General features: G+C 52.8%; 2 protein-coding genes across 2 annotated transcripts; both read left to right on the top strand.

Moving 5' to 3' along the window:
* The first annotated feature begins 35490 nt into the window (after window positions 1-35490).
* VSIG8 (V-set and immunoglobulin domain containing 8) lies at window positions 35491-43721 on the top strand. Its single transcript, XM_065419837.1, has 7 exons — window positions 35491-35539; window positions 37904-38070; window positions 39293-39494; window positions 40931-41095; window positions 41474-41608; window positions 43147-43285; window positions 43628-43721. The coding sequence occupies exons 1-7, from the start codon at window positions 35491-35493 to the stop codon at window positions 43719-43721; spliced, it is 951 nt and encodes a 316-aa protein (XP_065275909.1).
* A 14701-nt stretch (window positions 43722-58422) lies between these two features.
* Window positions 58423-65987, top strand: SLAMF8 (SLAM family member 8). Its single transcript, XM_065420611.1, has 5 exons — window positions 58423-58576; window positions 61782-62108; window positions 63152-63457; window positions 64518-64631; window positions 65929-65987. Exons 1-5 carry the CDS (start codon window positions 58423-58425, stop codon window positions 65985-65987), a joined length of 960 nt encoding a protein of 319 aa, XP_065276683.1.
* The last annotated feature ends 4597 nt before the right edge of the window (window positions 65988-70584 follow it).

The following is a 70584-nucleotide window of genomic DNA, read 5'->3' as shown; positions in this document are numbered from 1 at the left end:
TCCTATGCAAAGTCCAGCTCCAAGATGGAGTTTTGGAGTCACCTGGGCAAGTCACATGCCCCTGCATGACTCAGTCTTTACAGGCCGACGCCATTGTCCACATGGTATCTTGCATGTCTCCAGGAAGACTTCTTATGTGGATTGGAGCATTCCAAGATGCATTGTTCTCCAAGTGTTTCCTGATCAGGTACTTAACCTGGCGAATTCCTTCCTAAAGAAAGAACAGGAGTACTTGTGGCACCTTAGAGACTAACAAATTTATTAGAGCATAAGCTTTCGTGGGCTACAACCCACTTCTTCGGATGGGTTGTAGCCCACGAAAGCTTATGCTCTAATACATTTGTTAGTCTCTAAGGTGCCACAAGTACTCCTGTTCTTTTTGCGGATACAGACTAACACGGCTGCTACTCTGAAACCTTCCTAAAGAAGCTGACCAAATGCCTCCCAAAGCTTACTTAGAAACCAAGCAAGCATACAGCCCATATTCTTAACCTCAAGTAGAAAATGATATATATATGTACAAATAGGATGAATAGATATAGTAGACCATAACCTTTACGGAGATATGTTACCTGGCACAGGCAGCACAAAACATATTCCAGTTATGTCATACATACATTTATAAGCACCCCCTCCCCATAAAGCCTTATGGGGTACACTGTCACAAACCCTCTCCTGGAGGGGTGGGGATTTGAAACGGGAGCGCCCTGACCCCTGGGTATCCAGCTATTCTGCCATACCCCAGGCTGCTTGCCTGAAACATTCCCACTCTGCTGTCCACGGCTGTCTTTTGTGGGGGTCAGGTGTGCTCAGAGCCGGCCTACAGGTGAGATGTGCGGGGGAGGGGTTGCCTGGTTTGAGAATCTGGTTTGACACCTTAAATGACTACTTCTTGGAGCAGCTAGTCCTGGAACCCACCAGAGGAGAGGCAATTCTTGATTTAGTCCTAAGTGGAGCACAGGATCAGGTCCAAGAGGTGAAAATAGCTGGCCCACTTGGTAATAGTGACCATAATATAATTAAATTTAACATCCCTGTGGGGGGGAAATCTCCACAGCGGCCCAACACTGTAGCATTTAATTTCAGAAAGGGGAACTACACAAAAATGAGGAGGTTAGTGAAAGAGAAATTAAAAGGTACAGCATCAAAAGTAAAATCCCTGCAAGCTGCGTGGAAACTTTTTAAAGACACCATAATAGAGGCTCAACTTAAATGTATATCCCAAATTAAAAAACACAGTAAGAGAACCAAAAAAGAGCCACCGTGGTTAAACAACAAAGTAAAAGAAGCAGTGAGAGGCAAAATGGCATCCTTTAAAAAGTGGAAGATAAATCCTAATGAGGAATATAGAAAAGAGCATAAACTCTGGCAAATGAAGTGTAAAAATATCATTAGAAAAACCAAGAATTTGAAGAACAGCTAGCCAAAGACTTTAAAAGTAATAGCAAATACATCAGAAGCAGGAAGCCTGCTAAACAATCAGTGGGGCCACTGGACGATCCAGATGCTAAAGGAGCACTCAAAGACGATAAAGTCATTGCGGAGAAACTAAATGAATTCTTTGCATTGGTCTTCACTGTTGAGGATGTGAGGGAGATTCCCAAACCTGAGCCATTCTTTTTGGGTGACAGATCTGAGGAACTGTCCCAAATTGAGGTGTCATTAGAGGAGGTTTTGGAACAAATTGATAAACTAAACAGTAATAAGTCTCCAGGACCTGATGGTATTCACTCAAGAGTTCTGAAGGAACTCAAATGTGAAATTGCAGAACTACTAACTGTCATCTGTAACCTATCATTTAAATCAGCTTCTGTATCAAATGACTGGAGGATAGCTAATGTGACGCCAATTTTTAAAAAGGGCTCCAGAGATGACCCTGGCAACTACAGGCCAGTAAGCCTGACTTCAGTACCGGGCAAATTGGTTGAAACTATTGTAAAGAACAAAATTGTCAGACACATAGATGAACATAATTTGTTGGGAAATTGTCAACATGGTTTTTGTAAAGGGAAATATGTCTCATCAATCTACTAGAATTCTTTGAGGGGGTCAACAAGCATGCGGACAAAGGAGATCCAGTGGATATAGTGTATTTAGATTTTCAGAAAGCCTTTGACAAGGTCCCTCACCAAAGGCTCGTAAGCAAAATAAGCAGTCATGGGATAAGAGGGAAGGTTCTCTCCTGGATTGGTTACTGGTTAAAAGATAGGAAACAAAGGGTAAGAATAAATGGTCAGTTTTCAGAATGGAAAGAGGTAAATAGTGGTGTCCCCCAGGGATCTGTACTGGGCCCAGTCCTATTTAACATATTCATAAACGATCTGGAAAAAGGGGGAAACAGTGAGGTGGCAAAATTTGCAGATGATACAAAACTACTCAAGATAGTTAAGTCCCAGGCAGACTGCGAAGAGCTACAAAAGGATCTCACAAAACTAGGTGATGGGGCAACAGAATGGCAGATGAAATTTAATGTTGATAAATGCAAAGTAATGCACATTGGAAAACATAATCCTAACTATACATATACAATGATGGGATCTAAATTAGCTGTTACCACTCAAGAAAGGGATCTTGGAGTCATTGTGGATAGTTCTCTGAAATCATCCACTCAATGTGCAGCGGCAGTCAAAAAAGCGAACAGAATGTTGGGAATCATCAAGAAAGGGATAGGTAATAAGACAGAAAATATCATATTGCCTCTATATAAATCCATGGTATGCCCACACCTTGAATACTGCGTGCAGATGTGGTCTTCCCATCTCAAAAAAGATATATTGGAATTGGAAAAGGTTCAGAAAAGGGCAAAAATGATTAGGGGTATAGAATGGCTTCCGTATGAGGAGAGACTAATAAGACTGGGACTTTTCAGCTTGGAAAAGAGGCGACTAAGGGGGGATATGATAGAGGTCTATAAAATCATGAGTGGTATAAAGAAAGTAAATAAATAAGTGTTATTTACTCCTTCTCATAATACAAAAACAAGGGGCCACCAAATGAAATTAATAGGTAGCAGGTATAAAACAAATACAAGAAAGTATTTTTTCACGCAATGCACTGAGTGGGTCTGTAACGGGCCTCTTCCCAGTGTAGGCTTGGTGTCATGGTGCCATTGCCGCCATTGTAAACCAAGTCCTGTGTTATTCCCAGCAGAGCCAGCCTCCCAAGGAGACCTGCTGGCTTCCTCTTCGGAGACCGACAAATAACTGAGTCATTGTCAACAATTATAAGTAATCACAGAGCTCTTTCTGGGCAAACCTGTTTGATTCTTAAAGTAAAAGCACTACAGACCCTACAGGTATGTGAGAGCCCCCAGCCCTTCAGCACCCCATCCATGCGCTCACCTTGGTGGTCACAAGCTCATCACAGCTTCAGCTCAGAACAAGCACATGCGTTTAGTCCTCTCCTTAGCCAGGTCAGGGAGCAGAGAATTAGTAGACAGTGGGTTTTCCTCCCCGCAGCATAGCTTCAACAGGGATTCTAAGTGGGCATTTCCATTATTCCCCTTACCCCCAGGTACTTCCTAGGAAATCTGCTTCACAGTATTGTTCCATAAAGACCGTTGACATTCCTAATCCCTCCAGAGACTGCATTCCGGAGACAAGGCGGGTGAGGTAATAGAGTATCTTTAAACTTCAGAAGTTGGTCCAATCAAAGCTATTACATCGTCCACCTTGTCCCTCTAGAGATTACATTAGTCTCCTAGAGAAGGTAGCTGCATAGAATTGCACAATAACACATCCCCAGCTGCATTGTTAACACAATGGACCCCAAAGGTATTAAGCCTAACTCAATAACATTTAACTTAATTCAATAAAGTGCCTTCAGTCTATTGTTGGTCGTCACACACGGATTATACGCTCCTTGGACAGGCACCATCTCTTTGTTCTGTGTCTGAACAGCACCTAGCATAGTGTGGTCCCAGCCCAGCACTCGGCCTCATAAACTCTACGGCAGTGGTCCCCAAATTGTGGGGCATGCCCCCCTTTGGGAGCATGGAGGAAAGTTTATGGGGTACAGGGGGGCTTGGGCCAGCCCCACAGGGTTGGGGAGGGAGCACCACCCAGCCCAGATCTGCTCCGGCCCCTCCCTCATCCATGGCTCTGCTCACGGCCTTGGCCCCACCCCCAGCTCTATTCCCGGCCCCGGCTCCTGGGGGGGACAGGAGTAAGGGGGGCATGACATGAAAAGTTGGGGGCCCATTGCTCTACAGTAACACAACTAAATAACTAATAACTGAGCTGTGCCTGGCTCTGGAGCACCTTGGTCATGGTAGTCTGTGCCCCCAGGCCCGGCTGCAAGGACCTTGGGCATTTCTTTGTGTCTGCAGCTGCTGGGGGGCTCCATGGGGGGTTCTGGTGAGGGCAGGAGGCCAGGACAGATTGTTGCTGAGCTCAGGATCCAGAAGCTGCTCAGCCTAGTGGTGCAACAAGGAAGAACGCTGTGATGAGACGTTGTCAGCTGCCCCCCAGGGAGTGAAGCCCCATGAGCGTGAGCCTTGCGGAGGGGTGTGGAGCAGAGGAGTGCCAGGGCATCGGAGCTGGGCCCGGCGTGCCTCCCAACAGTCATTCTGGCTTCCCCACAAGACACTTCTCATCAAACCAGATCTATTCTGGGCTGGATAAATCACAGACGCTGCAGAGCGTGTGGCTGGCTCAGAGCCTTCACGTGGATCCAGCCCTCTAAGGGTTAAATCAGAAAAATGAGCTCCGTGCTGGGTCAGTAACTGGAGCAGCAGGTGGCCCAGCAGAGTGTTAATAACCAGGCTGCAGCTGAGTCTGGCTGGAGGAACAGGCTGGGCAGCACTGAAGGGGCTGGTTCCGCATCACTGACAACAGGGGTGTGGGGCCCATCTGGGAAACCACAGACCCAGGCTGTGCCCAATGCCCAGGGCAGACGCTTTTACTGAGCAGGAGCCTGGTCTCACTGCCTGTGCTGGCAGTGGGAGCTGACAAGGCGGGTGGATGGTGCTGCCATGGCCTGGATTGGCAGGGGCTGGAATTCATAGCCAGTTAGTTAATGCCCAGGTGCTGTGTGGCAGCAGGGTCTCAGGGCTGGATCCAAATCCTTGGATTCGGGGCCCCTGCTGGGGGAGATTCTGCAGCAGCTGCAGGAGGTTTTTACTGGATCCGATGTACAAACAAAGGCTGCACCCGGGCGGTTTATCTTGAGATTCAGATGAGGTCAATTTCTCTCCCCACATGCTCAGCTTTCAACGTGCCGAGGATCTTTGTATCCCAGACTCAGAACTGCAGCGTGGCAATGGCAGAGAGGCAAAGCTGGGTATGGGGCTTGGTAGCTGGGAAGGGGCCCCTCGGGGGGTTGGTCCCCAGAGGAGCGGGTTAGGCGTGTGGGATAAGCACGCTAGCTGGATCTTTCTGCTAAAATGTTCAGCTGTGAAGCAGTTAACAACTGTCATTTAAATTATCCTTAGGTTTCAGAGCCAACCCCCCATTTAAATGAACAGGGCTGTTTCCACCTCTTTGTTTCAGGCTCTCTGCAGACTCAGGCTGACCCTGCTGCTTGGTTTCATTCCGCTCACATTTCGAAGGGGTTTTTGTGACCAGGAGGGCTGGAGTTATTGTGAAGGAGCTGAGATTCTGTGGCAGGGAGGGTTCTGTGATTAACCCCACAGCTACAGAATGACAGACGCCACGGCCCCTGATCAACTCTCATTTACCCCGTACAGCACTCTGAGGGTTAAATGACAGGCATTCTTAGCCTAAGGTTAGGTCACCCCTGATCACCCCCCCCCCAAGTCAGCACTGAAGAGGGATCCCTATTGACCTAGCCCAGAAACAGGGTGGAAGCAAAATGAGGGGCAAGGGGGCTCTCAGGACTGCAGTGGGGCCCATCATGGAGGGAAGCTGCTGTAGCTGAGGATGGCTGCAGAGATTAACAATCAGATGCCATCTTGGAAGGCCACGGAAGGGGGACGGAGGGCTGCACTCAGCTGCAGTGCCAGGCTTTGGTGGCCTTCAGGTGAATTCTGCAATGCTTAAATTAACCAACGTGGGCATTAAATACAAGCGCCCTGAGCCTTAACAAGGAGACGCCAAGGCCATGGAGGCACTAACTACGCTGCATGGGTGTGCTGGGAACATCAGCACATGTGGGGCCACCCGAGTCAGGCCCTGAGCACCAAGCACAAGACTGTAATTAACAAGCAAATTGCACCCTAGGCATAGGCGTAGTTTGACTTCTCTATTGGGGGTGTAAGGGGTGGGAGGGAACGGGCTTAATCATACGTATAGATCTACCGACTGATCGTGGTAGTTAAATTACAATGTACCCAAAATCACAAATACAGTTTACATTCATTATTTAATCACCCTTTTTTATTTTAACTTAATTATTTGCCATGTTTACCAGCTACCACTTAAAACATCAGCATTAGCTTAAGAACAAATTACTGAATAAACAGAACCGAGCACTATGAATCATGTCTCCCTGGTTTGAGAGTTGCATAAAGATTGTCTTAATATAGAAATACTGTAGAAGCATTCGTCTTTCCCTACGGTTAGCTTTTCTCGGTTTTAGCTAGAGTCAGGGCCGGCTCTGGCTTTTTTGCCGCCCCAGGCAAAAAAGCCTCCGGCCGCCCCCCCCCCCCGTGGGGGGGGGGGCGGAGTCCGGGGGGGGGGGGCGGCGAGCCCCGGCGGGGGCTCCGCTCTCCCCCCGGCAGCCGGGGGAAGGGCGCGGGGGGGGAGGGCGGCCAGAGCGCCGGGGGGAGGGCGGCGAGCCCGGCTGTGGCCCTGCTCTCCCCGGCGGCCCGAGCGCCGCGCCGCCCCCCTCCAGGTGCCGCCCCAAGCACCAGCTTGGTTGCCTGGTGCCTGGAGCCGGCCCTGGCTAGAGTAAAATAATTTGATGGATCTAAGTTAAAATAGAATCATATTTTACTGAAGTTAAAACTTTTAAAGGTCACAGTTTTGCATCATCCTGTAACATCTAATAGAAAATTATATCTGTGCTACAGCTTTTTAGAGTAATTTCTCAAGATGCTTGTTTTAATTCCCATTGAAGTCAATAGGAGTCTCTGGTAAGGTCTATACACTACACACACACTGCAGTAACATGGTACTGAGGGGTGTGACAAATTCACCCCCTGAGCGATGTAGTTATAGCGACCCTAACCTGCCGTGTAGACAGCACTACGTTGGTGGGAGAGTTTCTCCCATTGGCTTAAAGCAGGGGTTCTCAAACTGGGGGTCGGGACCCCTCAGGGGTTTGTGAGGTTATTACATGGGGTGGGGGGGCGTGAGCTGTCAGCCTCCACCACAAACCCCGCTTGCCTCTAGCATTTATAATGGTGTTAAATATATTTAAAAGTGTGTTTAATTTACTAGGGGGGGTCGCACTCAGAGGCTGGCTGTGTGAAAGGAGTCGCCAATAAAAAAGTTTGAGACCCACTGGCTTAAAGCATCCTCCCCAGACATGCTACAGCGGCGGGGTGGGCGGGCTGGGTGGCCCAGGGTGCATATTCAAGAGGGCGCCGCGCTAATACACCCCACCCACCTGACCTGCCAACAGCGGGGCTTAGGGGCAGCCAGCCAGGCATGGCAGCGTCTGGAGAGGGTGGACGGACTGAGCTGCGGGGGCGGCGGGGGGGCAAGCTGGAGCAGCCAGGTAACTCCGCTGAAATGGGGGTGCCCCCCCCCACTGCCCTGCTCCACTGTGTCTGCAGCCACCGCTGCTCCTGCCCCCCCTCTGCCCCCACCCATGCAGCTGCCCTGGCCAAGCTCGGGACCTGGAGCCTGTGTGCTGGGGAGGAGGTTTGCTGATGTCAGGGTGTCCCCCTCCCTCCCACCTGTGTACCCGGTCTCTGCTGAGCTGGGGTGGGGGCGAGGGGGAGCGTGTCTGTGCTGGTGCCTCTGTATCTGGAGTGGGAGCTGCCGGCGCTGCTGTTCAGGCTCCTAATGCTCTTCTTAAACAGATAGCGTGCTGACACACTCACTGTGACACATACACACACTCCCCCAACACACACACTCTCTCACACACACACTTGCACACTCCCAACACACACACACTCTCCCTCACACACACTCCCCTAACACACACACACACACACACACACACACACCCACACACCCACACACCCACACATACACTTGCACACTCCCAACACACACACACACACTCTCTCCCTCACACACACTCCCCTAACACACACACACTCTCTCCCTCACATACACTCCCCTAACACACACACTCTCTCTCTCTCTCTCTCTCTCTCTCTCTCTCTCTCTCTCACACACACACTTGCACACTCCCAACACACACACACACACACACACACTCACTCCCTCACACACACACACACACACACACACACACACACACACACACACACACACACACACACACACTCCCCTAACAGACACACACACACACACCCAACACACACACTCACACGCATACTCCCAACACACACTCACTCTCTCTTACACACACATAGACTCCCAACACACTAGGGTGACCACTCATCCGAGCGCCCCCGCCCATGCCGGGCTGGCTCAAGCTGCTCACCTGAGCCTTGTCCCTGCGCAGGGTGCAGGCCGGATGCGGGTGAGCAGTGACCAGGGCCAGTGCAAGGAAGTTTCGCGCCCTAGGCGAAACTTCCACCTTGCACCCTCCCCACCGCAGCCCTGTGGTAGCTCCCTGCCCCCCCCCGCCCTGAGGCCCCCCCGTGCGGCAGCTCCCCCCGGCCCTGCCCTGAGGCACACCCCCCCCCCCCGCGGCAGCTCTCCCCCCCCCCCCCGGGGAGCCATGCGGCAGCTTCCCACCCCCGCTCACCTCTGCTCCGCCTCCTCCCCGAGCATGCCACCCCAACTCTAATTCTCCTCCCCTCCCAGGCTTGCGGCGCCAAACAGCTGATTGGCGCTGCAAGCCTGAGAGGCGGGAGAAGTGGAGCGGCGACCGCGCCCTCGGGGAGGGGGCGTAGGAACGCTGTAAAAAAAAAATTGGGAACACCACTTTTTGGTGCCCCCAAATCTTGGCACCCTAGGCAACCGCCTAGTTTGCCTTAATGGTAGCACCGGCCCTGGCAGTGACCATGTTTCCCAAAGGCTGGGGATGGCATTGCTGCTCACCCGAGCCCTGCCGGAGTCCTGCCTCCCGCCCTGCGCAGGGCTGGCATCACCGCCCGCCCCACACACGTCCCCCCACATCCCACTTTTATTGACAGAGGTGGGGATTTCTCCTGTTTGCTCTCTCCAACTGATCAAATTGGCAAGAGCAAACGGGACAAATGCCCACTTTTTCCAAAAAAGTCAGGACAGCCTGCACAGGGCTTAAAAAAGGGACTGTCCTGGCCAAAACGGGACATATGGGCACCCTACAGCATACAACACACACTCCCCCCATCACCCCTCCCAAAATTCAGAGCTGGGCACTCAGCCAGCACCAGCCACCCAGCCAGTGCCGAATTTGTGTGGGGGCTCAGCCCCGGCATCTCTTTCAATACAAATTAAGCACTGGGAGGAGGCAGTGGGGTCTGGGGGTGATGGGGGGGAGCCGTGGGCGTCAGGGACAATGGGGGATGTGCCTGCGGGGCCAGGAGCGCCAAAATACAAGTTTACCCAGGGCACCATTTTCATTAAGGTCGGCCCTGGGCACAGCTACATCAGTGCAGCTGCGCCGATGTAATTTCGAGTGTGGCCCTGCCCTTTGATGTCTTTCTATGGGAGTTAGAAGAGCCCCATGATGTTGCAAAGACACCTGTTGGTTCCATCCCTATTGATTCTACACAACTGCTCCATTTGTGTGTCCAGCGAACCTGGGTCCTTTTGTCAGCGAGGACCTGAAATCAGATGAACTTTAGTTGCACTCAGCTTTCAGTTTGTTCCCCAAACTCCAGGCAAACATGTGGGAGGGGAAGAAAAGGGAAAGCAACATCAACAAAACAAGATTTGTACAGCCCACTCCAAACTGAGAGCTCTATCTTGCACATAAGTTCTCCTTATGGTACCCGTATCTCACCCTTCACATGAAGCAGATCTGCCTGCATCGCTTGCCACAGAGTTAATTGCATTTTTAATAACCACTTTGTATTTATTAACCTTACTAAACTGAAATGAAATCCTCATATGACATATGTCAAAATATGTCTTTCAGAAAGACCGGTAGCTCAGATTTTCTCTTTCCCTATGTCACCTTTTTAGAAAGAAATACACTCTGTTCTCCTGGAATGGGACACATCAAACAAACCCATTGCTAAAGCCGGTCCCCAGCCCCTCCACGCCAGGGTACCAAGATAGCAAGCGAGAGGGACAGAGTCTCACACGCATGCCCAGCCCTGACCCCAATCCAGGTGTGGGACAGGCAAGCTCAGCCTGGCAGTGTCCAAGTGCGGAGGGGTTCAGTGTGGGGGGATGCAGGTGCGGGGTGAGAGGGGTCTGTGTGGGGCACACTTGGTGTGGGTGGCTCAGTGGAGGGTCCAGGTGAAGGGGGGATCTGGATTCATAGGGGCTCATTGGGAGGTTCCGGGTGCACGGGGAATGGGACTCTGCGGGGGGTGGGGCTCGGGGGGGGGGGTCTGGATGCACAGGGGTTTGGTGGGGGGCGGCTCCCCATACAGTGACCCCTCCCCGCCACGGCTGAGGAGCAATGGGGGCAGGAAGTCAGGGGAGGGGTGCAGAGTTTCCTGAAGCCGGGGGAGGTTCCTGGGGGTGGGTCTGACTGGCCCCAGTAGCTCCCAGCTGGGGAAGTCACGTCGTCCTCTCCCCCCCACACCCCAGCTGGGACTAGCAACTGAGCCCTCACTTGGGTTGGAAAGCAGCTCAGGCGCCTGGCTATCCTAGGTGAAAATGGCCACAGCCCAGGTGGGGAAACTGAGCAGCAGGCACAGAGCGCCTGGCATCACCTCTCCCCGCCCGAACGTTTCAGAGCTAAGGGAGAAATCTGGGTGCCCCCCGTGCGTCACCTCTGCCTCCTATTCAGTTTGGGGGGCAAGGCCCTCCCATGCCCCCCAACTTCTGCCCATGCCCATGAGACTGAACCTCACTTTACTGCTGCCTTCGCCCCTCCTGCCTCCCACTGTTCTTGCCCCTCCTGGTAACACTCAGCTGCCTAGGCAGCCCAGCTCTCTGGCAGAGGCCAGTTCTGCCGGTGCTGTCTCAGGATTGAGTGACACTTGGGCTGATCAGAGCTGGGCAAACCAGTTACAAATCTCTCAGTCCCAAAGGGCAAGATTCACAAAGGGACTGAGCAGTGTTGAATTTGTGCTAGGGCTTGCCAGGGCTGAGCCCCGGCACCTCTGGGCTTGGTAGTTCATAGCCCCGACACCTCTGGGCCTGGCAGTTCAGAGCCCCGGCACCTCTGGGCCTGGCAGTTCAGAGCCCCGACACCTCTGGGCCTGGCACTTCAGAGCCCCTACACCTCTGGGCCTGGCAGTTCAGAGCCCCGGCACCTCTGGGCCTGGCAGTTCAGAGCCCCGGCACCTCTGGGCCTGGCAGTTCAGAGCCCCGGCACCTCTGGGCCTGGCCGTTCAGAGCCCCGGCACCTCTGGGCCTGCAGTTCAGAGCCCCGGCACCTCTGGGCCTGGCAGTTCAGAACCCGGCACCTCTGGGCCTGCAGTTCAGAGCCCCGGCACCTCTGGGCTTGGCCGTTCAGAGCCCCGACACCTCTGGGCCTGGCAGTTCAGAGCCCCGGTACCTCTGGGCCTGGCAGTTCCTAGCCCCGGCACCTCTGGGCCTGGCAGTTCAGAGCCCCGGCACCTCTGGGCCTGGCAGTTCAGAGCCCCGGCGCCTCTGGGCCTGGCAGTTCCTAGCCCCGGCACCTCTGGGCCTGGCAGTTCCTAGCCCCGGCACCTCTGGGCCTGGCCGTTCAGAGCCCCGGCACCTCTGGGCCTGGCCGTTCAGAGCCCCGACACCTCTGAGCCTGGCAGTTCAGAGCCCCGACACCTCTGGGCCTGGCAGTTCAGAACCCGGCACCTCTGGGCCTGGCAGTTCAGAGCCCCGGTACCTCTGGGCCTGGCAGTTCAGAGCCCCGGCACCTCTGGGCCTGGCAGTTCAGAGCCCCGGCACCTCTGGGCTTGGCCGTTCAGAGCCCCGACACCTCTGGGCCTGGCAGTTCCTAGCCCCGGCACCTCTGGGCCTGGCAGTTCAGAGCCCCGACACCTCTGGGCCTGGCAGTTCCTAGCCCCGGCACCTCTGGGCCTGGCAGTTCAGAGCCCCGGCACCTCTGGGCTTGCCACATCAGGCATGAAAGTAAAAAAGTTGTTTGAGCTCTGGCACCTCTTTCATTACACATTAAGCACTGAGACAGAGGCTCTAAAGATGCAGATAGGCACCTAGGACTAGGTTCACAAAGGGGATTAGGCACCTACCTGCCCCATTAAGTGCCTACGTCCAATGTTTAGGCACCTCTGACATTCTCAAGACCAGCACTCAGTGGCCATCTAACCCTGAAGGAATCTAAGTCCCGCAGTGCCTAAGTTTCTGCTGGTTGGCATATGCAAAGTCCCACCCCACTGCAAACGAGCAGTGCAGACACCCCCCCCCCCCCGCCCCCCGCTTGTGCCTAGGACCCGGTGGGATTCTCAGGCCAGGCATTCCCCCGCCTTGCTCCCCTGCACACAAGAGACAGCTGGGGTGAGCAGGTCCAGCATTTTTCAGTCTTGGGTGTGCACGTGTGTGTCTCCAGAGAACCCAAAGGCCTGGGGGTTAGAGTGCTCACCAGGGTCGTGGCCAATACAGCTTCAAAACCCTGCACTACCTAAGTTGGAGCAGGGATTTAAACCTGGCTCTCTGACATCCCGGGAGTACCCTGACCTCCTAGCAAGGGAGTCCTTCTCTCTCTGGCCCAATGAATAGTGAACTACGTACAAAGTGGAACTGCTCCAACAGCAGAGATGGAAAGTGTCAGTGACCAGGACCAAGGCAGTGGTTAGAGCAGGTGTCAGGAGCCAGGAGTCAGAGCCAACGGTCAGAGCCGGAGAGTGAAGTCAGGAATCGGAGCCGAGGCTCAGAACCAGGCTACCTGGAGTGAGACAAGGCAAGGGCAGGGTTGGGTCCAGGGCAGAAGCAGGGTTGGGACAAGGCTGGTGTCGTAGAAATTCCTGTCCATTCCAGCTGAGGAATAAGGAGAGACGGACACAGCTAATCAAGCAAGGAGCCCCGGGAGGGGCGATCCATTTATTTCAATTGCAATTGGGTTCGAGCTCATAAGTCAGCAAGAACCCCGAAAACACTTACACCAAAGTATTATATGCAGTTGACTATGATAATCTATCGCTCTATGATTGGCCAAAATTTGCTATTATTACCATACATAATTAGCAAGCTACATGTATCTGCCCCTCTTATGACCCCTTATTGTTCATCTACTTGCCCCGCCCCCTTGCGTTATTTTGCAAACCAAGCAGTTAGTTATCTGCAGGACGCAGGCACAGAAAGGTCCATTGTCTCCAGGGTTGGAGTTTGGTTACATTTCCTCTCGAAGGAACTTCCTGAGTTAAGACTATCCATAGCTGACGCTGCATATCTCCCTTCTACTTTCTCTCATGTGTACGTGACAAATTTGCCCCCTGGCAGTTAAGTAGAATAATTTTATTTCACTGGGAAACAAGCAGGCACAGAAGCTATCACAGCCCTGGGCAAGTGCTTTGAGCAGCCACTGAACTGCTGCCGCTGCTGGGCTTAAGAGCCAGTTTGCTGACTCTTAAAACCAATCAAGCAGTGTAGCCAGTTAGGTAGCCTGTTATAGGCCAGCTGTGCTCAGTAGCCTGGCTCTGCTGCGGCCCTGATTCCTCCCCACCCCTCGAAGGTGCCTTCCCAGTCCATCAGGTACTGGAGCCTTCCCCTAACTTGCTGAGAGTCAAGAATTCAGTGGACCAAGTTCTCCTCCTGTCCATGGACTGTTATGGGTGGTGGTGGCAAGTTGCAGTGATTTGGGTACAGGCTCTTGGCATGGTGCTTTTAAAGTGAGATGTGAAAGATGGGGTGGATCTTCCAGGATTCAGGCAGCTGTAACCTGAAGGCCACTGGGTTCACCCATCCTATAAGCTTGAAGGGGCCCAGGTATTGGTGGTTTAGTTTGATGGACGGGTGGCTCGATCTAAGGTTCTGGGCAGAGAGCAACACCTTGTCCCTTATGGCCAGATGGGTGGGCAGCCTGACAGTCTTGGTTCCCATGGTGCTTATAGGCTTCTTTGGTGTACTGCTAGTGTTTCTTGAGCTCCTGGCATACCCAGTGCAGAGGGAGGCTAAATTTGTGGCAGCCAGTCCTGGGGAACTCACTGGAAAGTGTGGGTGGAAGTGGGTGTGAAAGCCACAGTTTTCAAAGACTGGGGTGTGTTGGGTCAGGGCGTGGATTGCATTGTTATATGTGCAGTCAGAGTAGCACAGTAGGGAAGCCAGTTGTCCTGATGGTAGCTGAGAAAACTGCTCCAAGGTTTGATCAACCCGCTCTGTTTGCAGGAAGAGCCAAGTCATCTCCTGTGCGGTAGGAACAGCATGGCACGAGACAAAGTGCCCCATCTTTGTTGGGAGGTCAACGACAACCAGGCTTGCCAAATGTCCCTGGGAGTATGGTTATTCTACAATAAAGCCCTTTGAGATCATAGACCCAGACTGTGAAGGCATGAGCTGAGGCTGATTGTGAGTTCTTGGTACTGGTGCAGACGTCGCAGGACCTTATAGAATCCTTGATTTAAACTCGTAGGCCTGGCCACCAGAAGCACCTCGAGACCAGGTTCCTGTTCTTACAATGGCCCACGAGTGGCCAGTTGTGGGATAGTGTCAATACCTGAAGCCTGCATTCTTCCTAGAGTAGCATCTCTATGGCTGCTCCGCTTCAGGTGCATGCACCTCTCAAGCCCTTGCTCAGAGACTTTCAATTCGCAGTGTCCATTTAGCCCGCGCCTCTACCCTCCTCGTGCTGGACACCCAGGCTATCTAGGGGTGTGTGGGTGAACCACTCTCAGTTCCTTCGCAACTGCCTTGGCCTGAGATGGAGCCTTAGTGTGTCCGCCTTGAGTGTGTCTCGGCTTTTATATCGCTCTTAGAATCCTTAGTGTAGTTCATAGGCGCTGACTCCGTGGGTGCTCCAGGGCTGGAGCACACACGGAAAAAAATTAGCAGGTGCTTAACACCCACCGACAGCCAGCTCCCCTCACCGCCCCCCAGTGCCTCTCGTCTGCCTGCGGCCCCCACCGATCAACTTCTTCCCCCCTCTCCCAGCGCCTCCCGCCTGTCGCAATCATCTGTTCCACGGTGTGCAGGAGGCGCTGGGGGGGGAGAGGGAGGAGTGGGGATGGGGCACGCTTGGGGGAGGGGGCGGAACTGGGTGGGAAGAGGTGGGGCGGCGGTGGGGGCTTGGGAGAAGGGATGGGGTAGGGCCTGGGGCAGAGCTGGGGTGCGAAGAGGGGGGGCAGGGCAGGGGCTGGGGGGAAGGGGGCGGGTAGGGGCAGGGCCTGGGGCAGGGCAGGGCAGGGGGTTGAACACCCCTGGGGCCCCGAGAAAGCCAGTGCCTGTGGAGTAGTTAGTTAGGTTGAGTGTTATTATGGCTAGTTAGTAGAGTGAAGTAGGGAGAGGATAGATTTCTCTTCTCTTTCCCTCTCGGAGACTTGTTTTCTCCTGGCAGGGCATCCCTGGCTCTCCAGGCTTCAAACCTTGCCTCTCCTGCCAAAAGGCCATACTAGTGAGCAATGGCCACTCTAAGTGCGTCTGTTGCTTGGGAGGGTCCCACATCCCCCAGAAGCGGACGTCTCAATTCAGGGCAAGGAAGAACAGCAAGATTAAGCTCAGACTGTTTATGATGGAGTGCTCCATTCGACCAGCGTCTGAGCCAGGTCAGGAGAGACCCTGCCCCGCACACCACATGTGTCTCTGGATAGATCCAGAACCCCCTCTACTTCAGTGCAACCTTCCACTAAGAAAGGGGAGACTTTGGAAGCATCAAGGAAAGCTTCCAAAAAGAGTAGTGTGGACTCTCACTTTAAGGAGCCAGCTCTAAAAAAGACCAGATCCCTGGTGAGATCTACAGCCTCCAAAGCTTTGACTTCTCAGCCGGGTACTGTTGAGTCGAAGGACTCCTCCTCTGTACTGGCAGGACCATGAAGTCCTGGGGTGCCAAGGGAAAAGGACGCAGCTCTGATAAGACCTTGGTACCATCTTCAAGCAAGGAGGGCAAGCATAGACACTCAGGATGGGCACTGTCAAGTTTGGCCCAGCCATCGGTACCTTTGTGTTCTACCCAGCTATTAGTACCCATGCCTTGTGCCCAGCCATCAGTATCTAGGCATTTGGTACCATCAGCATTGAGCAGGCAATGGCACCAGGCATCACTGATAATTATGTCATCATAAAAAAAACGAGGAGTCCTTGTGGCACCTTAGAGACTAACAAATTTATTTGGGCATAAACTTTTGTGGGCTAGAACCTACTTCATCAGATGTATGAAGTAAAAAATACAGGAGCAGGTATAAATACATGAAAGGATGGAGGTTGCTTTACCAAATGTTAGGTCAGTCTAATGAGATAAATCAGTTAACAGCAGGATACCCAGGGAGGAAAAATAACTTTTGAAGTGGTAAGACAGTGGCCCATTACAGACAGTTGACAAGAAGGTGTGAGTAACAATAGGGAGAAATTAGTATTGGGGAAATTAAGTTTAGGTTTTGTAATGACCCAACCACTCCCAGTCTTTATTCAGGCCTTATCTGATGGTATCTAGTTTGCAAATTAATTCCAGTTCTGCAGCTTCAGGTTGGAGTCTGTTTTTGAAGTTTTTTTGTTGAAGAATTGCCACTTTGAGGTCTTTTATTGAGTGACCAGAGAGACTGAAGTGTTCTCCTATTGGTTTTTGAATGTTATGATTCCTAATGTCAGATTTGTGTCCATTTATTCTTTTGCGTAGAGACTGTACGGTTTGGCTAATGTACATAGAATCATAGAATCATAGAAGAGACCTCAGGAGGTCATCTAGTCCAACCCCCTGCTCAAAGCAGGACCAATCCCCAACTAAATCATCTCAGCCAGGGCTTTGTCAAGCCTGACCTTAAAAATCTCTAAGGAAGGAGATTCCACCACCTCCCTAGGTAACCCATTCCAGTGCTTCACCACCCTCCTAGTGAAAAAGTTTTTCCTAATATCCAACCTAAACCTCCCCCACTGCAACTTGAGACCATTACTCCTTGTTCTGTCATCAGGTACCACTGAGAACAGTCTAGATCCATCCTCTTTGGAACCCCCTTTCAGGTAGTTGAAAGCAGCTATCAAATCCCCCCTCATTCTTCTCTTCTGGAGACTAAACAATCCCAGTTCCCTCAGCCTCTCCTCATAAGTCATGTGCTCCAGCCCCCTAATCATTTTTGCTGCCGTCTGCTGGACTCTTTCCAATTTTTCCACATCCTTCTTGTAGTGTGGGGCCCAAAACTGGACACAGTACTCCAGATGATGCCTTACCAATGTTGAATAGAGGGGAATGATCACATCCCTCGATCTGCTGTCAATGCCCCTACTTATACAGCCCAAAATGCCATTAGCCTTCTTGGCAACAAGGGCACACTGTCGAGTCATATCCAGCTTCTCGTCCACCGTAATCCCTAGGTCCTCTGCAGAACTGCTGCCTAGCCATTCGGTCCCTAGTCTGTAGCAGTGCATGGGATTCTTCCATCCTAAGTGCAGGACTCTGCACTTGTCCTTGTTGAACCTCATCAGATTTCTTTTGGCCCAATCCTCTAATTTGTCTGGGTCCCTCTGTATCCTATCCCTACCCCCCAGCGTATCTACCAGTCCTCCCAGTTTAGTGTCACATGGCAGAGGGGCATTGCTGGCACATATCACATTGGTAGATGTGCAGGTGAACAAGCCCCGGATGGTGTGGCTGATGTGGTTAGGTCCTATGATGGTGTCCCTTGAATAGAGATGTGGACAGAGTTGGCACTGGGGTTTGAGGCAGGGTTTGGTTCCTGGGTTGGTGTTTTTGTTGTGTGGTGTGTAGTTGCTGGCGAGTATTTGCATCACCTACTACAAGACAGGCCCAACAAAGAAAGTAACAGAATGCCACTAGCCGTCACCTACAGCCCCCAACTAAAACCTCTCCAGCGCATCATCAAGGATCTACAACCTATCCTGAAGGACGATCCCTCACTCTCACAGACCTTGCGAAACAGGCCAGTCCTTGCTTACAGACAGCTCCCCAACCTGAAGCAACTACACACCACACAACAAAAACACCAACCTAGGAACCAAACCCTGCTACAAACCCCGGTGCCAACTCTGTCCACATCTCTATTCAAGGGACACCATCATTGGACCTAACCACATCAGCCACGCCATCCGGGGCTTGTTCACTTGCACATCTACCAATGTGATATATGCCATCATGTGCCAGCAATGCCCCTCTGCCATGTACATTGGCCGAACCGGACAGTCTCTACACAAAAGAATAAATGGACACAAATCTGACATCAGGAATCATAACATTCAAAAACCAGTAGAAGAACACTTCAATCTCTGGTCATGCAATAACAGGCCTCAAAGTGGCAATTCTTCAACAAAAAAACTTCAAAAACAGACTCCAACCTGAAGCTGCAGAACTGGAATTAATTTGCAAACTAGATACCATCAGATTAGGCCTGAATAAAGACTGGGAGTGGCTGAGTCATTACAAAACCTAAACTTAATTTCCCCAATACTAATTTCTCCCTATTGTTACTCACACCTTTTATGCCCAAATAAATTTGTTAGTCTCTAAGGTGCCACAAGGACTCCTCGTTTTTTGTTTTTTTGTTTTTTTTGTTTGCTGATACAGACTAACACAGCTACCACTGAAATATGTTATCATAATAATAATATGTTACTATTATATGTTATATGAATAATATGTTACTATTCCTGATAATTCCTGATATATTCCTGATATAATGTGATATATGCCATCATGTGCCAGCAATGCCCCTCTGCCATGTACATTGGCCAAACTGGACAGTCTCTACATAAAAGAATAAATGGACACAAATCGGACATCAGGAATAGTAACATACCAAAGCCAGCAGGAGAACACTTCAATCTCCCAGCTTACCACCTTAAATTGAGTTACCCAGACACTTTAACTTAAACACATTGGATTAGATAAAACAGTAAAACAAGTCAAGTTCATTAACTTCAAAGAGACGGCTTTTAAGTGAGTACAGGTAATGAGGCATACAAGTCAGAAATGGTTACAAGAAAAATAAAGATAAAACACTTTCTATTGCCTAGTGTAACAAACTAGGTTAGATTTAAAGCAAAGTTTCTCACCACATGCTTCCAACAGCATCACTAACCAAACTTTCAGGACAGGACCCCTCCCCCAGAGGCCAATGGCTGTTTCCTTTGTCTTTTCAGGTGCAGAGAATGAGATGAGCAGGAGGGAGGTCTCGTGGGGGTGTTTGCCCCTCCTTTTTATAGTTTCAGTCTCCCTTTGAAAAGCATTTCCAGCTGAGACCCAAGAGATCGGGGGCTGGGGGAGGAAGGAGACCTCGTGTTGTTTCTTTGCTAAGATGCAGGTCTCTTTGTTCCTGACCTCATTTCTTGCCAAAGAATAGCCACTTAATAGGTGATGGCCCATCAGCTTTGGTGACACTTGGCTGAGGCGTCATCTTGCCCTTTGTCTTTGAGAAACTGGTTTATCCACTCCCCAGACATATCTGGGAAACACACTTCAGTTATGATTTCAGCTTACATTCATCATTTTACACATAATGTTGCAACATGCATTTTACCACGGTATTACTGATCAGCAAGTTATGTTTTCAAGTGATACCTCACAAGGCATGCCTTGTATGACGATTAGTAGAGAACTGTATAGGGTGTGTGAATACAGGGGTGTGTTCCATCACACCAACCATCATTCAAGTTCCTGACCATTCCCCATCTCCTGTCACAGAATGCAGGTCGTGTGCTTCATCCCAATCTAGCAGCTCTCTGCCTCAGGGCGTGGCTCCCCAATTGTTCACGGGGTTAGAATCCTCCTGCTTTTTGGAAGTACAACAGGTGTTACTGAATGGTAGAAAGAGATCAACCCACACTAGTTACCTGCAGAAATGGAAGAGGCTCTTCTATTGGTGTTGTCATCGCTACCTTTTGCCTGATTTCGTGCCACTTTCAGTCTTCCTGGATTATCTGCTGGATCTAAAGCAAGGGAGTGGGCTTAGGGCTGGGCAGGGGGTCTCAAACTTCATTGCACCACGCCCCCTTCTACAACAAAAATTGCTACACAATCCCAGGATGGGGGCCAAAGCCTGAGCCTGCCCAAGCCCTGTCGCCCTGGGCAGGGGGGCCAGGGCAAAAGCCAAAGCCAAAGCCCCACTGCTCTTGGCAGCGGGTGCCAAAGCCAAATCCCAAGGGTTTCAGCCTGTAACCTGAGGCATCCCCCTCCCCCACCACACACACCTAGGGCTGAAGCTCTTGGGCTTTGGCCCTGGGCAGTGGGGCTCGGTCTTTGGCCCTGGGCCTCAGCAAGGCTAATGCCAGACCTTGGTGACACCATTAAAATGGGGTCGTGACCCACTTTGGTGTCCTGACCCACAGTTTGAGAACTGCTGATCTAAAGAAATCAGAGTTATCAATTAGTTCAATTAAGGTCCATTAGGCCCACAATATCAGCCTTTCATCTTCATATTTGCCCATCAACTGTCATCTAGGTTTATTTAGAGTTTGGGGAATCTCTATCCACAGATTAGGAACCCTACCCTGACCTGGAACCTAGGCCTGGTACTCAATTAGCTAATGAGACCTCCAGTCAAACCTATGGCAACCTGTTCACTGTTGCATTTGTCTATAAAGACGGCCTTTTAGTAGCCATCACAATGGCCTGTAGGGTTGAGGAGATTGGAGCTTTGATAACAGACCTCCTGTTCACGGTGTTCTTTAAGGACAAGGTCTCTACACATCCACACCCTAAAATCTTACCTAAGGTTCTATCGGAGTTTCACCTCAGTGAATCCATACATCTACCAGTATTTTTCCCAAAACCACATTGTTCCCTACAGGAGTCCTGCTTACATACTCTGGCTGTTAGAAGGGTATTGGCCTTTCACTTAGATAGGACCAAGCAATTTAGAAGTCACCAAGACTCTTCATTTCCTTTGGGGATAGATCCAAGGGATTTGAAAACTCATGGCGATCGGGGGAGGTCCCGGATGACTGGAAAAAGGCTAATGTAGTGCCCATCTTTAAAAAAGGGAAGAAGGAGGATCCGGGGAACTACAGGCCAGTCAGCCTCACCTCAGTCCCTGGAAAAATCATGGAACAGGTCCTCAAGGAATCAATTATGAAACACTTAGAGGAGAGGAAAGTGATCAGGAACAGTCAGCATGGATTCACCAAAGGGAAGTCGTGCCTGACTAACCTAATTGCCTTCTATGATGAGATAACTGGCTCTGTGGATGAGGGGAAAGCAGTGGATGTGTTATTCCTTGACTTTAGCAAAGCTTTTGATACAGTCTCCCACAGTATTCTTGCCGCCAAGTTAAAGAAATATGGGCTGGATGAATGGACTGTAAGGTGGATAGAAAGCTGGCTAGATCGTCGGGCTCAACGGGTAGTGATCAATGGCTCCATGTCTAGTTGGCAGCCGGTTTCAAGCGGAGTGCCCCAAGGGTCGGTCCTGGGGCCGGTTTTGTTTAATATCTTTATTAATGATCTGGAGGATGGTGTGGACTGCACTCTCAGCAAGTTTGCAGATGACACTAAACTAGGAGGCGTGGTAGATACACTAGAGGGTAGGGATCGGATACAGAGGGACCTAGACAAATTAGAGGATTGGGCCAAAAAAAACCTGATGAGGTTCAACAAGGATAAGTGCAGAGTCCTGCACTTAGGACGGAAGAATCCCATGCACTGCTACAGACTAGGGACCGAATGGCTAGGCAGCAGTTCTGCAGAAAAGGACCTAGGGGTCACAGTGGACGAGAAGCTGGATATGAGTCAACAGTGTGCTCTTGTTGCCAAGAATGCTAACGGCATTTTGGGCTGTATAAGTAGGGGCATTGCCAGCAGATCGAGGAACGTGATCGTTCCCCTTTATTCGACATTGGTGAGGCCTCATCTGGAATACTGTGTCCAATTTTGGGCCCCACACTACAAGAAGGATGTGGAAAAATTGGAAAGAGTCCAGCGGAGGGCAACAAAAATGATTAGGGGTCTGGAGCACATGACTTATGAGGAGAGGCTGAGGGAACTGGGATTGTTTAGTCTCCAGAAGAGAAGAATGAGGGGGGATTTGATAGCAGCCTTCAACTACCTGAAGGGGGGTTCCAAAGAGGATGGAGCTCGGCTGTTCTCAGTGGTGGCAGATGACAGAACAAGGAGCAATGGTCTCAAGTTGCAATGGGGGAGGTCCAGGTTGGATATTAGGAAACACTATTTCACTAGGAGGGTGGTGAAGCACTGGAATGCGTTACCTAGGGAGGTGGTGGAGTCTCCTTCCTTGGAGGTTTTTAAGGCCCGGCTTGACAAAGCCCTGGCTGGGATGATTTAGTTGGGAATTGGTCCTGCTTTGAGCAGGGGGTTGGACTAGATGACCTCTTGAGGTCCCTTCCAACCCTGATATTCTATGATTCTATGATTCTATGATCCTTCATCTCTACTCAAAGACTATCAAGGTGGATTTCTGGATGCATTATTGCTTGTTATAATGCTGCAGGCATTCATCTCCCTCCCCCGCCCCCCCAGAGAGTGATAGCACATTCAACCAGATCACAGGCAACTTCTATGGTAAACACATTACTAAGAGATAGTACAAGAAACATTGACCCCTCATAAGATAAGGAGTGAATGACAGGCTAATGGATGACAATGCTTTGTTCAAACTCGCAGGTACAAGGATAAGGATGGTAACTAACAACATCTGGAGTGTAATACGTAACCTTGTTTGTATCAGTGTATAAAAGGAGAAGTCATAGGAGGGGTATCTTTATACGTGCTGAGGGGACAGCATTCTGGTGTGTTGACTGAGTTGGTACCATTGTCGCGAGAATACATATGTTATTGTACCTGTAACCATTGAACCAGTGGGCTAGTACTGTGCTTTGTTGACACTAAACCTGGCCGAGCACCTTTGCCACCAAACCGAGCCTGTGGTCTTTCTTTTATGAATAACTTCAACTCGAGGTCAGCTGAATTAACATGCTGCACTCTCTGCTAGTGCGGCTGACATGGGAGTTCCAAGAACAGGAACACTAACAGCAGTATCAATGCTGCAGCATCAGCAACACTCCACATTACTAACAACAACCAGTGTCCATTCAGCCTGTGGATGCACCCTATGCCTCCTTGCCAGGACACCAAGGCTATACAGGAGTGTGTGGTGAGCTGCTTTCAGTTCCTTCTCCACCCAAACATCCATTAAGGAGCAGTCTGAGGCAGAGGGGAAGGAGGGCAGGTAGTGGAGCACTCATAGGGACAAACATCTTGAAGAACTGCAGTTACTGCACAAGGTGAGTAACCGCTTTGAGTAGTGTCCCTGTGGTTACTTGAGAGATCTGTGTGTTTTTGTACTCTCGTCTCTGGTCAGGAATGTGCTTACTTGGTTAGCTGAATCCTGCTGCGTTGCTATTTTGCCAAAGCCAGGCCTAGTCTAGCTCACAGCCTACTGAAGAATGTACCAGTATCTGAAATATGTAGGGCTGCTACATGTGTATGTTTTCAACATATGTCCTGATCAAAGCCATCAGATCTGATGCAGCCCTTGGTTCTGCAGTATTGACTTCAGTTCTGGACTCTATTCTGAAGCTCCCTCCTCCATCTGGGGATACTGCTTGGAAGTCACCTGAAGTGGAACTTATGCTTAAGGCTCCAGCAAGGCCTACACCGCTAACTAAAAATCTCCTATGAAGGGCTTGAGAGGCGTATGCACAACTGAGTTACTGCACAAGGTGAATAACTTCTTCTTGTCCCCGTGGAACATGAAGACAATCCTTGCGATAGAGGAGGCCATTCTGTATTTGGAACTCGGAGGCGAGTTGAGTACCTGCATCATTCAGGATTTGGTGGATCTGGGTTGCAAACAGGTCACTGGGGAGCAAAGAGCGGATGGAGGATGTCAGACTGCTGTTAATCATCCCCTTCACACCCTTGAGCATGGTGGTACAGGGCCTTTCACCAGGTTCAAGATATTTGTTTTTGTGGGAGCGGGCTTCCACCTTCCAGTTTCTTGTCCCTGAGTGATAGGTTACCAAAAATTCCAAGTGAGTGAAAAAGTGATGCCAGTGGATCTGACATTGGTTAAGGCCTCTAGCAATCTGTAGGTATTCCAGGTTCTTATGGTCTATCATAACTTGGATTGGGAATTGGGTTGCTTCTACGAGATGGCTTCATCCCTCGTAGGCCACCTTGATAGCTGGTAGCTCCTTGTTCTAAATATTGTAATTTTTCTCTGCAGGGGTTAGCTTCTGAGAAAGAAAGCACAGGAAAGGGGTGGAGTTGGTTGTGGAGGCCCACATGTTGCCATACTGCACCAAGGGCAAAGTTCAAGGCATTGGCCTTGTTCCTAAATGGTTTAATAGGATCTGGGTGAATCAGGACAGGTGCCAAGGTGAATGCCCTCTACAGTCAATGAAATGCCAAATGAGCCTTCAAAGACTAGGTGAACCAAATTGGCAAACCCCAGCAATCGCTAGACCATGCATACGTCCTTGGGTGATGCCCAGTTGGATATTGCTGCCACCTTACATGGGGCCATGGTAACTCACTCAGGTGAGACAATATATCCCAAGAATTCTACAGTATCCTTATCAAACTTGCATTTCTTGAGCTTTGCATAAAGGTGGTTTTGGCAGAATCTCTCCAAGAAGTGAGCATATGATAATTGTGGAGGGCCCGACTTTCAGGGAAAATGAGTATGTTTTCTAGATAAATAATGACAAATTGGTCCAGTATATCCCTAACTATATCATTTATGAAAAAGTGGAAGGTCGCTGGGGCGTTGCACAACCCAAACAGCATGACCAAATGCTCAAAGCGGCCATACCTGGTATGAAAGTCTCTCTTCCATTCATCTCCTTTCTGAATCCTCACCAGGTTATAAGCTCCTTGGAGGTCCAACTTTAGGACTCATAGACTCATAGACTCATAGACTTTAAGGTCAGAAGGGACCAATATGGTCATCTAGTCTGACCTCCCGCATGATGCAGGCCACAAAAGCTGACCCACCCACAACAGAATCTTCCAGCCTGCGACCCCTGCCCTATGCTGCGGAGGAAGGCGAAAAACCTCCAGGGCCTCTGCCAATCTACCCTGGAGGAAAATTCCTTCCCGACCCCAAATATGGCGATCAGCAGTACCCCGAGCATACAGGCAAGATTCTACAGCCGGACCCTCATTTTACCCGCGATGGCACATTAATGCCTAATTGACTAAAACCACGTTATCCCTTCAAACCATTCCCTCCATAAACTTATCAAGCCTAATCTTGAAGCCAGAAAGGTCTTTCGCCCCCACCGTTTCCCTCGGAAGGCTGTTCCAAAATTTCACCCCTCTGACGGTTAGAAACCTTCTTCTAATTTCAAGCCTAAACTTCCCCACTGCCAGTTTATATCCATTCGTTCTCGTGTCCACATTACTACTGAGCTGAAATAATTCCTCTCCCTCCTTGGTATTAATCCCTTTGATATATTTAAAGAGAGCAATCATATCCCCCCTCAGCCTTCTTTTGGTTAGGCTAAACAAACCGAGCTCCTCGAGTCTCCTTTCATAGGAAAGGTTTTCCATTCCTCGGATCATCCTAGTGGCCCTTCTCTGTACCCGTTCCAGTTTGAGTTCATCCTTTTTAAACATAGGAGACCAGAACTGCACACAGTACTCCAAATGAGGTCTCACCAGCGCCTTGTATAACGGAAGCAGCACCTCCCTGTCCCTACTAGAAATACCTCGCCTAACGCATCCCAAAATCGCATTAGCTTTTTTCACAGCCACGTCACATTGCCGACTCATAGTCATCCTGCGATCAACCAGGACTCCGAGGTCCTTCTCCTCCTCCGTCACTTCCAACCTATGCATCCCTAACTTATAACTAAAATTCTTATTAGTCATCCCTAGATGCATCACCTTACACTTCTCACTATTAAATCTCATCCTATTATTTTTACTCCAATTTACAAGGTCATCCAAGTCTCCCTGCAGAATATCCCGATCCTTCTCCGAATTGGCAATACCTCCCAACTTTGTGTCATCCGCAAACTTTATCAGCCCACTCCTACATTCGGTTCCGAGGTCAGTAACGAATAGATTGAATAAAATCGGACCCAAAACCGAACCTTGAGGAACCCCACTGGTGACCTCCCTCCAACCCGACAGTTCACCTTTCAGTACTACCCGCTGCAGTCTCCCCTTTAACCAGTTCATTATCCACCTCTGGAATTTCATATCGATCCCCATCTTTTCCAATTTAACCAATAGTTCCTCGTGCGGCACAGTATCAAACGCTTTACTAAAATCGAGGTAAATTAGATCCACCGCATTTCCTTTATCTAGAAGGTCTGTTACTTTCTCAAAGAAGGAGATCAAGTTGGTTTGGCACGATCTGCCTTTCGTAAACCCATGTTGTAATTTGTCCCAATTGCCATTCACCTCAAGGTCCTTAACTACTTTTTCCTTCAAAAATTTTTCCAAGACCTTGCATACTACAGAAGTTAAACTAACAGGTCTGTAGTTACCCGGGTCACTTTTTTTCCCCTTCTTAAAAATAGGAACCACATTAGCTATTTTCCAGTCCATCGGTACCACCCCCGAGTTTACAGATTTATTAAAAATTATCGCCAAGGGGCTTGCAATTTCTCGCGCCAGCTCCTTCAATATTCTAGGATGGAGATCATCCGGTCCGCCCGATTTAGTCCCATTTAGCTGGTCAAGTTTGGCTTCCACCTCTGATACTGTAATGTCAATCGCCCCTCCTTTATTCCCCTCTGTCCCGCTCCCTCTATTCCTAAGCCCTTCATTAGCCTTATTAAACACCGACGCAAAATATTCATTTAGATATTGTGCCATGCCTAGATTATCCTTAATCTCCACTCCATTTACATGCTTCAGCGGTCCCACTTCCTCTTTCTTTGTTTTCTTCCTATTTATATGGCTATAAAACCTCTTACTATTGGATTTAATTCCCCTCGCGAGGTCCAACTCTACACGGCTTTTGGCCTTTCTCACCGCATCCCTACATGCTCTGACCTCAATAAGGTAGGTTTCCTTGTCGATCTGCCCCCTTTTCCATTCTTTGTATGCTTTCTGTTTTTTCTTAATCGCCCCTTTGAGACGCCCGCTCATCCAGCTAGGTCTAATTCTCCTGCCTACTAACCGTTTCCCCTTTCTCGGGATACAGGCCTCGGACAGCTCGTGCAACTTCAGCTTGAAATAATCCCAGGCCTCATCTGCCTTTAGCTCTCTAAGTATGTTAGCCCTTTAGGAAGGGGTCTTTAGGAAGACCTTGGCAGAGCAGAGCTTTTGAACAGCTCATTAATCAGTGGTAAGGGGACCAGTTTCAGTTTGCAATCTTGTTCAGCACTCAGTAGTCCAGAAAAGGCCAGAGTCTTCATCTTGAAAAAAATTGTGGCCCCTCCTGGGGATGTGGAGGGAAAATGAAGCCCTTCTGCAAGTTTTTCTCTAGATAGGTCCACAGTAGTTGTAGTTTGGGTTCAGAGGGGGAGTAAATACACCTGAAAGGAACCTCTGTTCCCAGATAGAGTTCAATGGGATGGGCATAGCTGTGATGAGATGGTAAGGTGTTGGCTTTTTTGTTGTTGAACATGTCAGCATAGAGTTGATATTTAACTGGACTATCTGGAGCCATTGGGGAGGTTGTGGGGGTTTATAAAGTTGCTTTTGGGTCCTCTCTTTGCATCTCTGAATTCTTGGAACGACCGAGTAAGCCATAAAGAGTTGCTGGTCCAAGGTTAGCTCTGGGAAACAGGATTGTTGGCAAGATGGGGAGTCAAAGCGTATTGTGCCTGACCGCCAGCAGAGGCGTGGGTCATGTGCAATGAGCCACAGGATGCCAGTGACACCTGGTGAATGTGGTGCATGAGTTAGCCCATATTGGAGGGTTTCTCAGTGGCCTCAAGGGGTAATTGTCTCTAAGAAAGATGTCTGGTGGATGACCAATCCTGTAGAAAGGCATGACCCATCTATGGACTCCACTAACTTGTGGAGTCCTTGCACTGGGAGGAGATATTGTGTGCTCGGGCAAACTCCAGATCCATGAAATTGCCTGAGGCATCCAAGTCCATCAGAATCCTATAGGTTGGTGTTGGACATCACAGGGTACTGTAGAGGGAGTCAGAGATGTGTTGGGTACTGATTGGCCATCACCAGAGCACTGGAGGATGAGTGTTTGTGTATACTGCTGGGGAGAAGAGATGGACACCAACCCAGCTCAGATCCTCCTATGGCAGCTGGGGCTTGGTGTTTCCTGACCTGGGTGCAGATTGGACCTTGGCAGGGCAGCTTGACCTGGTGGCCTGCAGTATAGGCCCGACGTTCTGTGTCAATTCTTCTCCACGTTGGAGAGGTGGGGCTGGACCTGATCGACTTGCATGTTTGGGAGATGGAGACAGGATGGGTGATGGGGGGGGGGGGGGCAGAGCCATGAGGGCTCACAGGAGTCGGGAGGACCATCTTTTTCCGTGGCAGGGTTTGGTCAGGTGGTTGTCAATCTTGATGCAAAGGTTGACTAAGGCATCCAGGCTGGATGGGGACTCCTCCTGTGCCAGGTCATCTTTAATACGACTGGTTAGGCCATGCCAGACATAATAATGCTGAGTGGCCTCATTCCACTTGATGTCTACTATCAAGCGTTGGAACTCCGGTGTCCCTGACACAACACCTGAAGCATGGCTTCAGCCATGCACTCATGACAGGGGTCATTGAAGATCGCTGCCATAGCTCTGACAAAGTCCTCAAATTGTCCCAGACATGGGCTTGATTTTCCCAGGAGTGGAGATGCCCAAGCCAGGGCCTCCATGTGAAGCAGACTGATAATTAATCTCACCTGGGTTTGGTCAGTGGCATATGACTTTGGGCATTGCAGAGCCAGGAGCTGACACTGATTTAGGTCATAGGATTGGCAATGCTCCCGGTTTTGCCAGGAGTCTCCCGGAATCGGGCTCTATCTCCCAGAGGCCACTGAAGCCAAATCAGGAGACTTTAGACCACTAAAAGTCCATTGGCGCAACAGGACTAAGGCAGGCTCCCTGCCTGCCCTGGCCTCACGCTGCTCCCGGAAGCAGCTGGCATGGCCCTGTGGCCCCTAGGCATGGGGGGGGGCAAGGGGTCTTCGTGTGCTGCCACCACTCTGAGCGCTGACTCCACAGCTCCCATTGGCCAGGAACTGCGGCCAATGGGAGCTGGGGGGCGGTGCCTGCAGGCAGGGGCAGCGCATGGAGCTCCCTGCCCCCGCAAGGGTCACAGGGATGTGCCGGCCGCTTCCAGGAGCGGTGCGGGGCCAGGACAGGCAGGGAGCTTGCCTTAGCCCCGCTGTGCCGCCAACTGGGAGCTGCCCGAGGTAAGCACCACCTGGCTGAAGCCTGCACCCCTCCCCCCCCCCCACACCCCAAATCCCTGCCCCAACCCTGGGCCCCCACCCAGAGCCAGTACCCAAATCCCCCTCCCGCAGCCCAACCCCCTGCCCAGCCCTAAGCCCACTCCTGGAGCCAGCACCCCAAACCCCCTCCTGCATCCCAACCCCCTGCTCCAGCCCTGAGCCCCCTCCCGCACCCAAACTCCCTCCCAGAGCCTGCACCCCACTCCCCTTCCCACACCCCAACCCCCTGCCGCAGCCTGCTGAAAGTGAGTGAGGGTGGGGGAGAGTAAGCGACAGAGGTTGGTAGGGCACTCAGCTGGGAACGGGAGACATGTTCATTCCTCACTCCAAATCAGGTAGAGCAGGTGTTTAAATGTGGCTCTCCCAGGTGAGTGTCCTAAATACTGGGCTGTTGGTTACAACAGGCTGGGGTTTGTTTCCCTCTTCCATGAGAATGGGCAGACCTGGCTCAGGCACCTAACTCCTGGAGAGAGTTCACGGCTAAGACACCTGAGTGGAGAGAGGTGCCTCCATCTGGCCCATCAGCCTACGGCCCAGGTCAATGGGAGTTAGGCACTTACGTCCCCTGGTGGATCTGGGCCCTAAATCCCATCCCTTTGCACTTCACTCCTGGCCATCTTAGGGGGCTCCCTGCTCAGCTTGCGGGTGTCTGAGGATCCCCTCCTTTGGCGCCCAACTCTCCCCATGCATTGTATGGGCAGCCTGGGTGCACAGCTCAGCACTGAGGATCCCAATGCACAGCAGGCTGCCTAGGAGTTCAGCACTGCAATGGCTAAGCCGCTTTGTGGATCTAGTCCCTGGGGGTCTTTACTCCTATGTGCCTAATTCCCATTGGAATCAATCCAGCTGAGGGGCCTAACTCACTCAGGGGCTTTTGCAAATGCCACTAGGTGCCTACCTGCATCATTAGGTGCCTAAATACACCTGTGAATCTGGTCTGAGGACCGAGAGATTCCTGGCACCCATCCTGCAGTGAGGATGTCCAGAGCTCCATCGCTATATTCCTCCTTTCTGAGGGTTGTCTACACAGGGAAACTGACTGACAACTATGGTGGAATCAGCTGCTCTGGAAGAGCTCCCTGTGTGGACTCTATTGTGTCCACAAGGGCAGCTATTCTGGTCCATTTCTCTGTGTAGACAAGCATCAGGAGGTGTATGAGAATGAAACAGATCCCTGGAGACTGTATCAGACGCATCCAGGACATGCACAAGATGCTGTCACCACAGTCAGAAGGCCATGTGGAGGAAATGAACAGTTTCTAGTAAGAGTCAGAGTACATGTAGGCTTGGCACGAATCCCCTTTGCGTTCATGTGGTGCTCCAGACACTAACAAAAAACACCCCGAGAGTGGCACCCTGGAGCAGGCTTTTTGCAGAGCCACCACGGGAAAAAAATAGTGGGTGCTCAGCAGCCACCCGCTGATCAGCTGTTCAGTGGGTCCCGCCAATCAGCTCCTCCCCCTCCCCCTCCCCTGTCAGTGCCTCCTGCCTGCCACCTATCAGCTGTTTGGCAGCAGGTGGGAGGCGGGGCCTCAGGGCTGAGCTGGGGTGGAGCACCCTTCTACTTTGGGGAAAAGTAGCTGATCAGTCTGGGGGCCATTAGCTGAGGACTGTAAAAGAAGACACAGGAAAGAAGGAAGGAGGGTGGGGAGAAAGAGGATTGGTTTAGCTAAGCCCAGTATGCTCTGAGATCCCACCAGAGGGAGAGCTCTGGTCTCCTCCGGTCCTGTGGGAAAGCGCAAGAAACCACTGTAAATACATTGCTGCACAAGACTGTGTTGGGGTTGGTGACGGGAATATAAAGAACTACGGTGGAGGTGCCATTCACTGGAGCATCTGATTGGTTTCTGGCCAGCAGAGGGTGGGGACGGAGCAGGCCCCATTGCAGTGTCACTCAAAAGGACTAAGCTGTGGAGTCCTGAGATGAAACAATCCTAGCCAAGGTGCCTCCTGCCTGCTTCCTTCAGTGTTCAAATCACCCCTCGACCTCTGAGACCAGCAGGCTTGGGGTGCGGGGGTGGGGGAAGGGGTTGCAGTCTTGCGCCATCCCACATACAGGGATCGATGTGCCCGATACTGGGATATGGGCAGCCCTGGGGGATTTTCCCAGCAACACTTCTCTCCCTCCTCATCCTCTCCAGCTGCTTCCTCATGGTCTCTGTGCCCACCCCACGGGAGTCCCCCTTAATTCTAACCTCAGCCCTACCGGTGAGGTGCCAGGTGCTGCCCAGGTGAGTCCCACCCACTTCCTGTCCTGGGCCTGACCACGCAGGTACCAGCAGAAGCGGTTTGGACGGGATTGGGAAGGGAGACTCGCAGCCTGGTCTGTAGAGCAGTGGTTCTCAAAGCAGGTCCGCTGCTTGTTCAGGGAAAGCCCCTGGCGGGCTGGGACAGTTTGTTTACCTGCCGCGTTTGCAGGTTCGGCCCATCACGGCTCCCACTGGGGGCTCCAGCCAATGGGGGCTGTGGGAAGGGGCGCAGGCTGAGGGACGTGCTAGCTGCCCTTCCCGCAGCCCCCATTGGCCTGGAACGGCGAACCGCGGCCAGTGGGAGCCGCGATCGGCCGAAACTGCGGACGCGGCAGGTAAACAAACCGGCCCGGACTGCCAGGGGCTTTCCCTGAACAAGCAGCGGACCGGCTTTAAGAACCACTGCTGTAGAGGCACCAGCATCAGCTGGGGCTCCCAGGGGCCAGGGCTGAACAGATAAGATTCCCAGTCTCCTTTTGTTTCTCCAGGTGAAACTCCCCACAGGTCAGGAGGCCCAGCACGCGGCCAGCACTGCTCATCCCACTGAAGTCCAGATGGGCTCCTGTGCTTTGTACTGGGGCAGGCTTCACCCTAGATGTAGCGAGTGGCTCTGCTTGAGTCCAGAGGTCAGGAGTGCGCCGGGCCCTAAGGCCGGGTGCAGAGGGACATGCAGCACTGCCAGCCCCAAACGGTACAAAATCAGGAGTCCGGGCTCAAACATCGTGAGATTGGTTTAAAATCATGAGATTATTTTAAAAGTGGTAAATGTTGGGAGCTGTCTCTTTGCCCCCTGTTTGGAGCTCAAGGGTTGCACTCAGTCCATGTTTTTTTCTTCAGCCACAAGTGCTAGAACTAACTTTTTATTCAAATAAAAGCCAAGGTCCTGCTGCAATATCACTATTCCAGGACCTAAGGCATGAAGAAGCTTGCAAATCTCAGGATGAAATCGCAAGAGCTGGCCACATTGGCCTGCGGCAGATTCTCAACTGGTTGGAGCAGGTCAGAAAATTTCAAAAATAAGTTGAAATGGCTGAGCCATTACAAACATTGAATCTATCTCCCCTTGTAAGTATTTTCACACTTGCTTCTTATCAAACTGTCTGTACTGAGCCATCTTGATTATCACTTCAAAAGTTTTTTTCCTCTTACTTAATTGGCCTCTCAGAGTTGGTAAGACAACTCCCACCTGTTCATGCTCTCTGTATGTGTGTGTATATATATCTCCTCAATATATGGTTCACTCTATATGCATCCGAAGAAGTGGGTTGTAGCCCACGAAAGCTTATGCTCTAATAAATTTGTTAGTCTCTAAGGTGCCACAAGTACTCCTGTTATTTTTGCGGATACAGACTAACACGGCTGCTACTCTGAAAAATAAGTTGGTGGAAAAAAGAGACAAATTCTTGTGCTAATGTCCCCATTTTCTGACCTGCTGGAAAAGCCTGGGCCTTCACAAGCACTGGGGGCCTCATGGGGGGCCTCATGGGGGGCCTTAGGCAGATTTAATGACATAACTCCTCCATGGCGGGGGGGTGCTCAGATCCCTTTAGCGGGAGAGACCATCAGCCAGCACCCTTCTCCTCAGGCATCCATGTGCCTTCCTGTTCCTGATCCTCTCCCTCCCACACAGTGACACTTGAATGCCATTGAAAGTGCTCTGTGAAGATTAGTTAGTTAATTACATGATAACAGCACACTGGGGAGATCCCCTCGGGCTGCTAGGATGCATATCTCCCTGGATTACCCCAGCTGGGCAGGTTCAGCTCCTGGCAGAGATTTTCAAGGGAAAGTAAGTGCAGGGAGTGAAGCAGGAGCACCACCCTCAGAGTCAGGGCTGACCCCAGTGACCCTGTCCAGTGCTAGGGCGTGCTGTATTGCAGGAAGCAGGATGGGGGGGCTCAGTAGGGGGTGCTGTCCCCTCAGGGTCAGTGGTGGCCCCAATGACAGTGTAGTCCTAGGGCGTGCTGTATTGCAGGGAGCGGGGTGGGGGCTCAGTAGGGGGCGCTCTCCTCTCCCAGTCAACACTGGCTCTAGTGCACCACCCTGCTGCTGAGGGGTGCTGTGTGACAGGGAGCAGGGCAGGTGACTCCGTAGGGGTCGCTCCTCACTAGCAGTCAGTGCTGACTGGCGTGCCACACCCCACCACATGTACACTGTCACCCCTCACATGCACGCTGTCCCTCTCACAGCCGCACACAAACACTGTGGGTAAGATACACCCTGAGACGCGGTGCCCAGGCCCCTTGTGGGGGGACTCAGAGCACCTGGAGGAGCAATATGAGCATGGGAACATCTAGATTTGGGTTCACCCTGTCACACACTCAGTCACACATCCCATCACATGCTCACAGTCACACACACTGTCACACTCCATCTCACACACACAGTCACACAAACCATCACACACGCTCAAAGTCACACACACTGTCACACACTCACAGTCACTCATACACTGTCACACCCCATCACTCGCTCAGTCACACACTCCATCTCACACACACTGTAACACAGTCACACAAACCATCACACACGCACAGCCACACACAGTCACATGCTCACTTTCACGCACTCAGTCACACACATCTCATCACACCCCATCATATGCTCAGTCACACACCCCATCACATGCTCAAAAGTCATATACACTGTCACACCCCATCTCACACACACTGTAACACACTCCCAGTTACACAAACTGTCACACACAGTCACATCCTCACAGTCACACCCCCAGTCACACTCCATCACATGCTCAGTCACACACCCCGTCACACCCCTTCACACCCCATCACATGCTAACAGTCGCACCATCACAGTGCACTCACTGTTACAGGCTCATTGTCACACACTGTTGCTCCCTGTGTCACACGCTCACACCCAGGTCGACTCATGTTAACCCTCCCTCCCTGGCTGTTTCTAATCCTCCTCTGGTTTTGCTCATTCTGCAGATGGTCCCTCTGCGTCTGGCACCAGAGGCAGAGGTTGCCGGCACAGGCAGCCTGCCCTGCCCCCGTCCCTGCTGCCTGGCCAGATCTGGGATATTCTCTCACTAGGGATGCCAATTTTGGTTGGATGTATTTCTGGAGATTTCATCACATGACATAATCTTTAATTAAAGATCAATTCCTGGGGACTCCAGGGGAATCCTGGAGGGTTGGCAACCCTACCTCTCACTTGAGACGCCGTGTGACAAGCGGGCACCTGGTCTGGGCTTGTGGCTGGTGCAGGGGGAGGGGCCGGCAGCCTGACAGCTGCACACACCACACAGGGCGAGTAGGCATCTTCCTGCTACCAGGTCACTGGCACCCGCTGATGCTGTAGGTGTAAGCTCTGGGGTGGGTTGAGGCCCCATTAAAAGCTTTGAGGCCGGCTGTTGCCAGCCTCCCTCCCAAGCCCTGAGCTTAGAGAGCCGCCCGTCAGGCCTCCCTGTGCGAGAGGGATGCAGGGCGACAGGCCCGGCTGGCAGGAAAGCCCATGCCAGCCAAGCCAAGGTTAATTACCAGGTAGGCACAGGAGGGAGCGGGCGGCAGCTCACACTCACAGCTTGGAGCCGCTCACTCACCTCCTCACTCACCCAAAAGGCATCCTCCTTGCAGGGAGGAACACCCAGCCCCAGCAGATAAAAGCAGCCCCAAGACGCTCTGCTTCCCTGTCTCCGAGCTCCCCACCCAGGATCGTCTCTCTTCTCTGCTGCTCTGGATACGCTGGGAGAGGCTGCAGGACCATGGCTGGGCGAGGGACTGTCCAGCTCCTCTTCTTGTGTCTAACGCCAGGTAGGCTCCTCCGAGGAACCCCTCAGGCCCTCCCCAGCCAGCGACAGGGAGCCTGGTGTGGAAGGCGAAGCCCCTGGCCCAGTGCAGATTGCAATGGGCAAACCAGCTGGGGTAAATAAGACCCGGCCTGACCAGCAGCTTCACCCAGACCCACCCCAACTCAGCATCTGGGAGAGGGTGGGAATGCCAGTGAACTTGGCTCTAAACCCCGCTCCTTCCCCATGGCTCCCAGCCTAGCAATGTAGGGCTCATCTACATGGGGAAATTGCCCAGCATAGCTGCAGTGGAATAACTCCTGTGCTGTAGCCTGTGAGCTCCTTGGGACAGGAACTGTCTCTTTATTTTGCATTTGCACAGCCCCGACCACCGTGGGGCCTGGTCCCTGGCTGGGGCTGCTAGGCGCTATGATAATACACCTAATAAATAATGTACAGCTCCTTGCACCATGGGGCCTGGTCCCTGGATGGGGCTGTTAGGTGTTACGGTAATACACCTAATAAATAATAACAATAATAGCTGTGCTGGAATAACTTCCCTGTGGGGACACTTGATTCCAGAATAACAGGGAGTTCATTATGGAATAGGAGCGATTATACTGGAATACAATCATTCTTGTTCCGGAGCAGCGTTCACACCGGGCAGTTTAGCAGGCAGAGCTAGAGCCAAATAGTTATTCCCCTGTAGCCATGTTGCTGTGCCGGTCACTTGACACCTGTGTACTCAAGCCCTTAGTGCGTCACAAAAGTGCTCCGGCTCCATAAATCGGGCACTTCCCGTATGGAGCAGCGCTGACAAAATGCAGCAAGAGAAGAACCTCTTATGGTCCGTCTACACTGGAGCTGGAGGTGTAATTTCCAGATCAGGTTGGTGGACACAGAATAGTTTTGATTGAGCTAGTGCACTACAGCAGTGGTTCTCAACCTTTCCAGGCTACTGTCCCCTTTTCAGGAGGCTGATTTGTCTTGTGTACCCCAAGTTTCACCTGACTTAAAAACTACTTGCGTGCAAAATCAAACATAAAAATACAAAAGTGTCACAGCCCACTACTACTGAACAATGGCTGACTTTCTCATTTTTACCATATCATTATAACATACATCGATTGAAATATAGATATTGTACTTACATTTCCTTGCATAGTACATAGAGCAGTATAATCAAGTCATTGTATGGAATTGTAGTTGGTACTGACTTCGCTACATGCAGCCTCTTGTAAAACTAGGCAAATATCTAGATGAGTTGATGTATCTCTGTGTACCCCCGGGGGTTCATGTACCCCTGGTTGGGAACCATTGGGCTACACAGAGCAGTATAGATGCCACGGCATGGGTGGTAGGAGATTTGGGATAACTACCCCCAGTTTGGTCCCACCCAGGACTCCGGGTGCTTGCTCAGGTGGTTAGCCCATCCCACCGTCTGTGCTGCCAGAGCTACGCTGCTATTTGTAGTGCGCCGGCTGCTTGATCAAAGCTAGCATATGTGTATCTACCTGAGCTGGAATCCCCTCAGCTGCAGCAGGAGTAACCATCAGCCAACAGCACCCTTCTCCCGCGCTCTGTCCTCCCACATAGTGACACTGGTGAGGGCCCTTTGCACCTGGATTACACTGCACCTAGAAAGTGCTCTGCGAAGAGTCACTAATTAATTACACAACAATGAAACACTGGGGAGGTCCCCTCAGGCTGGTAGCAGGCTGCTCTCCCAGAGTACTAAGGCTGGGTGTGTTCTTGCTGAAACTGGCAACTTTAAAAGTCTGTTGAGTGAAATTGTTCACTTCATCCGCTGGGGGCTTTGTGCAGGACGCTGCCCTCTGGTGGCTGGAATGTGTTGGACTGGCACACTCGTGTGCCCCCTGCTGCACGGAATTTCAGATCAAGCCCCAGCATCCCCAGTGTGGCTCCCCCTAGGGGCTGTCTCAGTTCACTGGCCTGCGGTAAGTACTAACCAGAGATCACCCCAACTGGCCTCAGACACAGGGCAAAACCCACCCTGCTTCGCTGTATTCTGACAGGGCCAAGCGGGATCCTTGCAGCAAATACCGAGCAATAGAGCCCAGCTCCAGTGAAAGGAGCCCATCTCTGCCCAGGGCACAGCCTAGTCCCTGCGTGGATAATGCTCCCCTATCTTCTAAAAGCTGATGGGACATGCTTCCCCCAGAGCCCCTTGTCTGACAATCCCCTCACTTGCTCCCACACTGGCAGGCCACTGGACTGGCTCCCTGCACAGCTGGCTCTGGGCACTGCGGGAAGGGCTCAGTCTCCGCAGCAGGCGCCCGGGGACTCCTCCCTCTCTTTGCAGATGCTCTGCCCAGCACTAGTTTGTCTGTCCTGTCTTGATGGGCAGCTGTGTCTGTCTGTCCCTCAGCTCTGCTGGAGGCCGTGCGGATCAATGCAAAGGGCCAGCAGGTGCTGTATCTGGCCCAGGGGGACTCTGTGAGGCTGGGCTGCCCCTATATCCTGGAGCCCGAGGACAATGGACCCACCAACCTGGACATCATATGGACCATGGTGAACCCTGACCAGAGGCTGCCGGTGAGTCTGAGCCCTGCCCCTCATCCCACTTCCTTAGCAAGGCCCAGTTGGAATCTGTGCTGGGAGCAGGACCCCTGGGGTCTGTTTCCAGCTTTGCCCCTGGCTTCCTGGGACACCTTGGCCAAGTTCCTGCCCCTGCCTTTGCCTCAGTTCCCCTCCCCCCCCGTGGGGGAGGGGGCACATGGGCTGCTACCCCCTGCCCAGCACTGGGTCCTTGCTCAGATTCCATCTCCCGCGGATCCAGTCCGATTGCAGAGACCCCTGGGCGCTGCCCACTCTGCCAACCTGGCTGACGGCACCCTGCCACCCTTCCTCACCCTTACGTGTGTGCATATTCTCAAGCCTCCCCTGGGCGCAGCCCCAGCAGCAGGTCCGGGTCCCCCCCAGGGTCCATTGAATTGTCCTGTCCCAGCTGCCCCCTGTGACTTGCCCCAGCAAGAGGCCTCCCTCAAGAGGGGCTGTCACTCTCTGCTCCTGGGGCCGTGACTCCTTCCCCCGGGCCCTGCACTTCCGCCTTCCACAGAATCCCTTACATCCCCCCCTCCCCATGCCTGGACACTGAGCTCACCTTGCTTGGGCTCCACCAGCATCTCCGCTCCCAGTCGGCCCCAGTCCCTGGGCCAGGGCATTTCCCGCCCCCCCCCCCCGCACCCCGCACCCACTGCCATCAGTGTAGACCGGGGGGTCTCAAACTTCATTGCACCACAACCCATTTCTGACAACAAAAATTACTACACGACCCCTGGAGGGGAGACCGAAGCCTGAGCCTGCCCGAGCCACACCATCCTGGGGGAGGGGGGCAAAGCCGAAGCCCAAGGGTTTCAGCCCCAGGTGGGGAGCCTGGAACCTGAGCCCCACCACCCAGGACTGAAGCCCTCGGTCTTTGGCCCTGGGCAGTGGGGCTCGGGCTTCAGCCCTCGGTGGTAGAGCTGGGACTGGGGCTGGGGCTGGGGCGTGGGCCCACACCCCAGCAACTCTAATACCAGCCCTGGTGACCCCGTTAAAATTGGGTTGCAACCACTTTGGGGTCCCGACCTGCAGTTTGAAAACCGCTGGTGTAGGACATGCATCTCTAGCAGCTCCCTGTACAGGACGGTCCCTAAGGACCTGGATTCTCAGCCCCCAGTGCTGCTCCTGCCCTGGTTCTGCCCCTTGGCCGGTCTCCAGTCCCCCTTGCTCACCACCCACCATAGCTCACTGCTGCTTGGTTCCTCCCCATCAGTTCCTGACCTACCAGGACCAGAGGATCAGGTACGGCAGCGCCCCAGGCCTGCAGCAGAGGGTGTCATTTGTGGCCCAGGACCCAAGCCTGTATGATGCCTCCATCCTCCTGGCAAACCTGCAGATGTCAGACTCAGCCACCTATGAGTGCAGGGTGAAGAAAGCCACTGTCGACACCCACCAGGTCACCGTTACTGTGCTCGGTGAGTCCCACCCCCGCCTGCTGGCCCCTCACCCCCACCAGTGGCAGATTAGCCACTGGGCCAACCGGGCCCGTTTCCAGGGGCCCCAGCCAATTGGGGGCCCCCCAGAGAAATGGGTGCCCGTGCCCCAACCCACTCGCCCACCCAGCACTCCTGCCGGGGGGCGGGGGCTTGCTCTGCAGGAAAAAGGGGCCCCCACTTTCTCTGACCCAGGCCCCCACAAACCTCTAATCCGCCTCTGACCCCGACCCATCCACTGCCCACTGACCAAGCCCACTCACTGGCCCAACCCCTGCCAAGCCAACCCCACGCACTGACCTAACACGAACCCTTGCCAACACCCCCCAGGTCACCCTTGTCATGCTAGGTGAGTCCCACCTCCCTGTTGATCCCCCCCCCACCCACTGACCCACATTCTGCCTACTGACCCAACCCGACCCATTAGCCCAACCCCACCCACTGACCCAAATTCCACCCACTCACCCAACACCAATCCCTGCTGACACCCACCAGGCCACCGTCACTGTGCTAGGTGAGTCCCACCAACCCTGCTGATCCCCCCCACCCATTGACCCAGCCCTCACTCATTAACCCACCCCCACCCACTGACCCACCCCCACCCACTGCCGACACCCACCAGGCCACCGTCACTGTGCTAGGTGAGTTCCAATCCCCACCCACTGACCCAACCCCCACAACCTAACCCCGCCCACAGATCTAAACTCCAACCACTGACCTAACCATCACTAGCACCCCCCCACCCCCCGAGACCTGCCTCTGCCCACCGTCCCCGCCCGCCATTCCCTGTGGACAGACACTGCCTGCTGATCCGACCCTGCCTGCCAGTCCCCATGTGCTGACCCTGCCTGCCAGTCCCCATACACCGACCCGAGGCCACTGACCCTGCCCATCAGTCCCAATGCTCCGACCACAGGCCACCGACCCTGCCACCAGTCACCATCCCACTGACCCTGCCCGCCCGTCCCCATGCACTGAGCCCAGCCCACCAACCCTGCCCGCCAGTCCCCATACGCCGACCCCAGGCCACCGACCCTGCCCATCAGTCCCCATGCGCCGACCCCAGGCCACCAACCCTGCCACCCAGTCACCATCCCACTGACCCTGCCCGCCCGTCCCCATACGCTGACCCTGCCCGCCAGTCCCCATACGCCAACCCCAGGCCACCGACCCTGCCCATCAGTCCCCATGCTCTGATCCCAGCCCACCAACCCCTGCCCACCAATCCGTCTCTGCCTGCCCATCAGCAATCCCCATCCTCTGACTCCCCCTTTCAGGGGGCACTGCCACCTCATGCCTGCTGTACCCAGGCTCTGCCTGCCGGTCTGTCTATCTCTGAGCATGGCCGTGTCTGCCTGTCCATCCCTGCTGCTCCTTACTAGATCCCATTAACTGTCGCAATTTGTGTCTCTCCCTAGAGAAGCCGGCCACCCCTCGGTGCTGGATGGACGGGGAGCCGGTCAGGGGCGGCGACCTCATGCTTAGGTGCTGCTCTGACGGGGGCTCCCTTCCCCTCTCCTACCAGTGGTCCAAGATGGGAGGGGACTATGCCATGGGCTGGCTGCCCCCGAGAACAGTGCAGGGTAAGCAGTGGGCGGGGGGTCCCTGTGAGGTGGGCTGCTCACTATGCTGAGCTCATCGTGGGGTGTTTGGCCCAGGATGGTGCAGGGGAGACGTGCGGGCCCCTGGAGGGTGGGATGCTCTTGTGCTGAGCTGGGAGCCTCCCCTTGGCAATGTCTATGACATGAGTTTCCTCAAGTCTTGGCACCCGGGGGACCCTTTTCATGGATGGAGCAGCCAGGGTGGTTTTGGGGGTGGGCCCAGGCATGGCCCTGATGTGTTGCCAGGGGGCTCTGGCTGCCCTGCGCTGTCCCAGGGCCCCCTAGGGGTGGAGGAGCTGGCGCCGCCTGTTGGGGGGTACTTTGTGGGGGCTCACTCAGGGCTGGGTCTCTCCTATGCAGGGCAAGCCTCTGGGGACCTGATGATCCAGAGTTTGTCCCAGGAGCACTCCGGGACCTACTGCTGCCGCGTGACCAACAGGGTGGGCTACACCCAGTGCATGGTGCGCGTCTCCGTCCCTCGCGCCGGCTACACAGGTAGGATTGGGGGCACAAGGCCAGGACAGGGGGCAAGCGCCAGAGCGCCCAGCGGGGCAGGACCCAAGCGTCTGGCAGTAGCTCCTTGAAGCTGAGCCCTGAGCCCAGGCTGGGCTGGAAGCGGGACCAGCCTTGTGTTGTGAGCGCCCCGAGGGGATGTCAGTGTGAGGGGCAGCCCGCGGGGTCGGAGCCTGAACAGAGCTCAGCTCCCAGCAGCCCACAGGGAGCACTGGAGACCCCCCTTCCCTGTAGGGAACAATGGAGACACCCCTTCCCCATAGGAAACAATGGAGACCCCCCCTTCCCCATAGGGAACAATGGAGAGCCCCCTTCCCTATAGGGAACAATGGAGACCCCCCACAGGGAACAATGGAGAACCCGCTTCCCCATAGGGAACAATGGAGAGCCCCCCACAGAGAACAATAGAGAACCCCCCCATAGGGAACAATGGAGACTCGGCCCCTCCTGGGCTCTGTGGCTGGCGCCCCATAGCTAGGGCTCTGCTGGGCTGCGATACTTTAGTGTAATCCCGGTTCTATGGGGGCGCTGTGGGGGGAGGGCTGGTGGGCTGTGATGTGTGGGAGGGCAGACTGGATGATCTGATGGGTCCTTCTGGCCTTAACCTCTATGATTCTAATCCCCCTTGCCTCCCGCATTGGGAACAATGACCCATAGACAACAATGGAGACTCCCCCATCCCCTCCCCCATTGCCGGGGCTGAGTCCTTTGACCAGCTGCCAGAGAGGGTCAGGTTCTTGGGGCCGAGCTGCAGCTCCAGGCTAATGCACTGACCCCGCGCAGCAGGCACCTTCTCACAGGAGCTATTGCCCATGCAGGGCCCCATGGATTACATGCAGGGCCGGCTCTGGCTTTTTGGCTGCCCCAAGCAAAAAAACCCAAAAAACAACAACGGGGCGGCCAGGACGGCAAAGCAAAAAAAAAAACCTGCGGCGCGGCCGGAGCGTGGGTGCAGGGGGACCGGCTGGGGGCGGGGGAAGGGGAAGGGAGCGGACGGGAGAGAGAGAGAAGGGGGCGGCCAGGGCTACAGCAGGGATGCTGCCACGCGGCCCCTCCCGCTGCGCCGCCTCCTGCCACCTGCCACGAGGGCTCCACTCCGGTTGGCGGGGAGGGAAGGAAGAGGACTGCCCTGCAGGGCGCTCTGGTTCTCCGTGCCGCCGCCCCCTACAGGGCGGCCGGAGCGTTAACAAGAACAAAAAAAAAAAAAAAAAAAAAAAAAAAGGCGGCCGTGCCGCCCTAGGATTGGGCAGAATGCCGCCTCCAACAATCTGCCGCCCCAGGCACCAGCTGAGCAAGCTGGTGCCTGGAGCCGGCCCTGATTACATGGGCCAGGCCAGGGCCTCATGGGCAGCCCAGCAGGGGACGCCCATGGGGCATGCAGAGTGAATATGGCCCAGTGCCCGTCAGGCAGGGGTGTCAATGGGGCTCAGCGGCCAGAAGTCCCTGCGGTGCTTTCTGGGCGTGGGTCCCAGCCCGGTGCGGGGAGGGGAGAAGGTGACAGGTTTGCTCCCCTTCCGCAGGTTCAAGGAACGTGGGGCTCATTGTGGGCTCTGTCCTGGGAGCCATTTTCCTCCTGATCCTGCTGCTCTCGATCCTCTGGGCCCTGCTGTGGTACTGCAGACGGAGGCAGTGCCAGCCTGTGGTGCCCATCGAGATCAGGTGACGCCTCTGGGCTGGGGGAAGAGGGCGCTGCGGAAGGGAGGTGGGGAACAAGGGGGAGGGGGCAGGGAAAGAAAGGGGGTTAAGGAAAAAGAGGGGAAATGGGCAGAGCTTGGAAGAGGTTGGAACGATAGAGTGAGACCAGGGAGGAGGGGGCCCGAGGCTCAGGGTGACGCTGTGACCCGAAGCGGCTGCATTGGCACCCAGAGCGACCCTGCATGCGCCCTGAGGACGAGCAGACTGTGGGCAGGCTGGGCCCTGGCACAAAGCGAGCCGGCGGAGGGGGCCGGGTGCTAAAGGGACAGGGAGGAGTGACCTCACGCTGCCTATCCCTGCCCACAGAGACAGTGCCCCTGCTGGCCCATGCAGAGGTGGTCACCTGCACCCCTACCACGGCAGCGCGCAGCACGTCAGCTACACGCCGTGCCAGAAGTAGCGCTCCCAGGGGTGGGGAGGAGAGCACCCCCTGCAAGCAGAGGGACTCCCAGCTACGCTCCAGCTCCAAGCAACCCAGGAAGCAAGAACCTCCCCGCTGTGTGCCCAGCCCCACGGCTCCATCCACCCTCTGTGCAGATCCAGGGAGCTCCGACGCTGCTCCTGTCCACGGGAAGCCCATGAACAATCCCAGCTGCTTCGGGGGCATCCCCATGATGGCGCCAACGCAGGGCAGGGCTCTTGGGCTGAGCCCCCAGGGCAGTAGCAACATTCAGGGACCCAGCGCTGACCTTTGTGCCTCTTTCACAGGATTGCTGAGCCCTTTCCCCATTTCCACCCGTGGGGAGTGGGAGAACCCCTCACCCGTGGCATAGCCACCCCCACGGCTAGGGAGACTCCTTAATGCACACAAACAAGGCCGAGAGCTGGTAATACTCCCCCCCACACACAATGGGGTGAGCTGTATCACGACATGTCAGGACGTGTGTCATGACATGATGCACCCGGCACCAGCCGCACACAAGTATGGAATGTGGTGGGGGAAGGGCAGACAGCACCCAGCAACCTGGGAAGTGCGCCTCTACAGCTCAACACCTTGTTTCTCTAGGAGGCCCTGGGGTTTGCACAGCTTGTCAGGGTTCCAGCTTGAATGAGGGACACACCTTACTCATGGGCCGGGTGATGGCGGCAGGTGGGGAGGGGGCTCTCTGGGCCAGGGATGATGTGGAGGGGGCTCCCTAGGGCTGGGGGTGATGGGGTCAGATGGGGAGCGGGCTCTCTGGGTCAAGGGATGATGGGGTGAGATGAGGAGGGGGCTTCCTGGGGCCAGGGGTGATGGGGTCAGATGGGGAGGGGGCTCTCTGGGCCAGGGATGATGGGGGGGACTCCTTGGGGTTGGGGGTGATGGGGTCAGGTGGGGAGGGAGCTCCCTGGGGCTGGGGTGACAGGGTCAGATGGGGAGGGGGCTCCCTGGGGCTGGGCGTGATGGGGTCAGATAGGGAGTGGGCTCTCTGGGCCAGGGATGAAGAGGTCAGATGGGGAGGGGGTTCTCTAGGCCAAGAGTGATGGGGTCAAATGGGTAGGGAGCTCCCTGGGACTGGGATGACGGGATCAGGTGGGGGAAGGGGCACCTAGGGGTGATGGGGACAGATGTTGAGGGGGCTCCTTGGGGCCAGGGGTGATGGGGTCAGGTGGGGAGGGGGTCAGGTGGGGAGGGAGCTCCCTGGGACTGGGATGATGGGGTCAGATGGGGGAAGGGGTTCCTAGGGGTGATGGGGACATATGTTGAGGGGGGTCCCTGGGGTCAGGGTTGATGGGGTCTGATGGGGAGAGGTTTGGGGTGGGGGTTTGGGGTGAGGTGGGGTAGAAGTGTCTACACCAACTTTGGTTATTGCATGGTTCAGTCATCATGCTCTAGTGTGGCAGGCAGGGAACCCGGACTCCTGGGTTCTGTTTCCATCTCTGCTACTGATGTGTCCCTGTGTGACCTTGGGCAACTCCCTTTCCCAAGCTGTGCCTCAGTTTCTGCCTCTGTAGACTGCGGCTGGTGATGCGCCCTTCGTCTGTGGAGGGTGGTGTAAGAGCCGAGTGGCACTGTTCCCAGGAGAGAGGTATCAGTCTGTAGATCGTGTGTGTCGCACAGGGGGTACCGGGCTGGCCACAGCGAGTGGCATGTACAGAGCAGATCCATTAAAGGAGTCAAATGGACTGAATCATTTATGGGAAGTGTCCTCTAACACCATCAGAAGGAGAGACACCCCCCCCCACCCCAGCGAGCGTCCCAGGGCAATGGATGGGGCTGAGACCTCCTCCCTGCCTGGCTACAGGCTGGGGAGGGTGTGAGGGCAGTACCCCATTAGAGCCACGCATGGGTGCGCACACACACACGCAGCCCTCTCACTGCATGCTTGCGCACACACACACAACACACACACATACACACCTTTTCTGTGGCAGGCTCTGGGCCCGCGTGGGCACACGGGCTCCCTTCAGACCCTGTCACCCCTTTGTCCCCATTCTCTTTCTCTTGGTCCCATCAGGACGATGCTGTCATGGCTCCGCAGCCATGGCCCCACACAGCCCCCAGGAGAGGGGAGCTCCCAGTCCCAGCTCCTGCTCCGAACTACTCTCCCTGCTGCCCGGGAGCCATCACTGCCTGCCCAGCCTCCCTGTCCAGCTGGGCCGGGGGCCATGGAGCTCGGATTGACCCTTTGAATGACTGTAATTAACCACTGGAACAATTCACCAGGGGTCGTGATGGAGTTTCCATCACTGACAGTTTTTAGACCAAGCTGAGATGTTTCCCTAACAGCTCTGCTCTAGGAATCATCTGGGGACAGGTCTCTGGCCTGGGTTATCCAGGAGGTCAGACTAGATGATCACCCTGGTCCTTTCTGGCCTTGGAATCCATAAATCTTTTATATACTCTTCTCCGGTTACTAAGGGCAACAGCCCCAGCCTTGTCCAATCAGGTGACGGAACAGAGAGGAAGGGGAGATGAAGGCAGCTGAGTACTGGGAGGGCAGTGGGAAGGGAGGATGAGGCGCAGCAGCCCCTAATGCTTTCCCATCCCCCACCCTGCAAATGATCAGTGCCCCCCAGAACAATCCCCCCACAGCGCCAGTCTGCTCAGCCCAGCTCCCATCACCTTTCCCTGCCCTTGGCACATAGGGCTGGGCAAGTAGAGAGCGTTCTGAACAGGGGTGCAGGAGCCTGAGCTTCTCTTCCCAGCTCTGCCACTGGCTTTGTGTTATAACCTTGAGCCAATCCCCTAGCCCCTCCTGTGCCTCAGCTCTCATCTGTACAACAGGGATGGCCCTTCCCTGCCCGCAGGGCCTGAGACTAAGGGTTTGTCTACACTTACAGCACTGTAGCAGTGAAGAGAAGCAGAGAAGACGCTACCTACGCCGATGGGAGAAGTTCCCCTGTTGGCGTTGGTACTCCACCTCCCCAAGAGGCGGTCGCTATTGATGGGAGAAGCCCCTCCGCCGACACAGCGCTGTCTACACCAGGGGTTACACCTCTGAGCGATGTAGTGATACCAAAATTAGTTGGTAGCGCAGACCAAGCCTAAAACCCATTGATGACTGTGGCTCAGACGCCCTGGTGGCGAGGGGCAGAGTTGTCTCCATTCAGCATGAAGCATGGGCAGCAGGAGCAGGGGAAGTGCCCTGAAAGTAGGGGGCACCACAGATGCCCAAACCATGGCCCTGCCCCCCGCTGCCCCACACAGCACCACCACCACCACGACCCCACCTCCACACCGCCCCTTCTCCCCAAGGCCCCGATTCCCTCCGAGGCCCCACGCTCGCACCGCCCCTTCTCCCAGATTCCCTCCGAGGCTCCACGCTCGCACCGCCTCTTCCCCTGAGGCCCCGATTCCCCCTGAGGCCCTGTCCTCACACCGCCTCTTCCCCTGAGGCCCCATCCCCGCACCGCCCATTTTCCCCAAGCCCCTGATTCCCTCCGAGGCCCCATCCCCACACCGCCTCTTTCCCCCGCGGCCTCATCCCCACATCGCCTCTCCTTAGGGTGACCAGATGTCCCAATTTTATAGGGATAGTCCAGATTTTGGGGGCTTTTTCTTATATAGGCACCTATTACCCCCCTCCCCGTCCCAATTTCTTACACTTGCTATCTGGTCACACTACCTCTTCCCCCAAGGCCCCATCCCCGCACCGCCCCTTCTCCCCGAGGCCCCGATTCCCCCCGAGGCCCCATCCCCGCACTGCCCCTTCTCCCCGAGGCTCCGATTCCCCCCGAGGCCCCATCCCCGCACCGCCCCTGCTCCCCGAGGCCCCGATTCCCCCCGAGGCCCCATCCCCGCACCACCCCTTCTCCCCGAGGCCCCGATTCCCCCCGAGGCCCCATCCCCGCACTGCCCCTTCTCCCCGAGGCCCCGATTCCCCCCGAGGCCCCATCCCCGCACCACCCCTTCTCCCCGAGGCCCCGATTCCCCCCGAGGCCCCATCCCCGCACCACCCCTTCTCCCCGAGGCTCCGATTCCCCCCGAGGCCCCATCCCCGCACCGCCCCTGCTCCCCGAGGCCCCGATTCCCCCCGAGGCCCCATCCCCGCACCACCCCTTCTCCCCGAGGCCCCGATTCCCCCCGAGGCCCCATCCCCGCACCGCCCCTTCTCCCCGAGGCCCCGATTCCCCCCGAGGCCCCATCCCCGCACCGCCCCTTCTCCCCGAGGCCCCGATTCCCCCCGAGGCCCCAACCCCGCACCGCCTCTTCCCCCCGAGGCCCCGATTCCCCCCGAGGCTCCATCCCCGCACTGCCCCTTCTCCTCGAGGCCCCGATTCCCGCACACCGCCTCTTCCTCCCAAGGCCCCGCCCTTCGTTCACTCCTCTTCGTCCCCTCCCCCCATCGCTCACCCTTTCAGCTGGTAAAAAGTGGGGGGGCCATGGCCCTCTGGCTCCCCTCCCCCCCGTTCCAGTGCCCCTGATGGGCAGGGTGATCTTCAGGAGCCCAGAGCACGTGGAGGCAGCTCAGAGCCATTAGAGATGCAGGTAGGGGCCCAGGAGGAATGGTGTCTGTGCTGCGACAGCAGGAGTTAGGAGGCGTGGAAAGAGCCTCAGGGGAGAAGGCCAGACAAGCCCACCCCAGCTGCAAATACAGCCAAAGAAACAGGCGTGTAACCTCCTCCTGACTCAGTGCCTCGGAAAAACAGGCACCCTGGCTGAATGATCCAGCCGGGGCGCCGGAATAGGGAGCGCCAGGGGGCCATGGCCCCATCACTTTTCCCCTCCCGTAAGGGCAAGCGACAGGGGGTGTGGGCAGAGAAGGGTGAGCGGGGGCGGGGCTTCAGGGGGAATTGGCGGTTCGAGGGCGGGGACTCAGGGGGAATGGGCGGTGCGAGGGCAGGGACTCAGGGGGAATGGGCGGTGTGAGGGCAAGGCCATGGTTTGGGCGCCAGTGGCCCCCCCACTTTTAGGGAGTTTCCACCACTCCTGGCTCCAGCCCATGTACCTCATGCCCCTTTTACCTTTCCTTAGTGGATCTGCTCCTTAGATCGCCACCCCCCACCCCGTATCCTTGACTAACAGACAGTCACCTCCAGAAGATCGCCATAAAGACAGGTGTGGGCCAGGGGGAGAATACAGCAGGGAGCCTCGGGCACCAGCCGTACTCCATTCACACCATCAGTCATGGTGTTGCTCAGGCACAGTCAGGGAATTGTCTGACAGGTTTTGTAGCAACTCACTGTAGTTGCTCGAAATTAAATACCAAGCACATAAATGACAGAGTACTAAAGTCACAGCGTTGATGTGATTTACTTCCACTTCTGTAAGGCGTTGGACTTGGTCCTGCGCAACATTTTGATTAAAAAACTAGACCGATATAAAATTAACATGGCACATATTAGATGGATTAAAAACTGGCTAATTGACAGATCGCAAAATGTAATTGCAAAAGGGGACTCACATCATGGAATAAGTGTGTTTCAAATGGGGTCCCAGGTGGACGGGTTCTTGGCACTACACTATTTAACATTTTTATTAATGACCTGGGAGAAAACAGACTGCTCACTGATAAAGGTTGTAGATCAGGGGTTCTCAACCTTTTTCTTTCTGAGGACCCCCAACATGCTATAAAAACTCCATGGCCCATCTGTGCCACAATTATTTTTTTGTATATAAAAGCCAGGACTTGCATTAGGGGTAGCAAGCAGGGCAATTGCCTGCGGCCTCATGCCACAGAGGGTCCCCGCAAAGCTAAGTTGCTCAGGTTTCAGCTTCAGCCCCAGGTGGCAGGGCTCAGAGCCCCGAGCTTCAACCCCGCATGGTGCGGCTTCAGCTTTCAGCCCTGGGCCCCAGCAAGTCTAATCCTGGCCCTGAAACCTGCTTGTGGCCCCCCAAGGGCCCTTGGACCCCTGGTTGAGAACCATTGTTGTAGATGACACAAAGATTGGTAGAGGGGTAAACCATGAAGAGGGCACATCACTGGTACAGAGCGACCTGGATCACTTGTTATTCTGGTTGCAAGCAGACAACATTTGTTTTAATGTGACCAAAGTTAAAGTTACACATCTGAGAACAAAGACTGCAGGCTGTTCTTACAAGATGGGGGATTCTATCCTGGGAAGCAGCAACTCTGAAAAAGACTCATGGTGGATTATCTGCTGAACACAAGGTCCCAGTGCAATGCTGTGGCCAAAAGGGCTGATGCGGTCCTGGGATGTATGAACAAGGGGATCTCAAGTAGGTGCAGAGAGGTTATTTTACCTTTGTATTTGGCACTGGTGTGGCTGCTGCTAGAATACAGTGGCCAGTTTTGGTGTCCATGATTCGAGAAGAACATTGATAAATTGGAGAGGGTTCAGAGAAGAGCCAGGAGAATGAATAAAGGATTAGTAAACATGTCGAATAGTGTTTTAGAGTCAAGAAGCTCAAGCTACTTAGTTTAATGGATGACTTGATCACGGTCTGCAAGTGCCTATAAGGGGAACAGGACTCTTAAATCTAGCAGACAAATTATAATAAGATCCAATGGCTGGAATTTGAAGCTAGACATATTCAGTCTCAAAATAAGGTGCAAATTTTTAACAGTGATGGCAAGTAAGCTTTGGAACAATGTACCAAGGGTTGTGGATTCTCCATCACTGACAATTTTAAAACAAAGATTGGACGTTTTTCTAAACCAGTGGCTCTCAACCTGCGGGTTGTATGTGGCCCAATTAGCACACAGCTGCGGCCCAGCTGCCGCCTGGCCCCACGCAGCAGTGTCCGGGGTCGGTGTCCCAGCCCCCTTCCCCACGCCCAGCTCTCCACTCCTGGCCCCATTCTCTGGGTGGGGGGCACTGAGCATAGGGGTTTGTGTGTGGGGGGGGGTTAGCTGGGGGGCACTGTGGTTCTAACACTTTGTGGGCTGCATATGTGGCCCACAGTGATAAATAGGTTGAGAACCACTGTTCTAAACCATACACTCTAGTTCAAACAGGACTTAATTTAGGCAAGTCCGATGGCTGGTGTTATACAGGACTAGATGATCACAATAATCTATGAATCTATTGTGTAGTGATTGAATAACTATTATAGAAGTTACTTAGGAAATCAATTAGCTAAGAAAGACCAGACAAACTACACAAGCATAGGTGCCAACTTTCCCCGGTGTTGGTGGGTGCTCGTGCTGCCCTGCCCTCGGTCCTGCCCTGACCCCACCCTTTCCCCACCCCTGCCCCGTCCCCATTCCAACGCCTTCCCCAAAGTCCCCACCCAAACTCCGCCCCCTCCCTGCCCCTATTGGACCCCCTCCCCAAATGCCCACCCCGGCCCCGCCTCTTCCCTGAGTGCACCGCGTTCCCCCTTCTTCCCCCTCCCTCCCAGTGCTTGCCGCACGAAACAGCTGTTTTGCAGCGCAATCGCTGGGAGCTAGGGGGGAAAAGAGGGCATGCGGCACGCTCAGGGGAGGAGGCAGAGGCGGAGGTGAGCTGGGGCGGGGAGCTGCTAGTGGATGCAGAGCACCCACCAATTTTTCCCGTGGGTGCTCCAGCCCCAGAGCACCCACGGAGTCGGCGCCTATGTACACAAGACAGACAAACCCTGGTGTAGATTCCAGGGCACTAACAAAATGATAAATACACCAGATACGCAGCAACCCAGCCAGACCATGGCTTGTCCTGCCCCTTGGAATCCACTGCACAGAATATCCCTCAGCCTCTTCTGCATCAAGAGCAACAAAGCTGAACAGAAGCAGCCTGCTGGGAGCTCATTTCCTCCTGCACCTCCTGTGGTCTCAGCAATTTTATTTAAAGGCTGCAAAAATTGTTATCTGAGTTGAGAAGAGGAACCAGAAGAAATATTTGTATCTACCCTAGCTCTAGCTCCAAGAGAAGAAACCAGAGCCCCCATGGAGGAGATATCTGCCCCATCCATCCACTGTGACACTAGGGACACTAGCAGGCACACACGTAACAGGAGCCAAGGGCTGGAAGGCGCTGTTAGAACAATTCAAAAAGGAAATATGACGCATTTTAATAGGGATGGGAGCTAGTCAATAGCCCACGGTTCCCAGGGTGGTGGATCCTTCATCACCTGGAGTCTTTACATCAGAGCTGGATGTCTTTACAAGTCACCAGACCTCACAGTGTCACTTCCATAGTAGGGAAAAATGAGTTCCTAATGCTGCAGTCCCTGGGTCACGGTCTCTGGCCTGGGTTATGCAGGAGCTCAGACTGGAGGACTGAAATGGCCCCTTCTGGCCTCAACATCTGGGGGTGAGATTTTCATTATCCATTTGTGCCTTTGAAACCCCATCCCCACTTTGAATCTATAGCAGCAGTTCTCAAATTTTAGCAACCCAAGCTCCCCCATTATGATTTAAAATTTTTCACGGACCCCCAAGGCCCCTGCTCAGCTGCTCAGTTCCAGGCCCCACCCCCATTTCACCCCTTCCCCCAAGGCCCCACCCCCACCCTCGCTCCACCCCTGCCCCTCCTCTTCCCCGCCTCTTTCCGCCCCCTCCCCCGAGTGACCCGTACCCGCTCCTCCCCCTCCCTCCCAGTGCCTCCTGAACGCCGGAGGTACTGGGAGGAAGGGGGAGAAGTTGAGGGAAGGGGGGGGAGGAGTTGATCAGCAGGGCCCATGAACCCCCTGGAGTACCCTCGTGGACCCCCAGGGGTCCACAGATCCCAGTTTGAGAAACGCTGATCTATAGGTTATAATTACTTAAAATTAGCCTAGAAAGAATGTATAGTAAGATGGATAAATCACAGTATGGTCTAATATTTAAACGTTTAATAATTTCAGCTACTATTTCCTTAGTAATTGAATTATTTACTTTTACCAGAAATGACTAAAGAAATCAATGACTCAATATACAACACTGACCATTGCTGCAAATGGCTTCTGAAATAGCCACCTTCTCCGATACCACCTCCCTAATGCAACTGGCAACGTGTAGGAGTTTACTCAAGGGCTGGCATGCAGCTGTTCTTTAAAAAATATAAAGTAAGGAGTCAAATAAACAAAAGTAGTGTTATCCCTCAGGAGCCCTCTCCCATGCCCTTAACATACAGCTTCCCGTGCATGGAGACTGTAGAAATGTAGCCCTCAATGCTCAGCTGCCTGTGATGGAAGAGGTAGGAATAATCATTACTTGTTCCAGAACACTTCAGAAACTCACCTTTGTGCCATCCCCATGTAACTCTTCTGCCAGGTGGAGCCGGCAGCAACCAGGCCCGGGTTCAATAGCTAGGGGTTCTTTTTCAATAATACAACACAGAACCAGCTCGAGCCCCCACCCAGTGACCTGGGGCAATTACACACCACCCCTGGGTGCCTCTGAGAGGCACTGCATCCCCTCTCTCAGGCTGAGAGTCCGAGTGTAGAAAATAAACTTTTAATGACAGGAGGGAAGTCACCCGGCATTAATTTGGGAAAACGCCACAAGCAGGATTCATAAACATAAAACCATGAGCAAAACATCCACCCCAGAGTACATTGGGCAGTGTCCTTTTGCCTCAGGTTCTTAAGTCCGGCAACCAAAAGTTCCTTTAACATGATCTTCCTTTCTCCCTCTACTGCACCCATTCACAGTTGTTGTCCTTGGTCAGGGAAGACCCCTAGTTCAGAGGTGCATTGGTGTGTGCTCACCTCCCACCCTGGCGGGGGTGGGGAGGGCACCGTGCTTGCTTCACTCTGCCGGCCGCTCTCCGCTCCTCCAGCTGCTCGCCATTCCACCAGCCAGCCGCTCGCTGCTCTGCTCTGGGATGTCTTGAGGTCCCACTACTTAACACAGCTGTCAATGATTTCAGCTCGCAGTGGGAAAACCTCACTGCTAGTTCAGACTGGGAAGGTCAGACTTGCATCAGAGACATTGTCCCAAAGCAGGCCTAATGCTTAGGCCTGGTTCTCAGTGATTTTAAATCTAGTGGTGTGTAACAAGACTCTCATTTGAGTCTTAATCAGCTCTGTTATTACCCACTGAAGATAGAACAGGCCAAATACCCTTAGATTAAGCGAGCGAGCACACAATGCCTGTCCCCACCCTCTCAATTCCACTGGCCTTTGGTACCCCATCCCCTGCCCAGTGAGTGCAGTTTAGTTGAGGGTGAACCCCTTCAATCAGCGCATGCCAAGCACAGTTCTGCTGCTCTTGATTCACACAACAAGGATAACAACCCTTTAGTGCCCTTGCCCCCAGTAACAACATGACTTCTGATCCAACACCAGCTAAAAGTGATCATTTGGACAAAGCAGTCCCCTCATGCTGGGCACCTGGGCAGGATGGGTGTGCCCATGCAAACAAGGTGGGTGGCAACCTGGGCAGCAGTGACCATGAGATGGTATGGTTCAGGATCCTGACAAAAGGAAGAAAGGAAAGCAGCAGAACATGGACCCTGGATATCAGAAAAGCAGACTTTGACTCCATCAGGGAACTGGTGGGCAGGATACCCTGGGAGGCTAATATGAGGGGGAAAGGAGTCCAGGAGAGCTGGCTGTATTTTAAAGAAGCCTTGTTGAGAGCACAGGAACAAACCATCCCAATGTGCAGAAAGAATAGCAAATATGGCAGGCGAACAGCTTGGCTTTACAGACAAATCTTTGGTGAGCATAACCACAAAAAGGAAGCTTACAAGAAGTGGAAACTTGGACAGATGACTAGCAGGGCCGGCTCTGGCTTTTTGGCCGCCCCAAACAAAAACAAAAAACAAAAAAACCTGCGCGGCCGGAGCCAGGGTGCAGGGGGACTCCCTGCGCTTCAGATGTGCCCCAGCTAGCGGGGGGAGGGGAAGGGAGCGGGGGGAGAGAGAGAAGGGGGGCGGCCAGGGCTTCAGCGGGGCGCTGCCACGCAGCCCCTCCTGCCGGGCCCCCTGCCGGGAGGGCTCCACACCACTCTGGTCGGCTGTGAGGGAAGGACACGGACTGCCCTGCCAGGCTTGCTGCAGGGCGCTCCCGTCCTCCACGCCGCCACCCCCTACAGGGCAGCCGGAGCGGAACAAAAAACAATCAAAAAAACCAACCAAACAAACAAAAAAGCGGCTGTGCCGCCCTAGGATTGGGCGGAATGCTGCCTCATACAATCTGCCGCCCCAAGCACCAGCTTGCTCGGCTGGTGCCTGGAGCCAGCCCTGATGACTAGGGAGGAGTATAAAAATATTGCTCGAGCATGTAGGGGTGTAATCAGGAAGGCCAAAGCACAATTGGAGTTGCAGCTAGCAAAGGATGTGAAGGGCTACAAGAAGGGTTTCTAAAGGTATGTTAGCAACAAGACGGTCAGGGAAAGTGTGGGACCCTTACTGAATGGGAGAGGCAACCTAGTGACAGATGATGTGGAAAAGGCTGAAGTACTCAATGCTTTTTTTGCCTCGGTCTTCACGGACAAGGTCAGCTCCCACACTGCTGTCCTAGGCAACACAGTATCGGGAGGAGGTGAGAAGCTCTCAGTGGTGAACGAACAGGTTAGGGACTATTTAGAAAAGCTGGATATACACAAGTCCATGGGGCAGGAAACAATGCATCCGAGGGGGCTGAGGGAGGTGGCTGATGTGATTGCAGAGCCATTGGCCATTATCTTTGAAAACTCGTGGTGATCGGGGAAGGTCCCGGACGATAGGAAAAAGGCTAATGTAGTGCCCATCTTTAAAAAAGGAAAGAAAGAGAAACCGGGGAACTACAGACTGGTCAGCCTCACCTCAGTCCCTGGAAAAATCATGGAGTGGGTCCTCAAGGAATCCATTCTGAAGCACTTGGAGGAGAGGAAAGTGATCAGGAACAGTCAACATGGATTCATCAAGGGCAAGTCATGCCTGACTAACCTGATTGCCTTCTATGATGAGATATTGGCTCTGTGGATATGGGGAAAGCCGTGGACTTTAGCAAACTTTTGATACAGTCTCCCACAGTATTCTTGCCAGCAAGTTAAAGGAGTATGGATTGGATGAATGGAATATAAAGTGGATAGAAAGCTGGCTAGATCATCAGGCTCAACAGGTTCAATGTCTAGTTGGCAGCTGGTATCAAGCGGAGTGCCCCAGGGGTCGGTCCTGGGGCCAGTTTTATTCAACATCTTCATTAATGATCTGGATGATGGGATGGTTTGCACCCTCAGCAAGTTCGCGGATGACACTAAGCTGGGGGAGAGGTAGATACGCTGAAGGGTAGGGATAGGGTCCAGAGTGACCTAGACAAATCGGAGGATTGGGCCAAAAGAAATCTGATGAGGTTTAACGAGGACAAGTGCAAAGTCCTGCACTTAGGACAGAAGAATCCCATGCACTGCTACAGGCTGGGGACCAACTGGCTAAGCGGCAGTTCTGCAGAAAAGGACCTCGGGATTACAGTGGATGAGAAGATGGATATGAGTCAATAGTGTGCCCTTGTTGCCAAGAAGGCTAATGGCATATTGGCTGCATTAGTAGGAGCATTGCCAGCAGATCGAGGGAAATGATTATTCGGCACTGGTGAGGCCACATCTAGAGTATTGCGTCCAGTTTTGGGGCCTCCACTACAGAAAGGATGTGGACAAATTGGAGAGAGTCCAGCGGAGGGCAACGAAAATGATTAAGGGGCTGGGGCACACGACTTATGAGGAGAGGCTGAGGGAACTGGGGTTATTTAGTCTGCAGAAGAGTGGGGGGGGGGGATTTGATAGCAGCCTTCAACTACCTGAAGGGGGGTTCCAAAGAGGATGGAGCTTGGCTGTTCTCAGTGGTGGCAGATGACAGAACAAGGAACAATGGTTTCAAGTTGCAGTGGGGGAGGTCTAGGTGGGTATTAGGAAACACTATTTCACTAGGAGGGTGGTAAAGCACTGGAATGGGTTACCTAGGGAGGTGGTGGACTCTCCATCCTTAGAGGTTTTTAAGGCCCGGCTTGACAAAGCCCTGGCTGGGATAATTTAGTTGGGGTTGGTCCTGCTTTGAGCAGGGGGTCGGACTAGATGACCTCCTGAGGTCTCTTCCAGCCCTAATATTCTATGATTCTAAGGTGAGCTCCTGAAGTCCTCTTCCCCAGCCCATCACTATATGTTAGGGGAGAGCTCATTCAGATCCTGATTACACTCACATTACTCCAAAGCAATCTGGTGTAAATCAGGAGGGGCTGCACTGGAATCAATAAGATTTGTGGAGTTAGTAAAGGCCAAGCAGGGGAAATACATGACACAATGCAACATCCATGAGTAGTGCTTTCTCCCACCTCCAATTGGCAAGCCCACTCCATGCCTTCCTGGCAGACAATCACCTGGCCTCAGTTATTCACACCTTCATCACCACCCATCTGGATGACAGCAGTGTAATAGACCTGGGCATGAAGCCTTCAGCCCTTAGAAAACTCCAACTAGTACAGAATGCCTCAGTGCATCTCCCCAAGAACACAGGCTACCATGAGCCCATCAGACCCTACACAGACTCCCCTTAGAAATGTCACAACTGGGGCTTGGGCAGTGAGACCTGGTGGTCACAGCCAAGGGGCAAGAACAGGTCAGGAAGGCAGGATCTGGGTAGAAGTCAGCAGAGCAGGGCTCAGGAGCCCGTCAAAAAGGCAGGGTCCAACAAAGCAGCCAGCCAGGAACTAATCCATTTGCACAAACAACTTTCTGTGTCTCCTTCTGGTTTAAATAGTGCAGCTGGACCAATCGGCGTTGCCAGCTGCTCCTCCAATCAGGACTCATGTGGGTGGTGCCTCTATTGGGCCAGGGTTCCATTAGCCACTCAGCCCACTAGTTGCTAACAAGCCACTGGGTGGCAGCCAGGGGGCAAAGGTTGCTTGGGAACCTATGCACCCCTGTTCAGGACCTGTAGTGCCTCACCAGACCAGGTGCAAGGTCTCAGCCCTGTTTTTTGGGACGCTCAATGGCCTGGGCTCAGGCACCTAAAAAAGCCTAAAGCTCCAGCCGGGGGCTGTGGTTGACAGCTCTGCTTCTCAGGTCCATAGAACCATAGGGTTAGAAGGGACCACAAGGGTCATCAAGTCTAACCCCTGCCAAGATGCAGGATTTGTTGTGTCTAAATCATCCCAGATAGATGGCTCCAGCCTCCTTTTGAAAACCTCCAGTTGAGGAGCTTCCGCAACCTCCCGAGGCAGTCTGCTCCATTGTCCTACTGTTCTTACCGTCCAATGGGATTCTCCGCCGGCAGGGAAAGCTCATCGGTGCTGGAGACAGGGCTTCCTCAGGGGCCAGTCCCAGACTATGGAGCAAACTCCCCCAGGAATTATGGACTCACCACTCCCTGTGCCAGCAGTATGGCTCTGCCTGGCCTGCTCTGAAAGAAACAGGACCTTTAAAAGCAGCCCCTCCCCCAAATCTCTCCCAAAGCACCCCCTCCCTGGCACAAAGAGTTCTCCCTCTAGGAAGCCAGGATCATGTTACTTAATGCCCGGCTGGAAGGCACCCAGATACTTGGGTCATGGAAAAACCATTCAATAGGACAGAGTTCACCGAGGTCCTAGCTCTGCCATGGTGCTTTGGTCTCATCACTAGCAGTGTGAATCGTGGACCCGTGGGCCACTGGCATCTTCTCTGGAAACATTTTGGGCTGTACTGTGCTCCTCCCCAGCCAATGCAGCCTCCATGTGGCCTGGTACCTGCAAGGCATAGTCTGGCCCTATCCTGCCTCCCCTGAGGGGCCAGCCACTGCTCTGGTGTTGCGTGAGACCAGAGTCTCCAGCATCTGTCTTGGGCCCATTATCTGCTCCTGAGAACTACAGACTGAGCACAGCCTCTCACTTCTGCTTTGAGCTGCGGGTTTGAGTGATGACAGAGAAGAGGGGATTTCCTGTGGGAAAATCAGGCAATCCCATTGCAGACATCAACAAGAGCTTTCATTTTCTCCAGAAAAAGCCCCCTAGCAGGCTCTGGAGCAGCGAGATGGTGGCATGGCTGGTGCTGGCTCTGCTCCTGCACAAAGGTAAGAATTCTCACCCCTCCTCACCCTGCTGTTACTTACTGCCATCTCTGCAGACTGACCTTTAACCAGTGAGTGGATGGAGAGCTGGCTCTCAGCCAGTCCCTGATGCTAACTCAGCCACAGGGCTCACCACAGAAGTGAGCATCACTGGAACACGTCAGACCTGTGTGTGTATCAGCGCGAGGGGAGCAGCTCCTTTCACCCATGGGAGCAGCCAGCAGTGTCGCAGGGCAGCTGGGTGAGCCATATGAACACGTATGCCAGTGCAGATTCACATGGCTCTCTGTGGGTTGCTGCAGATTCATGACTAGTTGTAATCGTGCTTAGCAGCCCCAGCCAGGGACCAGGACTGTGGTGCTAGGCACTGTACACAGAACAAAAGGACAGTCCCTGCTCCAAGAACCTGACAAAATATATTTGAGAGACAAGGGGTGAGGTAATCTCTTTTATTAAACCAACTTCTGTTGGTGAGAGAGACAGACTTTCTAGCTTACACAGAGCTCTTCTGCAGGTCTAGGAAATGTATTCAAAATGTCACAGCTAAACACAACTGGAACAGATTGTTTAGCACATTTCAAGAGACCATTCAAGGTGAAATGGCCCATTAACACCTCTCTACTCATGGGTGGGGGAAGCTGCAGAGGAGGTTAGTGGGTTACAGATTGTTGTAATAAGCCACAAGTCCAGTATCTCTGTAGAGTCCATGATTTTCCATGTCTAGCAAAGTTATGAATTTAAGTTCCCAGGCTCATCTTTTGAAGGTGTTGTGCAGGTTTCCTTTGAGGCTGAGGACTGAGAGATCAGATATGCAGTGATCACTTTGTGAAGTATTTTTGCCTTCTATCATTTTTCTGTGTGAGTTCATTGGAGAGTGTAGTGATTGTCTGGTTTCACCCACATAGTGGTTACTGAGGCATTTAGTGCACTGGATGAGGTACACCATTTGTTTTAAATATCAGGGGTTAGCCGTGTTAGTCTGTATCCACAAAAACAACAAGGAGTCCGGTGGCCCCTTAAAGACTAACAGATTTATTTGGGCATAAGCTTTCATCAGTAAAAACCCCACTTCTTCAGATGCATGGAGTGAAAATTACAGATACAGGCATAAATATATATTGGCACATGAAGAGAAGGGAGTTACCTTACAAGTGGAGAACCAGTGTTGAAGGCTAATTCAGTCAGGGTGGATGTGCTCCACTCCCAATAATTGAGGAGGTGTCAATACCAAGAGAGGGAAAATTGCTTTTGTAGTGAGCCAGCCACTCCCAGTCCCTATTCAAGCCCGAATTGATGGTGTTAAGTTTGCAAATGAACTGTAGCTCAGCAGCTTCTCTTCTAAATCTGTTTTTGAAGTTTTTATGTTGCAGGATGGCTACTTTTAAATCTGTTATTGAGTGTCCAGGGAGATTGAAGTGTTCTCCTACTATCATTTTGTTTGATAGTCATGTGTAGGACCCATGGAAGGGATCTTTAAAGGTATGTTTTGGGGATGTTGATCATTGTAGCAGTGGAGCTATGTCTGCAGGTTTTGCATCTGTTGTTCTGGCAGGGTCTGGTGCCGCTTTGAGTTGGTGGGTCCTGGTCTGTGGGGATCTTGCTTCTGATGATGAGCTTGGTAAGGTTCAGGGGGGGGAAGTGCTTCAAGGCCCAAAGAGGGGGCTCAGGAAAAAAATATTTCAGGATGTGATACCCATCGAGTATGGGTTGTAATTGTTTGATGATACCCCATATGGGTTCCAGTGTGGTGTGATAGGTGACAACTAGAGGTGTGTGGTTGGAGGGGATTCATTTCTGTATCGAAGCAGGCTCTCTTGGGGTATTTGGGTGGCCCATTCCATAATAAGATTACTTCTCTGGTGGAGTGTCCTTGTTTGGTGAAGGAAGTTTTAAGCGTGTTAAGGTGTGTATCCTGGACTTTCTCCTTGGAGCATATTCTGTGGTATCTGAGGGCTTGGCTGTAGAGAACAGATTTCTTGGTGTGTTTGGGGTGGTTACTGGATCTGTGAAGGTAGGTGCAGTGATCCGTGGGTGTCTTGTATACAGTTGTCTGTAGGGTTCCATTGTTGAAGCTGATTGTGGTGGCGAGGAAGCTGATGCTGGTGTGGGAGTGTTCTGAAGAGAGTTTATCTTTGTGAAATGTCAAATTCTGTTTGTGTGGGGGCCTGGACTTTCTTTTTATTGGGAGTCTCAATTTGCAGCATTTAACTTTAAAAGGATACGTCAGTTAAATATCTGACTTCAGCAAATTCCCTTGTTGCTACATCGCAGGCTGTATCTGGAGCAAGCTGGGGGCTGCTTTGTTGGTTCCTGTCTCACCATAGTAGCGGCCGCCCTGCTTCCAACTGCTGGGACATTTGCTCTTAACTGGCAACCTGCACAGAGATTTTTAAAAATAACAGGAGTACTTGTGGCACCTTAGAGACTAACAAATTTATTAGAGCATAAGCTTTCGTGGGCTACAACCCACTTCTTAGAGACTAACAAATTTATTAGAGCATAAGCTTTCGTGGGCTACAACCCACTTCTTCGGATGCATCCGAAGAAGTGGGTTGTAGCCCACGAAAGCTTATGCTCTAATAAATTTGTTAGTCTCTAAGGTGCCACAAGTACTCCTGTTATTTTTGAGGATACAGACTAACACGGCTGCTACTCTGAAACCAGAGATTTTTAAATGGGGCTTGTACTCTTTTTAGATTCTTTGTGATTGAGAAAGAGCAGAGAGGTGTGGGACGGGTGCGGTTTGGAGGTGGGGAATGGGGAGGGTGATTCAAAGTTTGTTGTTTGATGGTTCCTTTTTGCCTTAGGAACGTCTGGTCTTGTTTTTGCCTGGAGGGCCCCTGGGCATCTGTGAGCTTCCCAGTGGGTGCCTGCTGGGGGAAAGGCCCTAGCACTCCTGTGACATGGATGCCTTTGGTCCTGGCAGCCTCACCTTCCCAGGGCACCGCAGATGGGCAGCCTGTAGGTAGGGGAAGAGGGAGTTTGGGAAGGTGACACCAGAGGCAAGGATGGGAGGGGCTGTGGGGACTCTGCACTGGCCACCACAGCCAAGCCAGGCTCAGCCAGGGAGATGCCAAAGATGCCCAGGGAAGCAAGGAGAAGGCTGCTTTGGGGAGAGGAGAGCCACTGGGGCCTCAGATATGCTGCTTCTATCCCAGCTCCTCCCATAACCTTAACATGAAGGTGTCTGCCTGTTGCCTCGTTCCAGCCCCACCGGCCACAGCCCGTGCCACTGTGAAGGTGACAGGAGTGGTGGGGAGAGCCGTGACTCTGGGAGCCAACGTCCCCCCAGGGTTCCAAGTCAGGGATGCCATCTGGAGGTACCTGGCGCCAGCAGAAGAGCTAGTGGCCACCTACTTCAGGGGCTCAGCGGAGACCCTGTACCAATCCCGTTTCTATGGGCGGAGCCGGCTCCATGGTAACCTCACACTGGAGATCAGTCCGGTGGAACTGGGAGATAGCGGCACCTTCTCAGCCCTGCTGGTGAACACACGAGGACAGACGGAGACGCGCGTGCTGCACCTGGCAGTCTATGGTACGCCGGGTTGGGCTCCTGTTTCCTCGCCACTTAAGGGCAAGAGGGTGATATGCTTGGAGCAAGGCCAAATTCTCCATGGACAAACACTCTGTGCAGTCTCACCCGAACCAGCAGGCAACAACCCGCTGCCCGGCACCACCTCTGTCCCCGCAGGCTGCCAGGCCCAGCAGCTGACTCTGACAGAGGCCCCGTGAGAGAGCTGGGGCTGCTGAGCTGAGCTGCCAGGCAGGCAGGGCCCGGGACAGGGCACCCACCCTACCCAGACTCCTTGGGTATTTTATGTTCTAATACAAAGCTCTGGGGGCAAATGTCCTGCTGGCCTGGCAAAGGGGCATTAGCCTGTGGTGTGAGGCCTGGCCCAGCCTCTGCTGCAGAGTGTATAACTCGGAGATCCACAGGTTACAAGGCCAGAAGGGATCGTGTAGTCCGCCCTCCACTCCCTGCATAACTATGGAAGGCGAGAGCCATTGCCATCATGGGGAGCCAGAGCCAGCCTGCCCCGGGAGGTGACTGTGTGTCCCATCGCCCTCATTCTGGGCTCCCACTAGGCATGTCCCAGAGGGCAGGGACGGGGGAGCACTGCCCTTCTGCTAACCAGGAAATGCTGTCACAGTCACAAGGCAGCACATAGGGAACTTGGGGTTGTGACTTCCCAATTGCCTTTATTTCTGCTCTTACAAAGCACCTGCCAGGCTGACACCACAGCCCTTTGGCTCTGGATGACGAGGGACCCTATGAGATGGGCAGTGGATGAAGCTGCCCCCACTGGCTGTCACAGCCTCATACCCCCCGTGCCCCTCCCCACACATACACGTGGGGCTATTAGGGCTGAAGTTTGAAAGCCCTGCCCAGTGGGAGAGCAGCACCAAACCTCCAGACAGAGCCCGGTATTTCTAGGGGTAGATCTGGTGAAGAAGTGCAAATGGGTGTGTTCATGCACTAATACCAGGTGGTCCCCCGGGGAGGTGGGGTTTGAGTATCCAGCCAGGGGGAGATTACTGGCTTTGACCCCTCTGCTGTCCTGTCTGCTCTGTGTCCAGAAGTGGTTTCCCGGCTGACACTGCAGGTGTTCACATCGGAGAGCAGCCGCAGTGGCTCTGCGAGGGTCTGTGAGGTGTTCCTGACCTGTGTGGCGGCTGGTGGCACCAACATAACCTACAGCTGGGGCAGGACGGATGGCGAGGTGCTGAGGATGGACAAGCACTCTCTCTTTGAGGCTGGCCTGGTCCTATGGGCTAAGCTGGACCCCTCGGATAGGCAGGTGTCCTACACCTGTACTGCAGCCAACGCTGTCAGTCGGGAATCAGCTACCATTGCACCCTGGGAACACTGCCAGAGGGAAGCAGGTATGTCATGTTTCACCCATCTCCCATGCCCAGCCCAGGGCCCAGCCACTTGGCATGAGCCAATGGCCCAGCTGTCTGCAGCCAGAAGACAGTGCCCGGGAGATGGATTTTGTGGGTGGGCATTTACCTTTGATACCAGATTTGCCACCATGTGAAGGTGGATGAGGTGGAGAGGGAGTCACGCTCCCTGGCTGGTGAATCTTCACTGAGGATTATCAACCAGAGAGTCTAAAACTACAGGCATATCTAGAGTGTTCTGAGTGATCCAACCCCCACATGGGTTCAAGTGGTCAGACCCCCACATGGGTTCAAGCTGTGGGCTCTTGTTTACCTGCACAATTGCTTAGTTTAAAGGTTGGGAGTTGGCTGCCCATGTCAGCCCCTCGGTGCCGCAGCTGATACTACAACCAAAGGGAGTGCACGAGTAAGGGCCACATTCTGCTCTTGTTTACATGGTTGTCAGTCCAGAGTCAGTCATTGGCCTCACTCTGCATTTTCACCAGTGTAGCTGAGAGTAGACTTTGGCCTGGACTGTTGCAAACACAGGACAAGATTACACAGGAAAAGTCCATGGAAGGGCCAGGAAATTCCACAAATCTTAAGCTACAAGAAATCCTCCCCCACTCTGGATTGCAGAGGAACTTTAGCTTCCCCCGCGTTTCCTGCTGCCTCAGCTCACTCTTGGCACCGTCAGGAGGTGGGGGCGGGGTGGTGTTCGGAGAATGCTTCTCCTCTGACTTTTCCTGCTGCTGCTTTTAGCCGGGTTCAGTGACTGTCCTGGCAGAGCAGCAGGGTCGGGAAAGCAGGCTAAAGTGCAGACAGGCTGAAGTGCTGGGCAGTCTGAATTTCCCTGTGACTCTCCTCCCCCACTTGGACATGGCTCATGGAGTGTGAGAGGCTTTTATGGTGCAGCAGGTGGCTGGGATTCCTGTTCCCAATGCCCGGCGCCAGCACAGCTACAGAGCCGGTGCGTACTTGGCCGGGGAGGGGTTGGCCGGGGAGGGGTTCCCTGCCCAGCAGAGCCCACAGCACTCATGACCTCTTCCTCTTCCCTGCTCAGGTTCGGAAGATGCCGTGTACGACTATAGGAACATCCTGCTCATTGCTCTGCCCCTCTCTGTCCTGGTTCTGGCAGGGGCTGTCTTCGGGCTCCTTCTCTCTTGGAAGCGCTCAGGTAGGAGCCATCTATCATAGGAATCACTGTTCACTGACCTTGCTCTGCCAAGCACTGAAGAACCCCTGTGTGAGCTGTACACACCTGCAGGAGGGGCATGCACTGCCAGGAGAATGTGGGGGGATGGGCAGTCTGATACCACGGGGATGGGCATGGTGCAAATCCCCAGGCAGACAGATAGGGAGGGAGGGAGGTGCAGGGTGTCACAGCGCTGCTCTGTCCTTGTCTCCCACATAGAAACCAGCTCTGCCTGTGGGGGCAGGTTTCCAGAGACAACACGAGAGCTCGGTGCTCAGTCCGCATTAGCCTACGGTGCCTTTGGAAATCTCCCCCTTAGGAAATGAAAGTGGGAACTTCCCACCCCCGCCCCCCGGCAGCTCAGGGGCTGTGACACAAACAGGGAATCTGATTTTCATAGCTCTACGCACAGGGCTCCCCTTCCCCTCTTCGCTCAGGTGGAATCTGATGCCACAAGGCCAGTGTGAGGGGCCTTCTACCACCAGGCTGGATTGCGGCCTCCACAGCCTTGCCAGCCTGGCTGGCCAGGTGACCAAGCCATGGCCCCAAACCTCCTCCCCATAAGGTGCTAGCATTAGACTGCCAGGCCAGCCCCACCCAGTGGCTCCACTGGAAGGCAGGGACCGGCTGCACCATAGTCCCTATGAGAGAGTTTCAGGGGGGTGACTTCCAGCTGCTTTCAGACAACGACCTGTAGCTGTGGTGTAATGGCCATTTGGAAACATTCCCGCTGGTTCCCCACTCAGCTCGCATTTGGAACCAAGCTAAAGGGCTGTTTGTCTGCTGGGGCTGCTGGCTCCCTTGCTGAAGCTGACAGGGAGCAGAGAGAGAATGCCACTACTGTCTGATTGAATCTCCATTAGGGAGACTCTGTAGGGGCAGTTGTGAGCCAGTTGGGTAGACGAGCCGAGTCCCGTGGCAGTTGGGTCTTTTGGCTGAGACCTTAACACCTGTCCTATCTGTGTAGACATTGTGCGTCCCATGACTCTGTTAGTGTTGGAGTTTCCCCCGCGATCTTGGCCAAAATTCCCCTTGCCGCTCTGCTGCGCTGGGTGTCTGCTGCCTCCCGGCTCCCCAGATATTGCCGCATTTCACCAGCAGTGCACGTCTTTAGCCTGAGAGGCCTTGCGAGGTGCTACAGAAATGCAAAGGTGTGCTCGCCCCTCGTTTGTGTTTGTGTGTGAATGGTCACTGGGCAGAGAACAAATATATTTAACACACACCCCTCCCCGAAAGCTCTGCTACTTTTGGGAATGACATTTGTTTTCCCCTTCCTTAGGGAAGCAAAGAACAAAACCACTGTTCGACGCCTCAGAGTCTGACGCGGCCTCTGTCTAGGAATTGACACTGCGTGCAGAGCAGAGGCGTGTCCTTTTGGGAGAGCAGCCCTCCTTTCTCTTTGTCGCTGGCGAGGCAGAAAGCCCACATTCTCTTTTCTTCTGGAGAACTTCTCAGGGGGCTGCCAGATTCCATTGACAGCTGGGTGACTGTGAGAGTCACTGTGGGTCAGGATCCCAGCACAGACTTGCGTTCGGCCACAGAACCATTAACCAGCCCTCAGAGCAGTCGCTCGCCCTTTGCACCGTGTTTCTCTCTCAGTTCCCCACAGACCCCCACCTTAAAAACCATGCAGACATTTTTACTGAATTTGCTTGTTTCTGTCTACAATTTTCATCAGCATTGCTGAATAGATCTGAATAGTCCTCCGCTCAACAGCATCCTCCGGGGAACTCAGACCTCACTAGGAAACCCATTTGAAGACCTTGTCTTCACTGCCAAAAAAAGAAACAGGGATGTCCTTACCTAGAGTTTGCTGACTCGAGGTGACTGGCTCAAGGTGTAACTGTAGGGAAGGCAAGGCAGTTTGTCATTTCACACGAGGTGGCCAGTTGAGCTAACCCTTGGCCCTCCCATAGTCTTTAACTAACCAGCTAACTCGGGTGAAGATGCTAAACCGCAGTGTCTTTGTGAGGGTTTTACTTCTAGTTCCTACATTCATAGATTCTAAGGTCAGAAGGGACCACTGAGAGCATCTCATTGGTCCCTTCTGACCTTAGTGTAGGAACTAGAGGTAAAACCCTCACGAAGACACGGCAGTTTGGCATCTTCACCCAAGTTAGCCGGTTAGTTAAAGACTGTGGACCACTGAGAGCATCTCACCTGGTCTCCAGGATAACACAGGCCAAAAAACTGCCCCCAAAATGGTTCCGGCTTGAACTAGAAAATACCTATCAAGTTAAGAGCACATTTTCCCCAGAGAAAACAAGCTATGTTGGGTGCTGAGCATTCTTGAGTATCTGGCCCTTATTTAGGTGTCTAACTAGGAATGGAGCCTTTATGAAAATGCAGGTCCAGCTGTAGCTGCAGAGTCCATGGCAATCTGGCCCTCACTCCACCTATATAGGTACCTGTTACCACTCTCAAGACTTTCAAAAGAGAAGTTTATCTGAGTATAAAGTACAAATTGTCTTCAGCGTGTTCAGAAACTGCTTGGAAGTTCAGGGGCCTGGAATCCACTGTTAGAAGTTGTGTGGTAGACCTGGAAAAGGATTGCAACATTCCATGCATACACGTATATTCACACACACGAGCATGCGTGCGCACACACTCACGCACACACACCCTCTTTCATAGCATTTGTTGAATATGAGTGTATCTTCAGTAACTGTAACTGAATGTGACCAGAAAGTATCTGTTCATTATGTACGTTGTGTGATTTTTTTAAACTGTGTAAGATTTATGGAAACACATGTAAGATTTATGGAAAAGAATTAGAACTACGTATAAAAGACAAATTACAAAAATCTCCACCCAGATTTGTAGCTGCATGTTTGAAAGTGTGACCAAAGGTTTGCAATTCTCCCAGTAATGAGTTGACAGTAAAATGCTGAATGGTTCAGTATTACATGTATTGTAAAATGGTATATGCTAGGTAGCTCAGTCAGTAGAGTGTGAGATTCTTAATCTAAGGGTTGTGAGTTCAAGCCCTAAATTAAACACTTGATTCTACTGCCTTAAGCATATTTTTTGGGGATTGGACTAGAAGACCTCTTGAGGTCTCTTCCAACCCTAATATTCGATGATTCTATGATTTGGGCAGTTATATGTGGTATATTCAAAAACACCTGACAAAACACCTGGCTGAGGAACTTTCTAGACAGTTAATGCTGCTTTTCAGTAGCTTTTGGAACACTAGGGACATTCCAGAGGACTGGAAGAAAGCAAATGTGCCAATATTTGAAAAGGCTATGCAGGACAACCTTTGCAATTATAAACCAATGAGCCGAACATCAGCTACAGGCAAAATAATGGAAAGTCTGATACAGGACTTGATTGAGAAAGAATTAAAGGAGGGTAATGTAGTTAATGCCAATCAACATGGATTTGTGGGAAATAGATCCTGTCAAACTAACCTGATATCATTTTTGGATGAGATTACAAGCTCGTAGATAAAGATAATAGTGTTGACATTAGATACTTAGAGTTCTGTAGGGCGTTTGACTTGGTACTGCATGACATTTTGATTAAAAAACTAGCCTGATACAAAATTACCATGGCACACATTAGATGGATTAAAAATTGTCTAAGAATGTGATTATAAATGGGGATCATCATGGAGCAGGTGTGTTTCTAGTGGGGTCTTGCAGGGATCAGTTCTTGGCCCTTTGCTATTTAACATTTTTATCAGTGACCTCACAGAAAACAGAAAATCATCACTCAAGTTTGAAGATGACTCAAAGATTGGTGGCGGGGTAAATAACGAAGAGGACTGGTCACTGGATGGTAATATTATAAATGCCAGTCAACATGGTTTATGAAAAATAAATCCTGATAGCAAAAGGAAAGGCATTAAACCAAGAGGGTTTTGATGTGCTGCCCCTAAAAGATTGGCTAAGACAGTAGTGCATGACCAGGGTATGAATGAGGATGCGCCATTTGAAAAGGTTTGCTGAGTAAAGGTGGAGCTGCTGAAAAGACCCTTCAATCTTTCCTTGCCACCACCTGTAATCAAATGGCTTACGAAGAGATGTTACATGGGCAAGGTTGTAAAAACCCAATACACAACTATATGGTTGGTGCAACCGATGTCTGAGACCCCAGAACCATGCAATGAGAGCCACACAACCATGGTAATGGATGATGAATGCGATCATGAGGACAGCTCTTGGACTCAACTATTGTTTGAGACGCCAAAACCTAATCAGGAGACCCCGAATAATTCCAATGGCAGGGTGCATAGGGCCAAATCACAGCTAAGTTGCAAGTAGAAATATCTAAGGGTAAACAAGAGGTGCTGATGATAGAAACTGGTCACAGTCATGCAAATGGCTAGGGAATGTAGCACCCAGTCAAAACTTTGGTGGCTCAAGAGCATCAGCTAAGGAGGCCTCTTGACACACAACACAAGGCAAAGGTTTTAAGCACGTTATAAAAGTGAAAATGGTGCCTTATCTGTGTTTTTTCATTAAATCTGTCAGCAGTTGAGCAATGACTCTTCAGAGGCCTTGGAGACTTTGCTTACCATCCCAGTGAGTACGCCCCTTTAACAAGCACTGTGCATTTGTTTGTGTTTGTGTAAGGGGTGTGCTGATAGGGACCCACAATGCCCTCAGTGCTGTAGGCGTAGGACTGTGCTTTGATATGATTTGCAAGAGGTGGAGTCAAGTAGATCTGCGCTGGCCTGGTCATATGACACCATACCCCATAATGGGGCGTTCCATAAAAACACACTTCCTACAATCATTTCCAATTGAAATTTTATTTGCAGTCTCTCAGCTGCTCAGAGATTTATAATAAGAAATACAGGTAAGGCACCATTTTAGTTTTTATAACATGCTTTAAACCTTTACTTTTTGTGTCAAAAGGCCACATTGGCTCATTTAGGCCCATTGAAATCAGTGGAAGTTAGGACCCTAAATACCTTTCATAGGGTTGCCAACCCTCCTGATTTCGCTGGAAGTCTCCCAAAATTTTAGGCTGCTAGAAATCCAGCGGCGCAGTAGGGCTAAGGCAGGCTCCCTACCTGCCCTGGCCCCATGCTGGGGGGGGGCAGGGGTCTCCACGCGCTGCCTGTGCCCCAAGCGCCACCTCCGCAACTCCCATTGGCTGGGAACCTTAGGGGTCCACCAGTGTAATCAAGAGAGTCCACGAACTTGCCTGCAACCAGAAGTGATGGGGGGGGGGGGGAGATGCGGGATCACATGCCCTCCCCAGATTTCTGCCTTACATTTAGCACTAGCCCCCCAGTACCTAACAAGTACCCTAAAATAGTTGCAAACCGGACTTGATTGTCAACAGCTGTAATGAAGAAAGAAGAACATCTGGTGTGAAATGCATCACCTTGGAGCGAGTGATTCATTGTAGATCTTCTTGAAACCCTGGAAAGATATCCTCTCTACTGTACTTCGCATTCTTTCTGTCTCTTCCTGTGTACTTCTCTTCTTTTTCACATTAAAGTCATTCGGCATCATAATACCAGCCTCCTGGTTTTCCTTTCTGCTCCATTTCTCATTTACAAACTGTGGCCCAGATTCTCAGAACTCCTTAGGCACCTAACTCCTATTGCAATCACTGTGAGTATGGCACCTACGGCTATGTCTATGCTACAAAGTTAAATTGAGTTAAGTTACGTCGACGTACAGTCACCGCTGTAATTATCTCACTGTTGCATTTCCACACCAGATGTTTGGGGAAGGGTTTGCAATGCCTCATCAGGGCAGGTTTAACAAGTCAAATGCCTCACTACATTCTAAGTATACTACATCAACGCTATTACCTTTATCAACCAAACTTGTAATCACATCAAAAAAAGATACCAAGCTAGTTTGAGCAGATCTATTTTCTATAAATCCATGCTATTGGCATTAATTATATTACCCTCCTTTAATTCTTTATTGATTGAGTTGGATATCTACCATTCCATTATTTTGCCTGG

This window comes from Emys orbicularis, chromosome 20 (genome assembly GCF_028017835.1).
Source record: "Emys orbicularis isolate rEmyOrb1 chromosome 20, rEmyOrb1.hap1, whole genome shotgun sequence".
NCBI classification, from domain to species: domain Eukaryota; kingdom Metazoa; phylum Chordata; order Testudines; family Emydidae; genus Emys; species Emys orbicularis.
Note: the sequence above shows the minus strand (reverse complement) of the source record. Positions and strands in the feature narration are given on the sequence as shown.

What these genes read in the sequence shown, in the direction of transcription:
- VSIG8 (XM_065419837.1), top strand. Translation starts at nt 35,491, where the DNA reads ATGGCTGGGCGAGGGACTGTCCAGCTCCTCTTCTTGTGTCTAACGCCA. An exon ending in GCCCCCGAGAACAGTGCAGG is followed by an intron (nt 41,096 to 41,473) that starts GTAAGCAGTGGG and finishes TCTCCTATGCAG; the next exon opens with GGCAAGCCTCTGGGGACCTG. An exon ending in GTGGTGCCCATCGAGATCAG is followed by an intron (nt 43,286 to 43,627) that starts GTGACGCCTCTG and finishes CCCTGCCCACAG; the next exon opens with AGACAGTGCCCCTGCTGGCC.
- SLAMF8 (XM_065420611.1), top strand. Translation starts at nt 58,423, where the DNA reads ATGACAGAGAAGAGGGGATTTCCTGTGGGAAAATCAGGCAATCCCATT. An exon ending in GGCTCTGCTCCTGCACAAAG is followed by an intron (nt 58,577 to 61,781) that starts GTAAGAATTCTC and finishes GCCTCGTTCCAG; the next exon opens with CCCCACCGGCCACAGCCCGT. An exon ending in TCTCTCTTGGAAGCGCTCAG is followed by an intron (nt 64,632 to 65,928) that starts GTAGGAGCCATC and finishes CCCCTTCCTTAG; the next exon opens with GGAAGCAAAGAACAAAACCA.